This window comes from Dasypus novemcinctus, chromosome 1 (genome assembly GCF_030445035.2).
Source record: "Dasypus novemcinctus isolate mDasNov1 chromosome 1, mDasNov1.1.hap2, whole genome shotgun sequence".
In the NCBI taxonomy this organism is placed as follows: Eukaryota; Metazoa; Chordata; class Mammalia; order Cingulata; family Dasypodidae; genus Dasypus; species Dasypus novemcinctus.
The window spans coordinates 130,311,423-130,383,511 of NC_080673.1; the positions used below are offsets into that span (position 1 = coordinate 130,311,423).

At 38.2% G+C, this 72,089-nt stretch overlaps 2 protein-coding genes across 3 annotated transcripts; one reads left to right on the forward strand and one right to left on the reverse strand.

Annotated features, from left to right (window-relative positions):
• Window positions 1-9,242: 9,242 nt before the first annotated feature.
• Window positions 9,243-24,926, reverse strand: THAP6 (THAP domain containing 6). Its single transcript, XM_004472562.5, has 5 exons — window positions 24,808-24,926; window positions 23,222-23,324; window positions 21,587-21,794; window positions 18,089-18,214; window positions 9,243-13,431 (listed from the first exon to the last, which is right to left on the reverse strand). Exons 2-5 carry the CDS (start codon window positions 23,299-23,301, stop codon window positions 13,177-13,179), a joined length of 669 nt encoding a protein of 222 aa, XP_004472619.1. The 5' UTR covers window positions 23,302-23,324; window positions 24,808-24,926; the 3' UTR covers window positions 9,243-13,176.
• A 69-nt stretch (window positions 24,927-24,995) lies between these two features.
• RCHY1 (ring finger and CHY zinc finger domain containing 1) lies at window positions 24,996-46,138 on the forward strand. 2 transcript variants are annotated; one of them, XM_058296914.2, is made up of 9 exons: window positions 24,996-25,132; window positions 31,074-31,193; window positions 31,437-31,552; window positions 37,185-37,263; window positions 39,424-39,468; window positions 39,585-39,643; window positions 39,735-39,761; window positions 40,647-40,767; window positions 42,996-46,138. In XM_058296914.2, exons 1-9 carry the CDS (start codon window positions 25,043-25,045, stop codon window positions 43,122-43,124), a joined length of 786 nt encoding a protein of 261 aa, XP_058152897.1. In that variant the 5' UTR covers window positions 24,996-25,042; the 3' UTR covers window positions 43,125-46,138. The 2 variants fall into 2 exon arrangements, with proteins under 2 accessions (XP_058152897.1, XP_058152903.1); XM_058296920.2 differs by lacking the exon at window positions 24,996-25,132 and adding an exon at window positions 25,177-25,298.
• The last annotated feature ends 25,951 nt before the right edge of the window (window positions 46,139-72,089 follow it).

Here is a 72,089-nt window from a genome sequence, read left to right on the forward strand (position 1 = left end):
TTTCCTTCTAGTAATATATATGATCTTAGACTTTCCCTTTCAACCACTGTCATACCCATGTAATAGCTTTGCTAGATTCTAACACCATGATATGCTTTCACTATATCTATCCATTTCCAAAGATTTACAAACAACTTTTTTACCAGTTCTGCACAGATTAACCCTGAGCTTTCCATTCTCTACCTTCCTATTTATCTGGTGACCTGGATTCTAATTATTAACTCCATGATTACACACAATGTATTTAGTTCAATGGCACAATCATACAGTATTTGTTCTTTTGTGTCTGGCTTGCTTCATGCAACATGATGTCCTCCAGGTTCATCCATGTTGTCATATGCTTCATGACTTCATTTCTTCTTACTGTTGCATAATATTCCATCGTGAGTTTACACCACAATTTGTTTATCCATTTATCAGATGATGGACTCCTGAGTTATTTCCATCTTTTGGCAATCGTGAATAATGCTGCTATGAACATTGGTGTGCAGATGTCTGTTTCTGTCTTGCTCTCCATTCTTCAGGGTATATACCTAGTAATGGTATTGCCAGGTTCCATGGCAAGTCTACATTCAACTTCCTTAGGAACTGCCAAACAGTCCTCCACAGTGGCTGTATCATTCTACATTCCCACCAACAGTGGATAAGTGTTCCTATTTCTCCACATCCTCTCCAAAGCATGTTGTTTTCCATCTTTTTAATAGTGGCCATTCTTATAGGTGTGAAGTGATCTCTTATTGTAGCTTTGATTTGCATTTCCCTAATTGCTAGTTATGTTGAACATTTTTTAATGTATTTCTTTGCCATTTCTTTGGACTATTGTCTTTTCAAGTCTTTTGCCCATTTTTTAATTGGGTAGGTTTTTTTTTTAATTGTTGCATTGTATGATCTCTTTGTATATCCTGGATATTAAACCCACATTGGATATGTCATTGCCAAATATTTTCTCCCAGTGAGTTGGCTGTCTTTTTACCCTTTTGACAAAGTTCTCTGAGGTGCAAAAGTGTTTAATTTTGAAGAGGTCCCATTTGCCTAGTTTTTTTTTTTTTTTTTTGCTGCTTGTGCTTTGGGTGAAGGGTTTAAGACACTACTGCCTACCACAAGATCTTGAAGATGTTTTCCTACATTTTCTTCTAGGATTTTATGGTTTTTGCTTTTATATTTAGGTCTTTGATCCACTTTGAGTTAATTTTTTTTTTATTGACTTTGTAATAATATTACATTAAAAATATATATGTGAGGTCCCATTCAACCCCACCCCCCCACCCCCCCTCTCCCCCCCCAACAACACTCGTTCCCATCATCATGACACATCCATTGGATTTGGTAAGTACATCTTTGGGCACCTCTGCACCTCATAGACAATGGTCCACATCATGGCCCATACTCTCCTCCATTCCATCCAGTGGGCCCTGTGAGGATCCACGATGTCCAGTGATCACCCCCGAGGCGCCATCCAGAGCAGCTCCACGTCCCAAATACGCCCCCACCTCTCATCTCTTCCTGCCCTTCCCCATACCCATCGTCCACCATGTCCACTTTTCCCAATCCAATGCCACCTCTTCTATGTGGACATTGGATTGGTTGTGTCCATTGCACCTCTATGTCAAGAGGAGGCTCAGATTCCACATGGATGCTGGCTGCCATCCTCCCATTTTCAGTTGTAATCACTCTAGGCTCCATGGTGTGGTGATTGTCCTTCTTCAACTCCATCTTAGCTGAGTGTGGTAAGTCCAATAAATCAGATTGTAGGTGCTGGAGTCTGTTGAGGCTCAGGACCTGGCTATCACATTATCAGTCCAGAGATTCAAATCCCCTAACTATATCTTAAACCCCAACATTAACTGCACCTCCAGCACATTAGCATGAAAGTCTTATGAAGGGAGATCCCATCTGTGTCCAGATTCATCACACATAAACACCATTTCCAGAGAGGGGCCATCTGCCCTGGTAGTAAACCCCATCGGCCATGACCATAACTCTCATGGGTCTCTTTAGCCTTCATAGGAACCAATATCTGGGGGTTGTATCTGCTTTATCTGTCTCTCTGACTCTGCTCAGTTGTGCATGAGGGCAATCCTTCTGCCAGCCTCCAGACTCTTTTTTAGAAACTCGTAGCCATATAAACTCATTTCTCCTTTCCATTTCCCCCTTACTTTAGGTCAAACAGCATTTTAAAGTCATGTTGTTTTATGTAGACATGGATATTCTGCTGATCCGCATTGAACCTTCCATATAAGGTCCTTTTCCAGTTGCATCATCAGTTGGTATTTGATAGTGGTCCCTCGTTGCCAGGGAGGCTCATCCCCGGGTGTCATGTCCCACGCTGGAGGGAAGGCATTGCATTTACATGCTGAGTTTGGCTTCGAGACTGGCCACATTTGAGTAACATGAAGGCTGACAGGAGGAAATTCCCAGGCACAATGTTGCTCTAGGCCTTGTTCTTATTTTAGGTTTATCAGCTCACAAGCATAGTCATTAGCATCAGGGGCTCACTGTTGAACCCTCACTCCCTCCCGGTCCCCGCCGCTGTACCTGGGAGACTATCGCTGCTCCCCTAGGGACCACAACAGAGCACCACTGACCAGGAACCCAGTACCCCCCCTGCTGGGTTTTTAATTGTTGCCACTATGAGTATATCCAATCATTACCATGCACCCTGGACATATGTTCTGTACAGCTCCCTGTCAGCCATATATCACCTGTCATTGGTATCCCATACCAGTATCCCTCCATTGCCATTGTTGAATTGAGTTAATTTTTGTATAAGGTTGCATTGTAGTTTTATTCATCCACTCAGTACTTGATGGATGTTTGGGTTGCTTCAAATTTTCTGTTCTTACGGTACTCACATAGCCCTCTTTGGACATATACAAAGTATCTTTGCCATTAGGTACATTTAACAATAACTTGCTGAACCTGTTTTTAGTTTCAATTTATATAATACATTTTTGTACTTCACTGTAAAACCTACCAGTCTCTATGTGGCCTTGGTGAGTTTGATCCTTTGGATGGTCTTATTTTATTGCTGCTTCAAACCACTTCCCATCTTTTCAACAGAAGATGGTAAGGTAATGGTGATGTTCATAGAAAGGTGAAATGTGTATGTCAATAATCAAGTTGCTTCCTACTCTTAAGATCCATTAACAAGCATCATGGTGAGAAGGGCAATCAAATTTAAAATGATCTAAAATATTTCAGGTGTATTGCCCTGATAGCATTAAAAAAATTACTTCTCCCCTCTCCGTCCATTGTCTGCTTTCTGCATCCATTCCCTGTGTGTTCTTCTGTGTCTGTTTGTATTCTCATTAGGCGGCTCTGGGAACCAATCCTGGAACCTTCCAGAGTGGGAAAGAGGCGATCGTTCTCTTGCACCACCTCAACTCCCTGATCTGCTGCGTCTCTTATTCCCTCTCCTCTGTCTCTTTTTGTTGCGTCATCTTGCTGCGCCAGCACTCCACGTGGGCCAGCTCGCCACAAAGGCCAGTGTGCCATCACCAGGAGGTCCTGGGCATTGAATCCTGGACCTCCTATATGGTAGACAGGAGCCCAATTGCTTGTGTCACTTCCCCTTCCCCCTGATAGCATTTTGTACCACTATAAAATCTATCTCCTTTAAGCAACAGTACCCTTAATTTTAAATGAAATTGCATATTGAATATACTTACTGGCAAGTCTGTATCTGAATGTCTGTCTCTGCAAGGTACTTGTCACTACTTTTGTGGTTAGCATCCTGCACAGCCCTTTACAGTTGACTACTTTATTTGATAAAACACCTCTTTTTCAAAAAGCATGAGGCCCAGATCTGCCAAGTCAGGTGTGATGTTACGTTTCAACTGCTTAAGTTCTGCTGTGAGGATTTGGAAAGTTTATTATCTGACACAGATCTGTCAGGCACACTTCTGCTGTCAACAGACCACAAACCCTGGAGTTAAAGTTAGTTTAAAGGCTGTCTATGTAGTAAGTGACTTGACGCTAAGACAGTGCTATTCGGAGTTGCTGGTCTGTGACCTCCTTTTTACTGGTCTGGAATGAAATAAACAGCATGTTTGTGACAGTGAATCAACACACTGCTTCATTCGTTGAGAAAGTCTTGCTATGGAAAAAATATTGACTGAACTAAACAGCATGCTTTGCAATTCAAATTCTAGTGCAAAGCTGCCTAACTTTTTATACACTGGTCTGTGAACCACATTTTTAAAAAAAGATTTATTTATTTATCTATCTCCCCTTTTCCCCCCTCCCACCCCAGTTGTCTGTTCTCTGTGTCTATTTGCTGTGTCTTCTTTTGTTTGCTTCTGTTGTTGTCAGCAGCACAGGAATCTGTTTTTTCTTTTTGTTGCGTCATCTTGTTGTGTCAGCTCTCCATGTGTGTGGCACCATTCCTGGGCTGGCTGCACTTTCTTTCCCGCTGGGTGGCTCTCCTTATGGGGCGCACTCCTTGTGTGTGGGGCTCCCCTACGCGTGGGCACCCCTGCATGGCACAGCACTCCTTGCGCGCATCAACACTCCGCATGGGTCAAGGAGGCCCAGGGTTTGAACCGCGGACCTCCTATGTGGTAGACGGACTCCCTAACCACTGGGCCAAGTCCGCCTTCTGTGAACCACATTTTGGTAGCACCATCGAAGGTTCCTTATAAAGTTGAATGACTGACTGAGAATTTTACCTAAAATGGACCACATGGTTTGTCAGAGTTGGTGTGGGAGAGTGAAGAGGAGGATGGTGTTTAAATAAAATGTTCTCTTTCAATGCCATTCCTGTTTTTGAGCTGCCCTAGGATGGAGAAGGTTATCCTAAGACACGAATATCTCACCTGGCCACAGGTGTCTATAGCACTATCATTCCTTATCAAATGCATTCCACCCCTTCCCTTATTTTCTTCCTGTTCTTATCTCCTTTTCTCATGATTCTGGGATGAAGTTTAAAGAATACAGGCATACCACAGAGATATTGTGGGTTCAGTTCCAGGTCACTTCAATAAAATTAATATCTCAATAAGGGAGTCACATGAAATTTTTGGTTTCCCAGTTCATATAAAAATTATGTTTGCACTATAAGGTAGTCTATTAAGTATGAAATAGCATTATGTCTAAAAAAACAAAGTATACCCCTTAATTTAAAAATACTTTATTGCTAAAAAATGCTAACCATCACCTGAGCCTTCAGCAAGTTGTAATCTTTTTGCTGGTGGAGGGTCTTGCCTGAGGTTGGGGCTGCTGACTGATCAGGGTGATGACTGCTGAAGGTTGGGGTGGCTGTGGCAATTTCTTCAAATTTGGACAATGAAGTTTGCTTTATCGATTGAGTTTTTCTTTCATGAAAATTGCTCTGTAGCATGCAAAGCTATTTAATAGCATTTTACCCACAGTACAAATTCTTTTAAAATTGGGAATCAATCCTCTCAAAACCTGGTGCTACTTTATCAACTAAGTTGATGTAATGTTCTAAATCTTTCGATGTCATTTTAACAATTGTGGCAGTTTGATATTATTGATAAATTCCAAAAAGAAATATTATGCTTGTAAACTGGTTGCTCTTCTGAGGTAATATCCTTTGATTGTATTAAATTCAGAGGTTTCACTTTTACTTGATTAAATTAAGATAAGGGCTTTGATTTGGTCACATTAGTAGGATGTTGAGTCCCTGTCCTTGGTGTGCATAGACTGACATAGAAAATGATCTGGCAGAGAAGAGAGCTTAGTTTTTTGACACTAGCGAGCCAAGTTGTTTGCCTGATAGTTTATAGCTGGCCTTGTGAAGAAAGCAGAGCAGTTGAGCCCAAAAGAGAGGGCCCTGGGGAGAGAGATGAGTCTTGTGCTAGCCTACAGCTGAGATGGGAAGAAGCTGGGACTGTGGAGCCTTAAGAGGAAAAGGAAGGCTGAACCCTTGCAGAGACTGGCAGCCCATCTTGCTTCAACATGTGGCAACAGGATTTGATGAAGGAAGTAACTTACTCTTTATGGCCTTGTGACTGTAAGCTCTACCCCAAATAAATACCCTTTATAAAAGCTGACAGATTTCTGGTACTTTGTGTAAGCACCCCTTTGGCTGACTAATACAACAGTGTTCACAGCATGTTCATGCAGAGTAGAGTCCATCTCAAGAAACCATTTTTTTTGCTCATCCATAAGAAATAACTTCTCATCCATTCAAGTTTTATTACAAGATTGTAGCAATTCAGTCACATCTTCAGGTTCCACTCCTTATTCTAGTTCTCTCGTTATTTCCACCACATCTGCAGTTACTTCCTCCAAAGAAGTCTTGAACCCTCGAAGTTATCTGAGGGTTGGAATCAATTTCTTCCAAACTCCTGTTAATCTTGATATTTTGACCTCCTCTCATGAATCACAATGGCATCTAGAATGGTGAATCCTTTGCAGAAAGTTTTCAATAGACTTTTCCTAGGTCTATCAGAGGAATCAGCCATAGCCTTAAGGAAGACTCTCCCTTTCACTTGAACACTTAGAGGCCATTATAGGATTATTCATTGGCCTAATTTCAATATTGTTGCCTTTTAGGTAATAGAGAGTCCTTAGGAGAGGGAAGGAGGAAATGGCTGGTTGTTGGAGCAGTCAGAAAATATTTATTGATTAGGTGTGCACTCTTACATGGAGTAGTTAGTGGTGACCCAGAACAATGAAAATAGTAACATCAAAGATCACCGACATAACAATGAAAAAGTCTGAAATATTGTGAGAAGTACCACAATGTGACACAGAGACACAAAGTGAGTATATGCTGTTGGAAAAGTAATGCTGATAGTCTTGCTCAATGCAGGGTTGCCACAAACCTTCAATTTGTGAGAAATGCAATATCTGCGAAATGCAATAAAGCAAAACACAATAAAACAAGATATGCCTATACAGAAAAACAATTTATGGAAAGGTCATTGTATGGTCTATATTTTACAGAAAAACAATTTATGGAAGGCTCATTGTATAGTCTATGTTTTACACACAAATAAGCCCTTGCCACAACTGGGTGAGGAAGGTGCTACTGTTTCTATTCTTAAATGCTCAGAGAAGTTGAGTGACTTGACCAAGGCCTTTTATGTAATAAATTGGCAGGCATGGGATTTGAACCTCTCTTCCAAGTGGTTTGGTCTCCTACTCTTAACATCTGAATTGGATGCTAACAGAATCCAGGTCCTGGAACAGAATTTTTAAAATGCCACACAACACACTGATATTCTGTTATTGAACTTTGAGGCTCCATTAGTTTCATAGTCTCAGCATCTTTATTGACTGCCACAGTCCCTGCCACATTGTCCACTTCTCTGTATTTGTGTTATATGCTTGGGTATCCCTGTAAGTTGTGAATGCTTTCATTTTATTCATCATTGTATGCCTTACAATAGTGCATGAGGCTTAGAACGTAGTACACAATGGATTACTGGATTAAAAATGTGTTTTTCTAAAAACTTCTCTATGTGTCCAAGAAGATATATTACCAAGTGAATGAGACTGAGTGAGACTACAAGAAATCTACTGACCATGTGTGTTGTCCAATGAAGCAATGCACAATGGAAGAAAGGCATTAGGCTGAATTAAAAACCCACCCTCCTGAGTATATATGACTGTACTCCTTAGCATACCTGGATTATGGATTTTTGAACTTCTTTTGTAAAAATAATGTAAAAAAATATTTTTTAGAGCAGAAAGTACAGAGTTTCAGCTTTTGGAATCTCTTACTAGTCTGAAACCTCTTGGACGACAGAGACTGGGTATTTTAAATATCACACCTGCAAACTCCCTTTTGCCATGTAAGGTAACATAGCCACAGTATTGGAGGTAAAGATGTGGGCATCTTTAGGGGGTCATTATTCTGCCCACCACACCTCTCATTGACTTTGTTGGCCCCCTAGACTTTTCAGACCATGGTCCTCTGTCTCCGTTTCCACTTCTGCCCATGGTCATATTTTTGACAACTCTTGTGTGGATTTGTCTGTTTCTTCCTGAGGGTCTATCAGTTTTGTTTCATATATTTAGAGCTTTATTATTAGGTACATTTTTGTTTAGGATTGGTAGGTCCTCTTGATTGACGCTTTTATCATTATGAAATGATTCTCACCCATTTTATATTCTTAGATCTGAAATCTCCTATTATTAGTATAGCCACTCCAGTTTTCTTTTGATTAGTTTAGCATGACCTTTATTCCTATCTTTAATCTTGTTGCATCTTTATATTTAATGGCGCTGCCTGTAGCCAGCATATAACTGGGTCTTACTTTTTATCTGCCTTTGTGCACTTTTATGTACATTTTAGAAAGTCCTCTCTGGAAATAGGAGGAGATAGAGAGATCAAGGAGTCTATTGGGCAATAGTCCTGGAGATGGTGGGGAGGGTGTATCTGAGAGAAGTGAAGAGTGTATAAACCTCTACTTCAATAGATATGGAGTTTGGATGGAAAGATTTTGAGTCATCATTATAGGTACAAGGATGGATTCCAATGTCTGAAAAATGCAATATATATTTAGCTTAACATCTGACACCATTTCTGATCTGGTAGTCCTTGCATGAAGCCAAGACTCTCTGTAGAAAGAAAGAGGAATGAGCATATTTTAGAGACACTATGGGGTGAAAGGTATTAAATGAAAGGCCTAATAAAATTACTTTGCAGGAAGGCAATTTTTTTAGGTGTCTGAATAGTTTTTTTGCAGATTATCTGGTTATCACACCAGCATATCTCACATTTTCTATCTTATACAGACTATATTGAATCAAAAAGAGAAGGTTCCAAAATATTATAAACTGTAATAAGTCCCCAACACATAACAGAATTATCTTTGGGAAATTCATCTGAAGGGGGACCTGTTAGAACAGTTTTACTCTGGACTTAGTTGACATATTGCTAAATTCTTCTTTAATGAAGGCATTAGTATAGAGAGTAATCCTGGTTTAAAGCAAAATGGAGAGGAGTGAAAGCTAGTGAGAGTTCAAGGAAGCAATGGACAACCTGATGTGCCACCCAGAATCCCCTTCAGGAACAAATGACTTATTCCTTCAACTGTTGGAGATGCTGCTGGCAGCCAGCCTTCTTCACAAATTGCTTCAGTTGAAGAGAGCTGCCTTGCCCAAGTGTATGCCTTTTTCCTGGGACCGCTCACAACCAATGATTGATTATGCAGGGGCCTATAGGCCCAGCTTTTTTGCCCCAACTCAGGAAAATTCTGGAGCGCTGTGTTTGGGGTCTCCAAGACAATCCCTAGTTTTGGTGATTTGGTAGACTCACAGGACTCAGATTATAGTTGTACTCATAGCTAAGCTTTATTACACATAAAGAATACAGAGTAAAAGAAAAATCAGCAAAGGGAAAAGGTTAATAGTACGAAGTCTGGAGGAAACCAGACACCTGTTTCCAAGAGTTCTCTTCCAGTATAGTCACATGACACACTAAATTTTCCTAGTATGTTGTCCTCAAACCATGACAACACATTTGAAAAGATGCCTACCAGGGAAGCTCATTAGAGATTCAGTGCCCAAATTTCTACTGTGGGCTCATTATGTACTCAAATTCTGGAATCCCAGAAGTAAAGCAGGTGTTCAGTATAAACTTCATTATTTGTACAAACAGTTTAAGCAAATGAACTAGTCTTAGCAGTTTGGGAATGGTGGGAACCCCCCAATATCCATGTTATCAGTTGCCACCCAAAAGCCAATCTTTTAAGTGGCCTTTCTAAGGATAGGAGTCTCAGGCCTGTTTTGTCAACTCTTTTATGCACATATCCCAGCTTCAGAACTTTGTGGGATTGGCTAAGATGCAACCTTTACAGACCTACAAGATGCAGGAGTGGTATTCCCATCTTATCTCCATCTAATTTACTACTCTAGCCCCTGCAAAATTTAGACAGATCCTGCAGAATGAGAGACTCTACTTATTAACTAAGGCAAATTCAACTACATAGTAGCCCTGACTGCAGATGCTGTGCCAGATGTGTTATCTTTGCTACAGCAGATTAACATGGCCATGGGTACACAGACATGGTGGTACATGCTTTTCCATCTTTATTAGAAAACAGGAATAAACAGTTGACCTTCTCATGGAATGAACATTATGTATGTAGTCTTACCCCAAGGCTATGTTAATTCCCCTGCTTCTGCTATAATATAGTTTAAAGAGACCTAGACCAGATAGACATTCTACAGAATATCACTTAGTTCACTGTATCAGTGGATTATGTTACTCCAATGGGATGAACAAGAAGTGACTAGTAAATCTGAGAACTTGATAAAACACATGTGCTCCAAAAGGTGAGAGATAAAATCTAAGTGGGGGACCCCACCACATCAGTAAAATTTTGAGGGGTATCCAGTGATCTGGGGCATGTCTTTAAGCCAGAAGACAAATTACTATCACTTGCATCTCTCCCCATAAAGAAAGAAGCACCATTCTGATAATCCTCTTTGAGTTATGAAGGTAGCATATTGCACACCTGGGAACACTGCCCTCCTCTATATACCAGGTTACGTGAAAGGCTACTGGTTCTGAGTGGGGCCCACATCAGCGAAGGGCTCTGAAGTGGGCCCACATTGTAGAGAAAGCAGATGACCTGTGTCATCTAAGCTGGAAGATTCTATGAAGTTAGAGCTATTGGGAAAGGGAAAAGATGCAGAAGAAATTAAAGCTAAAAACTGAATACATACTCTTCATTTTTTACTGCTCATTTTATTGAATAACTTAAGGTATAAAAACCATGTAGAACACTTTCCTAAAGAAAATCTTTTATTTTTGAAAATGTAATGCATTCTTCACCCCTCAATTATTTCTGTAATACTTTTTTCCTCTTGAAATGAAATATACTTAATATATTCCATCCTTTTATCGAAGACTACAGTATAATTGTGATTATCTTTAGCAACTAAAGTCTATTTTCAAATTGAAACTTGATATAATGAATAATGCCATGTCAAGTCATTTGTAACCTCTTTGGCTGGTTTGGCTCTGGGGTTGAACTGTATATTAGGTTGTTCCAGGATCCAGAGGCCACTCCAATGTTTAAAGAAAACTGAAATCCTTAGGTCAGCCTTGGCTGCCTGAGGAGCCTCTGGATGGGGGGATGACGTTCTCTTCACTCATGGGACAGGTCTACCACAGGCTAGGCTTGAACCCCTGGGAACAGAGGACTGAGGTATATACTGTGTTCAGGCATTTGTGAGGAGGCAGGCAGGGAGGGGACTATTTTTTTTTATGATACATTTCTATTGGTGACCATTACTCCATGAAATAAAGAGCAGGTTAGGTAGCTCTGGGTCCTTGACGATAGCAATATTTTTTCCCCCATAGTTACCTAGCTTTCAGTAATACTAGGTCCATTGAGAAAGAAGACAAAGGCCAAGTTCACTGAGAACACACAAGTGACTGCAGCAACTGCGATAGTGGCAGAAACTTAATTTACTCTTGGAAATCAGACAGGAGAGAACTAGACTTTGGATATATTCTTTTTGGAGATATCCTCTAACTTTTACCCATGAACTGTATTATATTAATTACAGGCTCACAAAAGGGTGAGGGAAAAGTCTCGATCTATATCACAGTATCCCTATAAAAACTAAGATCATACCCAAACTTCCCACTAGTGTCCAGTTTAAATTCACAAGTAAATGATCACTAAAAGAAATAAGGGATAGCTATGGAGAGCTTTTTTTTTTTAAGGTATTAAGAAGGTATGACCTAAATGATTTCCTCTTAGTACAATGCTGATCTCTTAATGTGGGTAAAATTCCATTTAGATGGAAGGTTTGGAATCCTACATAAAAATATAGCATGCATTAAAACAGAAAATTCTTAAATACAAAAAAACCTCAAGTGACCATTACCTTACTGATATTACTATATCACAAATAAAATTACAATGAACTAATGAGCACTAAATGCAATTCATTTCTGGTTAATACACTGAGACAATTCATATGCAAATTCTAACTACTATAGCATGGACTTCTAAATGAAGTTCATCTATATACATGTGCTTCAAAGTAGAATGTGGCTTTGGCTAATAATTTTTATTTTAATCCACAGTATTTAAGATGCTTTATTTTGGTTGCTTTTAATGAGAAATTAGGAGAAAAGCTACTTTCCAACATTTAGATCAATCAGAAAATAGCTAAGAGTTATTCTTTTGAATATTCAGTATAAAACTAGTCTAAAGCTGTTTTACTTAACCATTTCTCTAAATAAAAGCCTCTCAATAGTAATCTACTCTCCTAATTAAAGGGTAATATTATAACTCTTCCTCCAATTCATGTTTCAAGTGGAAGTGCCACAATCAGTAAATTTTAATGTTTTCTTCTACATTTTATATTTTTCAAATGTCAGTAATAACTTTCTGTGAAATACAAAACAGCAATAAAAGTATTCAGCCAGTATTGGCATTCAGATTTTAAAGACATACCTTCATGACAAAATAATAGTCATGAAACAAAATGTAAAGGAGAACTGTCAGATCACAGCAATCAACCCTTTAAAAGTCAGATTTATGATGCTTTTTTGTTTTTAAAGCCATTCTGATTTTATATCATAATACTCCCAGGATGGAAGAATGGTGCATTGTACTGAAAAAAACTGAGACCTCATGAAGGGCCAGTCTTCTTAAACTTGCTCTGAAAATCTTTAAAAGCCAACAGATCTTTACCATATGCTATTCTCAGGGTCAGTACTCTAGGATGACTTACAAAGAGATCCTTTAGTATGACAAAACTAAAGCACCTTGGAGTGGACCCAAGATGGAATAAATGAAGTCTACTTTAGAGTAAAATGCATTTAAGATAAAATTTAATTACTTACCATAAAGTATATATATGAGTAAGGTACTCCTTTGAAGTAAAAAATCTGATGCTGGAAAAGTGTCCAGTTCCTACTACTATAGCAATTAGGGTGATGTGATATCACTTCCTTAGTCCTGTAACATTTTCTTGCCTGTTTCAACATCTTATAATACTGATCTGGCACTAGTTTAGGTCTATAAAAACATAATCGTCACAAGTTACAAACAAACATGATAACTAGCATACATTTCTGTCTTTAAAAAGTCTGGAAAATGACTATAATGCATACTGCTCCAAAGGATCCAAAGAAGTTCCCTATAGCAGGGATATTATTTAATGATGGTAAATGAGAATTATTTTTTAAAAACTGTACCAGTGTCAATTTTAGGTAGAATATAACATGAAATGATTTCATGAAATACAGTCTTGTTCTATACTCTCCTGACAACACTCCCAACAGAAAGCTTCCAGTCTATTTGCTGTTTCTTGGCTGATGAGACATTCATCCTTTAATTCCCTGATTGTCTTCCTCAAAGACTTTTGGAACCGCTTTTCTCGGTCTAAAACATTCCGCAGACTTTCCTTGGCATCCTCTAGCTCGCTGATCACATGATCTAATTTATGCTTAAGTTTCTTTGGACTGTCCATTACACTGTAGCTATGTTCCTGAAAACATAAACACCAAGTTACTTAAACCAGACAGACAGAGTTAGATAAAAGCTATACTAGGCCTTAGCTGTTTTTTCATTTACTATACGTAGAAAAGAACTTTAAGTTAATTATTGGTGATAAGGAGAGGTTTAAAGAACACAGAAAAAGGATGGGGGTAGAAGTAATACTTTGGGTGCCTAGGGCTTTTCTCTTTTTTCTAAGGCTAGGCATTCATGAATGCAGAATATTATGGAAGGGAAGCACTTGTCATCTGGGAGTAGATGTCTGCTATGAACATCATGACACTCTCACGGACTGTAGAACTTTGGTTCTTTAAGTGTGGGGCTGATAAGCTTAATTTTTACCTTTTAAACAAATTGAACTTCTTAAATTTTTAACTGAGTTACTTTACTTTGATGAATTTTTCACTTTATAAGGGATACCAGGAAAGGAGCACAAGGGCAGGTCCTTAGGCTGTGTGTTATGAATTTAGAGAAGGTTCTGGTCTTAGAATTTTAGAGATATAATTTTACCCCTCTCAATATTTATTAGATTATAAATAACTTTACTGGATACTGCCTTTTTTTTTTCATTTGAAAATACAGATAACACATATCTTATAAAGGTTACTTGAAAGTAATTTTGAAAAGTTGTTATTTAATATTACGATTAGTAAAGATGACTTTTACTTCTAGCCGAGATGACGTTAACAGAGACCAGATTGACTCTCCACCTAAAAGATCAAAACATGGAAAAAACACATAAAAATAGTTTTCAAGGTAATGGACATCAGGGAAAGAAGGAATGATCCGTGAGAGGTAGGAAACAAACAAGTTGAGCCCTATGGTCACCCCAGCTTACTACCTTGAGAGGGTTTACAGGCCACAGTGCGAGGAGCGAGACCAGGCAGAGCTTGGAAGACTGAGTTGAGGAGACAGTGCAGAGAGTCTAGGGAGACCAAAGTGGCTAGAATTCAGAGGACCAAGTACTAGAGAGGAGAGAGCTACAGAGAGAGAAGACTGGAGATGTTCAGAGGGTCCCTCCTTGAGCATCCTGCTGAGTAAGATGAGTACATGAATGTCAGGAAAGTATCTGAGGCTGAGGAAAGAACCACTAAAAAAGGTAAGTGCCCTATCCTTACAGAAGGCTGGGAATACTGCCTATTCCTACCAGCCACACTAGGGTATTTCAAGACTCATGGGGCATTAGGAGTATACAAAAGGATCTTGCCTCAGTAGGGGGTAATAATTAGCCCTAAACTGAGCATGGTCTGGTCCATCTAACAAAGCAAAATTTGAAAAGATCAAACTGTTTAAGTAATTTAACTGTATCCTAGAACAAAGCTCAAGAATATAGTATATAAAAATATCCAGTACCCAGCAAGGTAAAATCTACAATGTGTAGAGGGAGCAGATGTGGCTCAAGCAGTTGAGCTCCTGCCTCCAACATGGGAGGTCCCGGTTTAGTTCCTGGTACCTCCTGGGAAAAAAACAAAAATGAACAACAAGCAAAACAAACCAAAAAAACCAACTCAGGGAAACCAATGTGGCTCAGTGATTACCAGCTTCCCACATAAGAGGTCCCGGATTCAATACCCAGTACCTAAAAAAAAAAAGTTAAGTAGAAGCATGGAAGAGATGAAAGAAAAAGACTCAACAGAACACCCAGAGATAAAAACTACAATGTATAAGATGAAAAATACACTGGATGGAATTCATGATAGACTGGACATTTGAGAAGAAAAGATTAGTGAATGCGAAAATATAACAATAGGAACTATCCATAATAAGCCACAGAGAGAAAAAGGAGTATTTAAAAAAAAGAAAGAACAGAGCATCAGTAAATAGTGGCAAAAGTTCAAGCAACGTAATATAAATGCAATTAGAATCCAGGAAGTTGAGATAGAAAAAAAAGTTTAAAGAATTTATGGCCAGAAATTTCCAAATTTGATGAAAACTATAAACCACATGTTTAGAAGTGCAACAAATCCCAATGAAGTCCTTAAGAAACATGAAAAAAAAATGAAACCAAGAAACATAATTATTAAATGAGTCAAAACCAATGGAAAAGAAAAAATCTTAAAAGCAGCCAAAGGAAAAAAGGTTAAATACAAAAGATAAAGAAGTGCGATAGTAAATTTCTCATTGGAAACAATGGACATGAGAATACAATGGAGCAACATTTTAACATACTAAAAAACAAAACAAAACTGTCAACCTAGAATTCAATCTCAAGTAAAAAGATCTTTTAAAAATGAAAGCTAAATTATGACTTTTTCAGACATACAAATGCTAAAAGAATATACAAGAAATGTTAAAGTAAGTCCTTCAGGCAGAAGGAAAATGATACCAGATGGAAATATGGATTTAGACAAAAGAATGAAAAACCTTGGAAATGGCAACTACTTGTGTACATTATAAAATATTTTTCTTATTACTTAAAGCTGTTTAAAAGATAATTTACTGGGAAGTGGATTTGGCCCAATGGATAGGGAGTCTGCCTACCACATGGGAGGTCCAAGGTTCAAACCCAGGGCCTCCTTGACCGCGTGGAGCTGGCCCATGCACAGTGCTGATGTGCACAAGGAGTGCTGTGCCATGCAAAGGTGTCCCCCGTGTAGGGGAGCCCCATGTGCAAGGAGTGCACCCTGTAAGGAGAGCTGCCCAGCATGAAAAAACTGCAGCCTGCCCAGGAATGGAGCCGCACACATGGAAAGCTGATGCAGCAAGATGATGCAACAAGACAAGACACAGATTCCGGGTGCCGCTGACAAGAATACAAGCGGACACAGAAGAACACACAACGAATGGACACAGAGAGAAGACAACTGAGGGGGGTGGGGTGGGTGCAGGGAAGGGGAGAGAAATAAATAAAAAAATAAATCTTTAAAAAGAAAAAAAGATAATTTACTGCTTAAAGAAGAATTAAATCAATGTAGTGTGGAGTTTATACTATATATAAGAGTCAAATACATTAAAACAATAGCATAAACATTGAAAGAACATGAAAGTACACTGTTATAAGATTCTTATTCTATAGGTGAAGTGGTATAATATCACCTGATAAATTAAGTTAAAGATGTCTACTATAAGGCCAAAAGCAAGTACTTTAATAACACACTAAAGAGTGGATACAGAAAAAAACATTAGACAATCTAACATCCATTCCTGATAAAAACTCTTATCAAAGAGAAGAGTACTTCCTCAACCTGATGAAAGGCATTTATATGAAACCTATACTAACATCATGTTTAATAATGGAAGTCTGAGTGCCTTATTCTTGAAATAAGGAACAAGTCATGGATATCAACTCTCATTATCTCTATTCAACATAGATTTGGAGGTTCTAGCCATGGCAATAAAGTAAGAAAAAGAACGAAAGGCACCCAAATTGGAAAAGAGGAATTAAAATTGCTTTTACTCACAGACAACATGATCATCTATGAGGAAAATCTGATCATTTTTACAAAAAAGCTTCTATAACTAAAATATGAGTTTAGCAAATCTGCCAGATATAAGATTCATATAAAAAAATCAATTGTATTTCTACATGCTAACAGCAAACAAAACAATTCCATTTAAATAGAATCCAAACATATGAAATACTTAGGGAGATCTCTAACAAAAAAATATGAAAGATCCATACACTGGAAACTATAAAACATTGCCGAGAGAAGTTAAAGAATACCCACATAAATGGAGACATGTCAAGTTTATGGGTCGATGTACTATTGTTGACACATCAATTCTTCCCAAATTAATTTTTAGATTTAACATAATCCCAGTCAAAATTCCAGCAGGCTTTTTGTTAGAAATTGGCAAACTGGTTCTAAAGTTCGTATAAAAATGCAAAGGATGGGAGTGGGTATAGCTCAGTGGTTGAGGGCATGCTTCCTATGTACAGGGTTCCAGGTTCAGTCTCTGACACCTCCTTTTTAAAAACAAAAAAGCAAAGGACCAAGAATACCAAAAAAATTTGAGTAAAAATGAAAAAAAAATCCATGGAATGGCACTACACAGTGGGCCCCTTAAGTTAATCCAAGGACTATAGTTAATTGTGTAATTATAAATGTGCATTCATCATTTCTAACAAATGTACCCACAAATGCAAAATGTTAATAGGTATAAGGGAATACTATATTTTATGCATAATCGTTTTGTAAACCCACATCTTTAATAAAAATAAGATATAAAAAGTTATTATAAAGATGCAGTAATCAAGATAGTAAAACAGACTGGGTTTCAGGGCTTACTCTAATACTAACAAGCAATGAAAAGAAAAAATAAATGCAAGCTTGAATACTCTATGCGTACAACTGTTCTTCAAGAATACTACAAGAATTCTATTTTTATTACGCATTTCTGTGCAGAAAATGTAGTACCTAAAGGGAGGAATTATTACATTTTCTTGGTAGAAACATTTCTGTGAATGCATTCTTTGAATTTTAAATATGCAACTGAAGGATTAACTACCTCCCTCTATGTTATTGTACATATATAATTTATAATGATGCTGGGAAGCAATATTATTTCTGGACATTATATATTAAAAACAAATTTCAAACATCTAAACCTCTAGTTCTTAGGTAAGATTCTACAGAATTATATCCTAATGGAGAGGACATACTCATCTTAAAAGTATCAATATTAGCTGAGTAAGTAATTTTACTTACAAAAATGAACTGGGATTGGAATTCTTCAAAACATGAGGAAGCACCAACAAGCTGGTGATTGTGGTTTGTAACTGGAAGTGTTTTGAGGGTGAAGTTTTTTCTATAATGAAGCTTTTCTCTTTTCCCCTGTTAAGAACAGTTAATAACAATCATTACAGATACTTCTGTCCTTTTAAAATTTTTATTCCTTCTTAATTTTGTGCAGTCAAGTAAATGCAACATATATTTTCATGGAAATTGCTTTTAAAAGTAAATAAATTTTAAATCCCACTAAGATTATTTTAAATGGACTTTGCAAAAATAATTACAAAGTTTATCTGGAAACACAGATTTCCATAAAAAACAAAACTGATAATGAAGCGTGATATGCCCTGTTAGATTTTAGAAATATATAACATAATAATGATAGTTAAAATAGTGTGTTACTTTCTTAGAACTAGACAGAATATCTAGAAATAGAAAAAATAGATATAACCTTTAGGATATGATAAAAAAGGGCATTTTTAAAGAAGTGGAGAAAGACTACAAATCATGTTAAGTTGAATAAATAAGACAAAGTTATTTCCTTTACATATAATACAATGCACATGTACTGAAAATTAATGTAAAAATGAAAACCACAGGAACTAGAAAAAATACAGAAACTATATAACCATAAAGAAAAACTCATAATTAGAACTAAAAAAAATTTCAACTGCAACATAGATGGAAGTTAAATTACTATATCCTCAACACAGTTTTTATAAAATAGCAAGATAAAGAGTAAAATAGAAGAGTATCTGAACAAGAAACTCAAAGAAGAAACACAAATGTCTAATAAAAACATGAGAAAATGTATAAACTCATTAGTATTCAAAGATAAATCAAAATGATAGCCATTTCACCTATCAATTTTAGCAAAGGTTAAAAAGCAAACTAATACCAAGTGTTAAGGTGGACAGGCACTCTTATTTACAGTTAGTAGGGGAGAAGATGGGTACAAACTCTCTGGGAGCTTCTGGAGATCTGTATCAAAAGGAAGAGTCTTAAAAATAGGTATAATCTTTGAACCAGCAATTTTATTTTCAGGAATTTAGTTAAAAAAATAAGGAAATGTACAAAGATAAAGCTATAATAATGTTAGTCACAGTGCTGTTTAAAATAGTGAAAGATAACTTAAACATGCAATTTTAACCAAGGAAACTATTGTTCATACAAAGGATGGCATTAAGTGTTCTATAAAACTGACACTACCAAGTACTGGCAAGTATGTAGAACCAGAGGAACTTTCATTTGCTGATGGTGGGAATATAAATTTGTAAACCACTTTGGAAAACAATGGCAATATCTATTCAGTTGAACACATATATCCAAAGGACCCAGAAATTTCACCTCTAACAGAAATCATACATACCCCCTACAGAAATGTGTACATAAGCGCACCAAAAGGCACAAAAATGTTTGTAGTTGCACCATTCATACTAGCCCCACAGTGAAAACCACCCAAATAAAAACGAACTGAATGGAAAAATTATAATTTATAAAACAGAATTTATATAAGGAAAAGAAATGGACTACTACTACATGCTACATGGATACATCTCACAAACTGTTGAGGGAAAAAAGTTGGAGTACATACTGTATACATAATATACATACCATTTATGTAACTGATGGTGAGAAAACGATTGGGGGTGTTATGACTAGGAAGGAGAATGAGGGAGGTTTTGGGGGTCACTGATAATGTACAGTTATGGCATGCACACTTTTCCCTACATTAAGTTATACTTCAATATACCGTTTACTTAATAAATTGATGATCTATATAACATGATCATAGATCTGTGTCATAATTACTTAGGATGCTTGTTAAAAAGCAGAGTCCTGGACCCGAATCCAAACTTACTGAATCAAATTCTCTGGAAGTGGGGAATAGGATTCTGCATTTTAAACAAGCTTCCTAAATAATTCTTATGTAGACTAAAGTTTGAGAGCTATTGTTGTGGAAAAATATTTAATGTCATGGAAAGTAGTTAAAGAGTGTGGAGCCAAAATGCCTGAGTTCAAATCTAACCTCTGTCATTTAATGATGCTGTGATCCTGAAGAAGACATTTCACCTCCCTGGACCTCAGTGTTCTAGAGTGGTAAAATGAGAATAATAGTATTTATCTCATACAGTTATTACAAGGATTACATGCGTTAATAAATATAAAGTGCTTAGAATTATGCCTGGTTCAGCGTAAGTACTATATAAACATTAGCTATTATTAAGTTAAAAAAAGGAAGAAAGGAAGAAAAGCAAAGGAATTCTATTTTTATAAAAACATCCATATAGAAATATAGATGAATTTATGCATACACACACACTCAAATGACTGGGATATCAAAATGTTAACAGTATTATCTCTGCACTATGTGATTATTGTTTTCTTTTTTGCTTACATCTAACTTTCTATAATGAATATATTTCTTTGTTATAAGGAAAGAGTTCTTAGTTAGTAACTTATGGTTTAGTTGATTTAATATGCCCACATTTCTTAAGATCTTCTTAACATTAGAGTTAGATGACATCCTGCTGGTAGGAAAAAAAACTTGCGAGAATATTGCACAAGGTATTGTACATTTATTAATATGGAACAAAGTGAGGCACAGTTTCTACTTTATCACTCAGGCATTGCAATATAACCAACTGCAGAGACTAATAAAGACCACATGGTAGCAAGTGCACTCTGGACTACTTTCCTTATTTCCAGCTGTCAGGAAGAAAATACCTGTCAATGGAGGCCTTATTACTATTGTTGTGGGAAACCACACACACTTCCTCAATTTTCCACATTGGAACAATCAATGAATCAGTCTACAGCTTCTGGGAGCAAACACATTTTCAGATATGTGATATCAGGAGAGTTACTAAGGGTGAGGCATTCAACCTATGGCACTAATATGCCTGAGAACAAACAGAATTCAACTACAGTTTACTTACACAATGATTTTATTTTGTTTTTTTCTGAGCTTTTTCCTTTTCTTCTCTTGTTATAATCTGGTTCGTTTTTTCCCTTTAATACTACCTAAGCTTTAAACTTGTGTGTTTGCAGCGCTGAGAAGTACAAGGTGATCTGATACTGTTAGTGGCTCTGTTCTTGACTTCTATTCCAGTGTAAGGAGAACTGCCAACTCATACCTTCAATTCAACTTATGTTAACCTCCATTTTTAGGCCCAAATCTTGAGTTATGCAAACTCTTACAGTCGGTCCACTTAACTGAACCTTAGTACTGTACAAATATTTATGAGTGACTACTGGTAAAATACTCCAAACTGCACATTAGAAATAACTGAAGCAGCAGTCTACAAATTTAAAAACTCAAGGAATGGACTTCACATGAATCAGCAAATAGTATAAATGTTAACAAGAGCTGTGAAGGTTCTTCAGTAACACTATATTGACCCTTCCTAACACTAAACCATGATTCAGGGTTGAAACTGAATAATGCTGGTAAGCAGTATCTCATAAACAAACCTGTAAGTGAGACGGGGAATCAAAAATAGAAGGTACCACTCCAGGTTTGAGTTTAATATTTGGAGCACTTCTGTCAAAATCTGTCTTCTTAAAGTGCCTTGAACACAATACATCTCCTTTTTTAGGCTCCCAAATGCCTGCAGCATTCACATCAAGTCTTTTCATTGCTAATACCCACTTTCTTTTGATATTTTCATCTGTAGGAAATCTAGAAAAAAATACCAAAGATATTAAAAAATTAAACTGTATTGATATATACTTGAATTAATTCAACTGTTACTAAATTCATCTTTTACTAGTTTGTTAAACTCTTGGAAACTGCAATAGTCAGGAAACCACCATGATTCATCCTTTTATAACTTTCAATTTTAATATTTAAAGTATTCTGCCAATCATATAGTTCAGGCATACGGCACTTATTTCAAGTCTTCTCATATTATAAGGAAGAAAAGTTTCAATGGTTATTTAACACCTTATAGTAAGACCCACAACTGATGGTTTTTCATCTATAGATGATGATGAATATCATTTGGGCCTTCTATCTGAAGAGATGTAGAATTCCTCCCTGATGAAGAGAGTCCCTTGTACTTTCATTCTTCTATCGGCATCAAAAAATTACTTACTACAGTACTCAATACATAACTATAATGTTTAGTGAATGAAGAGAACAGCTACAGAGTTTGGAGTTCTGGAGATGACAACTATTTTGAGAAATCTAGACGGCACTGATAATATTTTTTCCAATTTCCCAAGCTGGTTCAAATTCTTTTTGGAATAAGATAGGGTATATATACTCATTTAAGAAAAAATTTATTGTGGCAACTATATGTATAAAACACAATTTGCCATTTTAACCATTTTAAAGTGTACAAGTCAGTGGCATTAACTACCTTTACAATGTGCTACCATCATCATCTATTGCCCAATCTTTTCCATTACCCCAAACAGAATCTTTGTACCCTTAAAGCAATAATTCCCCATTTTTCTCTTTCCCCAGTAACCTAACCTCTAATCCACTTTCTGACTCTATGAATTTGCCCATTCTAGACATTTCATTTAAGTGGCATCTATGTTCTTGTTTTTGATTTCTTAATACCTAGCAAAGTAGCTAGATCTTTTTCTAGTACATAAAATAATGGCTGGCACAAAAGTAACAAAATAAACCTTTATAAATGATTATTAAAACTTATTACTCCTCTCTCTTGACAGAACAGCTAAAATACTACATTAGGATCAATGATTTATCTGCAATACAGCCAAAGAACCCTTGGTCTGAACTTGTAATTTATATTTTTTCTAACTTAAGCTTAATCTATTTCTAAACAGAACATATTTGGGCAAAGATCCTTTATTCAGACAGTAAACTCCATGTTAACACTGAATTTCTTTGAAGGTATGTAAGAATGCAAATAATAGCAAAAGTGGGTTTGATGTATTTTAACCAGGCTGATACCTTGGGAGGTATCATAAACATTAACTAAATGATAAAAGTGTAAAGGAATCCCTGCCACTGCCAATTTAACTAAACAGGTTATTTAAAAAGGACTCAGGAACTAAAGTTCAAAACTGAAGATTTAAGCACTGTGTTTTGTTTTTTTAACAGTCAAAAGTACTCTGTTTACAGTAAAATCTTACACGTGAAATGTCAGTCCTTTTAACTTGGAATTTGGCAAACAGCGAGAAGCACATCCAATGGCCGAGCAACATTTCACCATGATTTTAGTAAATCATAACAGAACTGAAAGAAAATTAAAATGGTAGGTGTTAGTAACTTCAAAGCTAGGGAGGACCATATTTAACTTGCCCAGTATGTTTTTGGAAACATAAGCACATTATGTTAGAAAACCAAAGACAAATATTTTCTTCCAACACCAGCCTGCTTTGCTTATAACATTTGTCCAGAGGCTTAGCACTTTAATAAGGAGTCATATCTAGCTGTGCATCTTGAGGGGTCTGATTTCACTTTTGTAGATCTGTATATCTCTTTTTTTTTTTTCCTCTGTCTTTTATTTATTTTTATTTGCTTTTAAATTTTTTTATTTAATTCATTTTTTAAAAAAAAATTACATTCAAAAACAAAATTACATAAAATTATGTAAAAAAATTACATAAAAAAATTAAAAAAAAAAAATTACATTCAACCCCACCGCCCCCACCCCCCACTCCCCCCACAGCAACACTCTCCTCATCATGACACATCCATTGCACCTGGTAAGTACATTTCTGGGCATCGCTGCACCCCATAGTCAATGGTCCACATCACAGCCCACACTCTCCCACGTTCCATTCAGTGGGCCCTGGGGGGATCTACAATGTCCCGTAGTTGTCCGTGAAGCACCACCCAGGACAGCTCCAAGTCCCGAAAACGCCTCCCCCTCTCATCTCTTCCTCCCATTCCCTGCACCCAGCAGCCACCATGGCCACCCTTCCCACACCAATGCCACATTTTCTCTGTGGACATTGGATTGGTTGTGTCCATTGCACATCTATGTCAAGGGGGGGCTTAGATTCCACATGGATACTGGATGTAATCCTCTTCTACAGGTTCTTAAAGCTACCTCGTTCCCTCCTGCTACAAGGCCTTTGCACATGCCTGGCATGCTAACTCACACTTAACCTTCAGCTCTCACAGAAACCTTCCCTAACACCCAGATGAAGTCAGATCCCTTCAAACAGCCTTTCGCAGAACACATACCTCTCCTTCCTAGCACTGCTCAAAGTTGTAATCTTAACGCGTATTTCACTGATGCTCTCATTAATGCTTTTCTCCCCCACCAGTCCTTGAGTTCCATGACAGCATGGTGGGGCGTGTCTGTTTTTTTTTCTCACTTTTTATCCCCACGGCTTATCTGGCAACTAGCACATAATAAGCGGAAATACACATTTTGAATGAATGAAGAGCAAGTAAAGGGGAGGAGGACAAGCTTCACTTCTCTGAGGGAGAAGCTCTCTCCAGCGCAGTGGCTTCCACTATCTGCTCGCGCACCCGTACACACTAGGAGCTCAAGTAGCCCGGCCGAGCTCCGCCCCTTTCTCGTGGCCCCGAGGGACAGTGGGAGGGGCCGCCTAGTTACAGGTGTCGATGCGGCCGGAGAGCGTCCCTTCTTTAGGGGCCGGCGGGCCTCTCCGTGCCGCTGCGATCCTCCTCGCTCCAAACCACGTCCCGGGGTTTGGGCGGGTAGCGATGGGGAAAAAAGAAGAGGCCACCTAAGCGTTATTACCGTTAGCAGCGGAGGCAGAAACAAACGTCCACGACAGAGATTGCCTTTCCCTTCGTTTCCGCCCCGTCGTCCCGGAAGCCGGAAATCCGGCTGCCCCGGGTCACGTGCTCAGCCGCCATATTGGCTTTCGTGGCTGCTGTAGCCGGGAGGGGGTGTGCTAGAGCGGCGCTGGCTCTCTGGGCGTGGCTTTCATCCTGGAGTAAGGGGCCGTGGAGTGTGAAGGGAGGTGGAGGAGATGGCGGCCACTGCGCGGGAAGATGGCGCTCGCGGCCTAGAGCAAGGGCGGCGGGGCTGCGAGCACTATGACCGAGGATGTCTCCTGAAGGTGACGGCTTCTTTGGGCTCTTCCCCGACGAACTTCCGCCGGGCGGGGCTGTGGGCGGAGTGGGCAAGAAGATTAGGTTTGGGCTTAAGTTTGAGTCTAGGCTGTGTGTTGATTACTTCTCTCTCCACCACTGCTGACTGGGTTCCTGCGGTAGAGAATGCACTTGGTAAGGCGGCCCTGGGTCCCCACTTTGCCGTCCTGCTTTGTATTTTGCAAGCGAAGCACTTTCTTGCTTGGGAAGAGCACATGGGCTTGCACATCGGGGAATTTATCAGTTAGCTTGTCTTTTGCTGCTGGAGGTCCAGGACCATCTTCCGGTGTATGATGAAATAATGGAAAGGGGATGAACAGGTGGAGAATCAGAATACGATTTCAGCTCCTGTAGTAAATAAGTTTTACAGCACGCAGGCTTCATTTTAGAGCCAGTGCGTATGCCTTAATCTGCTAAGAAGGATATTTATGTATGAGATAGGAAGACAATCATGTAATTGTAATTGGCGTTAAATAAGAAACTTTATAGCAAAGTATTTTGTATGTATGACAAGGTACATGTTTTGCTTCTGCTGTTTGCTACAAATTCCCTCTGATTATACTCAAGTTACACTTTGCGCAAACTTCCTAGTTAATTAAGAATTTTTAAAATTGGCAGCCATCCAGTCCAGGTTTCCTGAGTTGGAGAAAACAGTATACAGCTTTTGCTTAGGAAACTTGAGCATTGGAGTCACACAGCTCTATTTCCAAAGCTTACCTCTGCCCCTTAATAGCGCTGTGATTTTAAGCTAGCTACTCTTTTAAGTGTCTTGTATGTAATATAAGGATAATGGAAATTCCTGCTTCATAAAAAAGGGATGTATGTATAGTGTTTAGAAGGGAGCATTCCCTGGAGTGAGTAGTAAATGTAGACTACCATCATTATCATCATCTGTTTTTTTCATCTCACTTCACCAGTCATCCCTGTTGTCAACCAATCATTGGAAGGAAATGGTAGTCTTAGGCCTATAAGGACAACCTAAAGCCTTTTCTGTAGGCCATGGTTTTGTTGAATATTGCACCAGTGCACTGGATGAAGTTACCATGTATTGAGTAAGGAAATTAAATGCTGTCCTTATGATTCCATTTGTATTGATGTTCTGTTAATTCAAACTCAAGGTCTAAAACTGAATTCAGTATCTTGGTCTTATTCCCCTTACCCCCAAACTCTCATCAGAAATCACACAACTAGATCTGTGTTTCATAGCGCTAAGGTACTTGGCTGAACTTACTTGCCCTTCCTCTGTCCAGAGGCTGAATGAAGAATTTCAAGGAGGGAGCGATCATCTTTTTAAGATGGGTACTGACAAATGACCTTTGAATTTGGCAAGGAGGATGTCATTGGTGATCTTGATGAGCTTCATTGGAGAGATGGAGACAAAGCCTCATTGGAGTGGATTCAGAGAGAATGGGAGCCAGGGAACTGGAGATAGTACTTTTTTGGACAATTCTTAGAGTTTTGCTGTAAATGAGAACAAAAATTGAGTTTGTGTATACTGGAAGGTATAGGATCATAGGATTTTTTTTTTTTTTTTCCTTTAAGGTGGGAGACACTGCAGCATGTATATATACTTTTTGGAAGATCCAGTCAAATTAGAACATTTTATAATGCAAGAGGGGAAGTAGACAATTTCAGGAGTACTGTCCTTGAGTAACCAAATGAGGGAGAGGATACAGTGCACAATTGAGGAGCTGATCTTAGATAAAAGCATAAACTGTAGACCTTTTGTAACAGAAGGGAAGGCGAAGTATGAGATACATTTGCAAGTAGGTTGATAAGAATTTGGGGGGGGGGATGTGTAGATGTTCTCCTTTGATTCCTTCTGTTTTCATAATGAGATAAGAAGCAAGGTCAGCTGAGTGTAAGTAGGAAGGATTAGGTAGGTGTTAGAGGCTTGTAGAGAGAGAAGATGTGAAGTAATCACTTAGGTCCTAGACTCTAGAAGAATGAGGAAATTGATTAGGAAAACAGGGTAATAAGGACTCAATTTTTAGTAGTGGTTGTAACTTTAAAGTGAGTCCAGTCAGTATGAAGGTGCTTCTGCTCTAGCCATGTTCCGCTTCTATATAGATTGAGTAGTAGAGTTGGATTTAACCAGGATTGGGATTTTGCTAGGTGAGTATGTAGAGAGAAGGGACAGGGAATTAGAATGGATTGGAAAGATAAGAAGTAGTGATAGCCAGGCGCTGAGCCTCAACAGACTTGGAACTCCTACCCTCTGATTTATTGGATTACCCCAGCGAGCTAACGGAGGTGAAGGTCAGCCACTACACCAGGGAGCCAGGAGAGCCTACAACTGCTAACAGGAGTATTGCATCCATCATCCAAGTGGAATCTAAGCACCCTCTCAATACAGAGGTGGAGTGGACATAACCATCCCAGGGTCCTCAGAATGGAGAAATAGAGTATAGATTAGAGTGAACTTACTGATACTCTATTCTGGAACTATTGTGATTAGTAATGGAAGTAAATGTAGCATTGAGATGGATAAAGTGGCCATGGTAGCTGCTGAGGGTGGGGAGTGGGAAGAAGAGATGTGATGTGGGGGCATTTTCCAGACTTGGAGTTATCCTGGGTGGTACTGCAGGGACAGTTACTGGACATTGTATGTCCTCCCATGACCCACTGGGTGGACTGGGGGAGAGTGTAAACTATAATGTGGACCGTTGGCCATGTGGTGCAGCAATGCTCAGAGATGTATTCCCCAAGTGCAATGAATGTCCCATGATGATAGAGGAGGTTGTTGGTATGGGAGGAGTGGGGGGAGGGTGGTGAGGGGTTGAGAGGTATATGGGGACCTCATATTTTTTTAATGTAACATTAAAAAAAAAAGACAGAAAAAAAAAGTAGTGACTAGAGACTTTTTGCTTGAAATTGAGATACAAAGAGGGTGCAATTCTTTATATAGAACAGCTGTTCTCAAAGTATGGTGAATGTGCAATTCTTTGTATAGAGCAGCTGTTCTCAAAGTATGGTGAATGGACTCCTGGGGGTCCTTGAGGCCTTTTCTGGGGGTCCATGAGTTCAAAATTATTTTCATACAAAATACTAAGACATTGTTTTTCTCAGTGTGTTGACATTTGTACTGATAGTGCAGAAGCAATGATGAGTGAAACTTCTAGTACCTTGCTATAAATCAAAGCCATGGCACTGAAATGTACTGTACCTGTACTTAAAAAAAAAAAAGTCAGTTTCACCTAAGAATGTCATCGATGAAGCAATAAAATTGTTAATTTTATCCAATTTCAACTGTTGAATACATGTCTTTAATATTCTGTTTGGTGATATGGAAATTTTTATCAAGCACTTCAGCAAACTGAAATTAGATAGTTGTCTTAAAGAAAAGCACTTGTGCAATTGAGTTGTGAGCTAAACTAGTTGCTTTTTTCATGGAACATTTTTTACCTGAAAGAATTATGATTATTTAAACTTGGGAAATTAACAGGCATTTTCTCAAAAGGAACGTATAGCGTTACTTTAAGGAAAAGAGTTGGTAGTATTTTGCCAGTGATAATATTTGTACTTTCATACAAAAGTTAGAACTTAGGAAAATTTATGTTAGCCACAGTGAGCTTAAAAGCTTCCTAGTAACAGAACTTTTTGGATGAGATTGGTAGTGTTATTAACAATTGTGATCCTGTAATATTGGATGTTGGCCTGTGAACATTTGGAAGGTCTACATAACTCAGACCAACATATGGGTAAAAGATCCATTCAAAGTGCAGGGTAGTCCAGTGAATATTACTGTAACTTAGAAAAGTTCACTGATAAGATTTCAGATTCCATGTTGCAGGTAACCTTTAAGAAACTACCACTTGTTGAGTTTTGGTGTAGTATCAGAGAAGAATATCCATATTTATCAGAAAAAGCTATTATTAAAATATTCTTCCTGTTTTCAACTACATATTTGTGTAAGGCCAGAATTTCTTCATAAGCTTCCACCAAAACAAAATATTGTAGTTAAATGAATTCAGAAGCAAATAAAAGAATCGAGCTGTTGTTTGGAACGCATAGTTGTTTTCCATTAAAATGTGTTATTTACGTTAACATACAATGAATTATTGTTATTTTTTAAAAAAAGAATATTTTAAAAAATGTTATCAATTTTAATGTATAATATGGTAAATATAATCAATATAATCCATATAAACAAATGTTTTTTGGGGTTCTCACTCTTTAAGAGTGTGAAGGGGTCTGAGACTAAAACTTGAGAACCACTGAATATGAGACTATATGGCAGAGGAGGTTTGGGGAACAAGGCCATTTGAAGTGTGAAAGTCAAGGAACTGAGATTAAAGGGTATTGGAAGGATTATCAGTATGTATATAAAGATCACTAAAATTTGAATAGAAGAAGTGTTGGAGAGAGGGAGCTAGTAAATGAACTAGGAATGAACTATGTTATGGTAAGTCATGGCATAGGAAGGCTTCAGAAATGGTTAGATTTACAAAGTGACAGAATATTAGAAAGTATTGAGTTAGCTTACTAGCCTAAAAACCTCTTTATGTACTAGGTTGCATAAGCTAAATTGATGTAACAAAAAGATCCAACAATAGAATGTGGCTTAAAAAGAATAAAGAGGGAAGCGGACTTGGCCCAGTGTTAGGGCGTCTGTCTACCACATGGGAGGTCCGCTGTTCAAACCCCAGGCGGGCCTCCTTGACCCGTGTGGAGCTGGCCTATGCGCTGTGCTGATGCGTGCAAGGAGTGCCGTGCCATGCAGAGGTGTCCCCCGTGTAGGGGAGCCCCACACGCAAGGAGTGCACCCCATAAGGAGAGCTGCCCACTGTGAAAGAAAGTGCAGCCTGCCTAAGAATGGCGCCGCACACACGGAGAGCTGACACAACAAGATGATGCAACAAAAAGAAACCCAGGTTCCTTTGCCGCTGACAACAACAGAAGCGGACAAAGAAGACTCAGCAAATAGACACAGAGAACGGACAACTGGGATAGGGAAGGGGAGAGAAATAAATAAATAAATCTTTTAAAAAAATTAAAAATAAAGTGAATTAAGGTATTTAAGTATTAAAAAAAAAAAAGAATAAAGAGTTTATTTCTTATTTAAATTCCACAGTGAGCAATCCAGATTGGTGATGAGGTTCTGTTCTATGTAGTCACCTCAGGGACAAGTTTTCTTCTCCCATTATATTATTTTGCCATGTTTTAGGGCATATGGTCATTTGCATAATACAAGGTAGGTTGCTGCCATGTTCAAGTGGAAAGAGAAGGGAGCATGGAGGAAGACCCATACAAAATTTCCTAATACTCAGGCCCGAAGTTGCTCTGATTTCTTCTGTTCATATTCTGTTGATAAGAACTTAGGTCACAGCTAATAGCAAGGTAGGCTGGGAACTGTAGTATAGTTGGACATTCACGTGCCGAGGAAGGAGAGAATAGATTTAGTGGACAATTGAAGGCTCTTTTTCACTCTGAAAACAAGGATTATCTTTTACATTTATTGCATCCTGTACAATATCAGGCATATAGTTGATTAATAAATACCAGTGAACTAAAATATAATCTATACAATTTTTAATGTTTAGGGGTTAAAGTATTCATTTATCTGGAATTGGCTAAGAAGAGGACACCTAACTGGCTTTCAGGACTGAGAGTGACATTAGGGTGTTGTGGTATTCATTTTCAGGCTAGGAATTTCTGTCCTTCATAATGCTTTTGTCTTTAAGGACAAGATTTTGTTCAACTTGGTACAGACATACACATGTTCAATGGAATAGTTTCCAAATGAAATATGCAAAGAAACAGTGAAATGTTATATTTAGGATCAGTTGGTCAATTGATCCATTGTTGGTTGTAATCTCTGACCTTGTTCCAAGAGGAGGAAGAAATGTTTTTTTTTTGTATTGCAGTCTTGCCTTCTCTGACATAACTCTTCTTCTCTTCTGGGTTTAGGCACCTTGCTGTGACAAACTTTATACTTGCCGGTTGTGTCATGATAACAATGAAGATCATCAGCTAGATCGCTTTAAAGTAAAAGAAATTCAGTGCATAAATTGTGAAAAAATTCAACATGTAAGATTTTATGGCGTTTGTTTTTTTTTCCAATTTTTTTTATTAAGGTGGTTTGGAAAAAAAGTGTTGCAAATGAGACCTCTTTACCTCTTAGAATAAGCAATATCTTTGTTTTCAATTCCTTAAAAACTTGTAAAAATAAAACTTCAAATAGTTTTAATGCAAATTCTGGATATTCAAGTGGTAATTCAAATTGTATAGGTAAATTTATTCCAATTTTTATTTAAACTTGTCTTTTTATAGGCCCAACAGGCTTGTGAAGAATGCAGCATGTTATTTGGAGAGTATTATTGCAATATATGCCATCTATTTGACAAAGACAAGAAGCAGTATCACTGTGAAAACTGTGGAATTTGTAGGTACTGTATTTAAAATGTCCTTTTCTAATTGCTTTAGGTGTGCAATAATAATTTTTAAATCAACTATATTGAGATATAATTTACATCTAATAGAATGCATTCATTTTAAGTGGCTAGTTCAATGAATTTTGATAAATAGCTTTTACTACTACCACAATAGAACATTTTTATAACTCTTAAAAAGTTTCATCATGCTCCTTTTTGAAATAATTATTTAATTTGCTTATCAATTATTATGTGGCTAATTTTTAACTTTGGAATGTAAATGGGCTTTTATATGAGATGTTTATGGGTAGCTGAAGTAGAAAATTGAGATAGATTTTTCTTTTTTAAAAATCAGTTTTCTTTCAAGTACCAAAAAAATACAGACTGACAACAACATTTAGAAAATATCGAAAAGTCGAAGAAATAAAAACAACACCTGTAGTCTGACTACCCATTGACAAACTTCTACTCATGTGTTGGTGTTAAGGAATATTTTCTTTCTAAAAATTCTGAAATATATGTGTTAAGGTATAGTAAAACACAGTGACCAAACTACCTAATTTAAGAAATAGAACCTTATGAATACTGTTGAAGTCCAAGTGTTCCATCTCAGTCCTTTCTTTCCCCCTAAAGGTAACTACTGTCTTAAACTTTTTGGATCATTCTTCCTTTTCTTTATTTGTCTTAAAGGAAGGATAACAAATATACCAAAAGGTGAAGAAATCATAAAGAAACAACTTTAAGAATTTTGATAATGTGAACATACTCTTATAACTATGACACACATCACATCAAGAGATAGAACATTTGTAGTACCCCAGTCGCCTCCCTTTTGCCTTCCCTAAGTCAATACACTTTTCCAAAAGTAATCACTATCCTGACTTTCTGGATTCTGTATAAATGAAATTATACAGTATATGCTGTTTTGTTTTTGTTTTATTTAAGGCAATGTCCTGAGATGCTGATTTTCCTTTATAAATGACCCATTTATTATTATATCATGTCCCTTAAAATTTTTTTTTCCTTTATTTTTAAAGGAGCTTTAAATTACATAAATATTGAAATGTAGGGGATTCCCATATACTCCACCCCCTCCCTCATGTCCCTTTTTTTATCTTTAGTAGTAATTTCTGCCCTAAGTCTACCATATATATATATGTGTGTATATATATATATCAACTTTTTTTTTTCAAGAGGTATGGGAGATTGAACCCAGGACCTTGTACATGGGAAGCAGGTGCTCAACCACTGAACTACATCCGCTCCCCAATGAGAGTTGGTTTTTCAGTTTGTTTATTTTGTTTTTATGAGGTCCTGAGATCAAACCCAGGACCTCGTACATGGGAAGCAGATATTCAACCACTTGAGCTTATCTACTCCCTATCAACTTTAAAATATATATATAAATATATATATTTTTAAGACTTATTTATTTACTATTTTTCTCTATTTATCCCCTCCTCCCCCAGATGAGTCCCTTTTCTGTCTGCCCATTGTTTCTTTGTTTTTTAAAGATTTATTTATTTTTGTTTCTCTCCCCTCCCCCCCCTCCAGTTGTCTGCTTTCTGTGTCCATTTGCTGTGTGTTCTTCTGTGTCCGTTTGCATTCTTGGCAGTGGCACCAGGAATCCATGTCTCTTTTTGGTCGTGTTATCTTGCTGCATCAGCTCCCCATGTGTGCGGCCCCACTCCTGGGCAGACTGCACTTTTTTTCGTGCGGGGTGGCTCTCCTTATGGGGCATACTTCTTGCAGGCACACTCCTTGCACGTGGGGCTCCCCTACACGGGGGACACTCCCGTGTGGCATGGCAGTCCTTGTGCGCATCAGCACCGCGTGTGGGCCAGCTTCACCACATGAGTCAGGAGGCCCTGGATTTGATCCTTGGACCTCCCATGTGGTAGGTGGATGCTCTATCCATTGAGCCAAATGTGCTTCCCTGTCTGCTCTTTGTTTACGCCCCTTCTCCAGGAGGCACCAGTACCTGAACCTGGGACCTCCCACGTGAGAGGCGAGTGCCCAGTGGTCTGAGCTACATCTGCTCCCTGTGGGCTGCGGCATCTACTGGCTTGTGGCATCTGTTTGTTGTGGTGGGGGCAGTGTCTAGCTCAATGTCATGTCTAGCTCATTGTGGCTGGGGAAGTGTCTAGCTTGTTACTGTGTCTAGCTTGTTGTGTGGGGACGATGTCTAGCTTGTTGTGGCATCTAGCTAGTTGCAGTGGGGGTACCATTTAGCTCACTGGGATATCTAGCTCATGGTGGTGGGGTGGCAACTAGCTTGTTGTGGCATCTAGCTCATTGCGGTGTCTAGCTTGTTGTGCTAGAGGTGGCATCTAGTTTGTTCCAGCTCGTTCTTGCTGTTTACTTTTTTTAATTCTCTGTTTCATTTTAGTTAATCCCTGTTACTATGCCTTCACTAAGCTCTTACTGATGTTCGACTAATCTTTTCTTCTACAATATCTAATCTGTCATTAATCTCACCAGTGTATTTCTCATCTCAGATACTGTAGTTTTTCATCTTCTAAGATTTGCTTTGGATCTCTTTTATATATTCCAACTCTACTAACTCTTTGAATGTGTGCAATACAGTTACAATAACTTTTAATATTTTTCTTTTCTCATTCTAATATCTGATCCAGTTCTGGGTTATTATTGAATGGTTATTCTTTACATTTGGGTTGTGCTTTCCTGCCTCTTTGCATGCCTAGTGATCATTGATTAGATATTTGACATTGTGACTTAACCTTTTTGGTTGCTGGATATTTCTATATTCCTATAAATCTTCTTGAACTTTGTTTTGGTATGCAGTTAAGTTGCTTGGAACAGTTTGATCCTTTTGGGACTTGACCTTTCTGAGTACCCTACCCAATGTCCCATCAGTTATGAGTTTTTCCAATATGGCTGTTTAGAACACCACTGGCCATGTGTGAATGCTAAACACTCTTCCTTCTAACTCTTTTTGATGGTTCTTTCCTTGTCCTTGGGTAGTTTCCTCATATCCATGTCCTTATCTGTACTTGGTTAAATATTTGAGGGGGAGTCCTCAGTGCAGCTTTCTCTTCTTTGGTACTTTGTACCATTAACTCTAGTTGCGTTGGTTTTCCCAAATTCTCAGTTTGCCTTCTCAGTCAATAAGTCCTTGTATCTCTACTTCAGTTCCTTCTTCAAACTGTCCTGCTGCCTGGTAAATTTAGGCAATAAAGTAGGGCATTCATAGGGCTTAATTAGTTTGTTTCCTTTCTCTCACAGATCACTGTCCTTCATTGCTTGGTGTTCAGTAAACAATTGTTTCATATATTTTGTCTTTTTTTGCTGGTTACTTTAGGTGGAAAGGTAGATCCGCTCACTGTTATTCCATCTTGAGTAGTAGCGGAAGCCTTTCTGTATGATTTTATTCATGGAATTTGATAGACTGCTTTTAAAGTTCATTTGGAAAAGAAAATTGACAATAGTTAAGCAAATTTTGAAAAGGAAGAACAACAAAGAAGGGCTTACCTTTACACTTGCTAAAAATTATAGTAATTCAAAGGATGTGTTCTTTGTGCAGGAACAGAAAAATAGATAAATGGAAAAACAAAAGTGATATTTCAGATCAGGGGAAAGAGTATTATTAGGATAATTGATTATCTGTATGAGAAAAATTGATTTCTAAAACTATTAATTAGAATATGGGCTTAGCATCATTTGACAAATAACAGTGGCTCAGAAGGAGTAGTTTATTTCTCATGGAAAATCTGAGCCATTTAGTTAAACAGGAGCTCAGGCTCCTCTTTTTTTTTTTTTGTCTTGCCATCTATGGGGTTATTTTTCATCTACACAGTCTAAAATAGCTCATATTCTGGTCAGTGGAAAAGGGGGAAATAGATGAAGGGGAAGCATACCCTTTCCTCTTACAGGCATAACAAAGAATTTTCACTTATCCTTTCTGTTCACAGCCTCCAGAGAAGTTGGGAAATAGTTTTTACCCAGGACAGTTATGTGCTCAGTTAAACTTTATTATTTTGAAAGAAGGAAAGAACAGAAATAGGGGGACAACTTTCATTTCCACCTTTACCATGCATAATAAATTTCAGGTGGATTAAAGAAAAATATAAAAATTAAGTCATATAAATATTAGAAGTATACTTGGGTGAATATATTTGTGATCTAGAGATATAGTAGTCTTTCTGAAACAAGATGCAGAGAGCAGAAGGAAATAATTGATGGATTTTTTTACTACATAGGAATAAAAAATGGCTATATGACTAAAGATATAAACAAACTAAAATAGATGACAGACCAGGAAAAGTAATTGTAACATGTACTAATGAAAATGATTAATATCCAGGTTATATAAAAAGCATCTTTAAATTGGTTAAAGACAAATACGCCAGTAGAAAAACTCACAAAGCATATGAACAGACAACCCACAGAAGAAATCCAAGTGGTTCATAAACATTAAAATATACTGTTTGTCTCATAATCTGATAAATGCAAATAAAAATGACATCTTTTATTTGTCTCTTATGTAGATAAGCAGTGTTAGGCAGGGTGTAGGGAAAATCGATGCTGTCATGCACTGTTGGTGTAGTATATTGGTATTGTCTTTTTGGTGATCAATTTGGCAGTGTCAAAATTAATAATGTATTACCCTCTGACCCAGTAATTTCACTTTAAACAGTCTTAAGAAATAATATGCAGACTAAGTGATGTCTGTTGTATCATTTCAGTAAGTAAAGATGGTAAATTTTATCAGTAATGGAATTAAAAAAAATTATGATACACCCATACCATGTAATACTATGTAGCTATTAAGAAGTGGTTATCACTCAGCTAAGATGGAGTTGAAGAAGGACAACCACCACACCATGGAGCCTAGAGTGATTACAACTGAAAGTGGGCGGATTGCATCCAGCATCCATGTGGAATCTGAGCCTCCCCTTGACATAGAGGTGCAATGGACACAACCAATCCAATGTCCACATAGAAGAGGTGGCATTGGGTTGGGAAAAGTCGACAGGGTGGCTGATGGGTATGGGGAAATACAGGAAGAGATGAGAGGTGGAAGCGTCTTTGGGACATGGAGCTGCCCTGGATGGTGCTTCAGGGGCAATCACTGGACATTGTAAATCCTCACAGGGCCCACTGAATGGAATGGGGGAGAGTATGGGCCATGATGTGGACCACTGACCATGAGGTGCAGAGGTGCCCAAAGATGTACTTACCAAATGCAATGGATGTGTCATGATGATGGGAACGAGTGTTGCTGGGGGGGGGGGGAGAGGTGGGGTGGGGGGGGTGGGATTGAATGGGACCTCATATAGATATTTTTAATGTAATATTATTACAAAGTCAATAAAATTAAAAAAAAAAAAAGAAGTGGTTATATATAGGCAAATTAGCATATATGGAAAAGCCGTTTATGTAAAAACAAAACAAAACCCAAAGAGTAGTATATGCAATTTTATAGGGGAAAGGCGGCCTAGAAGAGTAGACAATTCTGTTTATGGTGGTTATATCTGGGGAGGAATATGGGGGTGGTGGGGGTTACCCTATATTCTTCAGATGATTTGAATATTTTATAGTAAGACTGAATTTATTATTATATAATGAATAAATTATCACTGTAGTAAAAAAAATATCTAATATTTTGGCTTTCATGCTTTCTTAGGATTGGTCCAAAGGAAGATTTTTTTCACTGTTTGAAATGTAACTTATGTCTAGCTATAAATCTCCAAGGAAAACACAAGGTATATAATTTAGTTTGTATAATTTTAAAAGGACATTGTTTTTGAAAACCTGCTTAAATTTTGATGTTTTGAAAGCATGATAATTTTCAGATGTTACCAAGTGCAACTTTGTCACTTAAAAAAAATAAAAGCCTTAGAATATCTGATATACAATTCTTTTTCTTCTCTTTAGTATAAGAATACTTATATCTGTTATTAACATAATGTTGACAACTTCTACATTGGTTTATGGATTCTTATTGTTACTGCTTTTAAGAATAACATTAAAAATGCATAGTATAAGACTGAGCGGGTTATCCTGTGAGGATAGCCTTCTAAGAATTCAGAAAACATTTTGTATTTCCTTTTATAATTAAGATATAAATATTTTTAATGTTGATATAGGAATTTTATCACAATCACAGTCCCTTTAAAATTCTTTTTCATTATTAAAAAAAATCTAATAATGTAACATGTTTAGTACTGATTCTACTACTGTAAGGCTTTAGAGAATAATGAGATCATTGGGGGGTTGGAGAAGTCAGAGTGAAGTGTAAATGGCATTTGTATTAATATGGGAAATTCCTGGTAAGGTGGAACAATATAAATAGCAACATTGTGTGTAGGTTTTGAGTGCACATGAGAGAGACAGCTATTGATTAGAAAGAAAAGTGTTTAAAATTTATTTAGCACTGTAGTTTCATTAGGAGATATTAAGGGATTATTGCAGAACCATAGATATTAGATAATAATTGTCCTAACATAGTATAGTGGTGAGGGAAATTAAGATAAGTAACAACATATAGATATGGTGACAAACTATTAGAGAAGAAGAATGAAGCTGAATAAAGAGGACTCCCAAGATTTTTAGCCCTGCTTAAGGTACTTGATTGTGAATTTGTTGGAGATAAAAGATTGAGTTTGGTTTTATAGACTTGTTGTTTGAGCTGATAGCAGGATTGTGGAAATAGGGGACAATAGCTTCTTATAGATTACATTTCTCTGGTGCTTTATGTTCTCTAAAGCATGTATAGTGTAGTGTGTGTATAAATGTGCATGTGCATGCATATACACACATAAAACCAATTTATTTCAGCCTCATTACAGCGTTTGTATATTATCAACTTGGTGCCCTTGGTTATGGCATGGATGCACTGTGATTCCAAAGGTGTTTTTGTAAAGTACCACCTTAGAATCAATGATATTTATGTTAATTTTGTTTTATGAATAAGGAAAATAAGACTAAAGAAGTAGCGGCTTGCCCAAGATCTAAAGGGTTAGTAAGTGGCAGAGGTGGGATTACAATCCAGATTTTAAAATTTACTACTTTGAAGGCCTGCACTCCCACCGTACCCATAGTTTGTTGTCTTAAAAAAAAAACTATGTTTTCTCTTGTGGTATTTTGTTTTGTTGTTTCTAAGTTGTTTTTCTTTTAATTTTTTCTAGTAAATGGTCCTGCCGTCTATTTAGGAACTTAAATTACAAACCTGGCAGTCATCCATGACACATTGCTGTTTCTTACTTCCCCATATCTAATCAGACAGAGTCTTGTCAAATTAAGGACTCAGACTCTGGAATTAGTCAGCTGAGCTCCAACTTAGCTCCACATCTTTACTAGCTTGTAACTGTCAAAGTTATTTAGCAGCTCCAAGCCTCAAATACCTCATCTATAGAATGAGGTAATAATTGTACTTACATCATTTAGGATTTTGAGAATTGTGCTAATGCAGATAATATGCTTAGCTTATGACATGTAGTAAATCTCAAATATTACCTGCTACTTTTATCAATGTTGTTGTTATTAAGGTCAGGGGCTTTGGAGGTAAACACATATATGCTAGAAAGCGTCATAACCTTGTAATCTCTAGATCTTGGGTAAATATGTGTCTTGACTGACTGATGTCCATCTGTAAATGAACATAATACTTTAAATAATTAAGATTTATTGAGCATTTTCATTGTTTCAGGTGTTATACCAGTTCTGAAGTAGTTGTGAGAATTAAAGAACTATTTAAGAAATTCTTACCTGTCTCGACATATAGGAAGCCTGTATCAATGTTATTGTTTTTAGTAAGTGGTACTGTTTCCTTTAGTGTTAGTTTTAATTATTAATACTGTTGTTATATCTGATATCTTCATCTGGTTAAACATTTGATAGTGTGAGTTTTTTCTTTTAAACAGTGTATTGAAAACGTCTCCCGGCAGAATTGTCCTATATGTCTGGAGGTAAGCTTAAAACATGACTCTCTTGATTTTTACTTTGGAAATTTCCTCTTTTGAATTTAAAATACTTGGATATTTATATAGTATTATAGAAACACTAGCATTTATTTCCTTTACAGGACATTCACACATCCCGTGTTGTTGCTCATGTCTTGCCATGTGGACATCTTTTACATAGGTAAAGTAACTTTTTTTTTTCCCCTCAAAGATGTTTGAAAATAGTGGATATAATTTATGCTCAACTAAAATAATTTTATATTTTCTTTCAGAACATGTTATGAAGAAATGTTGAAAGAGTGAGTGTTTGGTGGGATTTAAAATAATTAAATTGTAAGATGTCTTTTTTTTAATGGGGATGGGAAAGTGGGCAAACATTACTGTTTCTTATACTGTATTGGGCATGGCAGCTATTTATATTGAGATAGGTAGGGTAGATGTGTAGTATTAAATTGGTCAAAGCATTTTGGGGGATGTAGGGGCTACACCTTTGTCCCTACCTTCCTGTTATGCTTTATGCCTTATCGCACAACCTAAGACAGGCACCCCTTGTTTTATTTTGTATTTTATAATATTGTAACAGTGCCAGAAATGTTGCTCAAAAATCTCCTAAGCTGTTATACTGGCCTGGTATAAGAACCTGCAAAAAAGTTCATGTCAAGCCTGGATAGTTTATTGTGGAGGAAGATGTTAAATGAGATGAAAATAGTTAGACAAGGGGAAACTGTGTAAATGTATTTTGGTTCTGCAAATTGATGAGCAGAAATTCTAATTTGATAAAAAGGCAGATAGAAGGGAGCTTTTTTAGAGTTTTTAGAAAGGAAGAATCTGAATAATTTTTAATGAATACAGTCTTTTTATTTTTCTCATGAATGCACTAAGAAATTGAGATTGTTTAGCTAAGAAGTAGCTTAACTAGTTTTAAAAAATAAGTATATGTACTATGCATATTAATAGCTCCCCATTTTAGAGATCTGAGGGGATGAAAGGTAGGTTTAAAATATACCAAGGTACAAGACTTAATTGAAAACTTTTATATTGTAAAGGTTTTCAGGTTCCTAATAGACTTTCTTGTACTGTAGGAAAATGTCCTGTCTTGGATAGCTTATGTACCAGTTAGTTTGCTTCTCTGAGTTGAGATACTCACCAGTTAATGTTTGGAAAATTACCTTTTTCTCTTCTAGAGGCTACAGATGTCCATTATGTATGCACTCTGCTTTAGATATGACTAGGTACTGGAGACAGCTGGATGATGAGGTAGCACAGACTCCTATGCCATCAGAATATCAGAATATGACTGTGGATGTGAGTAGGATCAATGTTTACAACAATTTTTAGATTACATGTTGAATTTTTGTGTTTTTAATTTTTCCCTTCTGTGCCAATTTTATCTAAAAATATATTGTGACATATATGCCACTGCGATGATTAATGGGGAGGGCAGTAATTTAAATTTCAGTTATTTTAGCTTAGACCAGGAAAAAAAAAGTGCCATGAATATCTTTTTGCAGTTCTTTCCAACACTAGATGGCAGGCAAAAACTTTATTCAGAATTATTTACATACTACTCACTAGAGTCAGTAATGTAACTGACAGGAGGTGGATAACTCCCGGTGTTTTCTTTCATGTTTTCTTTTTAATTATTTTAAATTTTATTTCAGGAGAACATGTTTGATTTTTTAAAAAGATCTACTTTTTGGTTTATAATATTATTAACCTTTTTATTAGATCTTAGGACTTCATTTAGCCTTAGCCTGCAACCTAAGTACATCAAGTATTTTCAGTGCCTTTTGCCTTATGGTGTATGATCTTTTTTCTCTTAGTTGAGAGGTCCTGCCATCTTGAGTTACAGATGAGAATTAGAAAGCTAGTTGGCATTTTGGTGCTTTAACAGTTTGGGGACATATTATGATTTTTCTGACCATTTTCAGTGTAATTCAGATACTTCTACACATAAAGATAAAAACCACATAACAAAGCTGAATAAAAATTGTTTTTTGTTTTGTTCACACTGGAGTATTTCATAATTTATTTGGATAATTGTTGGTAAGGACAATAAAAGAACACTTTTGGAATACTAACTGATAATCATGTGATGTTTTACTAGAGGCTGATGTATGTTAATGTTTCATGTAGATAATTTTTAATAATAGCTTTATTGAGATACAATTGAACTACCATACAGTTCACCCATTTAAAGTATACAGTGCAGGGAAGTGGACTTGGCCCGATGGATAGGGTGTCCGCCTGCCACATGGGAGGTCCGCGGTTCAAACCCAGGGCCTCCTGACTCCATGTGGAGCTGGCCCATGTGCAGTGCTGATGCGCGCAAGGAGTGCTGTGCCACGCAGGGGTGTCCCCCGTGTAGGGGAGCCCCATGTGCAAGGAGTGCGCCCCTTAACGAGAGCCGCCCAGCGCAAAAGAAAGTGCAGCCTGCCCAAGAATGGCACCGTACACACACGGAGAGCTGACACAGCAAGATGATACAACAAAAAGAAACACAGATTCCTGGTGCCGTTCAGGATAGAAGTGGTCACAGAAGAACACACAGCAAATGGACACAGAGAGCAGACAGCTGGGGGTGGGGGAGGGAAGGGGAGAGAAATAAATCATTAAAAAAAAAAAAGTATACAGTGCAGTGGTTTTTAGTATGTTCATAGTCGTACAAATATCACCACACTTTAGAATTTTATCACTCTCAGAAGAAAAATCCATACCCTTAGCTGTTACTTCCCATTTTCCAGAACCCCCTAACCCTAGGCAATTACTAAGTCTACTTTCTTTCACATAGACCAGTTATTTAAAAGAACTATTTAGCAAATTATAATTTGAGCAAATTTATAAATTTTCTGTTTATTATGGTGTGGCTATTCTAAAGCTAATGCTTTTCTTTCATAGTAATATGTTCACATATTTTCAGGTTAGAACTTTTTTTTCTTTTCCCAGCATCTCAGTGCTAGAAGAGATTAATTCCGAAATGGCAACTTATTGTCAGTTTAGGAAATAGCCAAGAACCTCTTTTTACTTGATCTTAGGAACTCCTTTTTTTGGACTTTAATTCATTCATGAGGCATAGAAGACCAGGATCTTAGTATGCTAAAGAATAAAGAAAAAAGTTATAACTGTGTAAAATAAACTTCTAAATGTCAGTGAAAAGAAATAGTAGAAATCTTGAGTTATTTTAATTATTTTGTGTGTTATTTTTGAATTGTGTTAGGTATTGACTTGATTATGCCTAGGATAATCAAGGATATGCCTTGCTAGTAGTAATTAAACTATTTGGGAATTATTAATATGAGCCTCCTTTGCTCAAATCTGCATTTTCCTTTTCTAGATTCAAAGCTATTTAATGGCTTCTCAGATTTTTCAGTGGAAAAGTAAAAGCTGTTTTTACTTATGGAAATGTTTAGACTTATATTTGTATGTTTTCACATATTCAGTTGACTTTCAAGGAATTACTTTGAGCAGACAATGCCATCTTGTACTTTTAGGTTTTAATATGCTTAATTTGAATTAATCTCTCCCCTTTTCAGATTCTCTGCAATGACTGCAATGGACGTTCCACAGTCCAGTTCCATATATTAGGCATGAAATGTAAGATTTGTGAATCCTACAATACTGCTCAAGCTGGAGGACGTAGAATTTCATTAGATCAGCAATGATCGGCCTATACTATGGGAGAACTCAGCATTTTCTGATATAGAAAAAAGCTTTCCTTAGTATCCTGTTGTCATAATGTGTCACAGTCTATGCATTAGCGTTCATGTGTTTTGTACTGTTACAGCATAAAATCATATTACAAGTACTTAAGGATTCAGGGTCTCTTTATGGAACATTCTAGTGCTGTATTGGATGACTGTGCTTGTGTTTTGATTGGAAATCCCTTTAGTGTCAGTTGTTTGGAAACCAGTGAGATTTGCCACTGAAATTCACACCCATAAAAGAATGGTATTCTTCCATGGAACTTTGCTTTAAGTGACACTATGCACGCACAGGTCATGTCTAGTTCTTGATAGAACTGCACTTAATTCTCAGTATTATTCTTGATCTTTTAAGGGCTGTGCTATAATGAGAAATGGCTCTATCTTACTATTAAAATCTAATTGCATAGGCTTTAGAATTTTTTAAAACAGTCCTTTGAATCCTGTAAATGTGAATTTTGATGTAATAGCTAATAAAATTATATTGAAAGAGTGTTTTAATGAAAGTTTTTTTTTAACATTTTCTATTTTTGAGTCAATTATGGCATTGTAGCCAGTTTTATAATGTAACAAAATTTTTTTTCTCTTGAGGTATTCTATAAGAGTACTTGGGGTAAATGTTAAAATGTTTTATAAAATTGTAGAACTCTTCCAAGTCCTTAAAAAAAGCATCAACACTGAAAACAATTTTGTTTAGGTTGCCCAAAATGATTTTCTTCAAAGAATAATTCACTTATTCATTCAGCAAATATTTATTGAGTGACTGCTGTATTCTGGACACTGTTCTAAAGGCTGTAGATTCAACAGTGAACAATATATAGACAAGAGAGTTCCTGCTTTCATGGTGGTACATTCTAGTGCTCCTCATACTTGACCAGCTTATTCCTTGTGCATGCAGTGGTAGACTTTGTTGTAAGTGGATGGATTCTTTCTTCCATAAATGCATGAAAGTAAGAATGGATGGGTGGAAGGGGCATGGGACAATCCTCGTTAGATTTCTCTGATTTTGTAATACTTTTATTGGCTCATGTAATTTAATTAAATATACCTCTTCATTCAGAAACAAACTATCCAAACATGCTGATGATCCAGCCGACTTCTGCAGTAGTATCCTAGTAGCCAGCTTAGTCTTTTACCAAACTTTTTGGGTAGGAAGTAAATGTATAGATATAAGTTGACAGCACCAATTTTATTTCCAATTTTGAGCTAGTTGTCTCCTAAATAGGAAGATGACCTTATAACTAGAAATCCTAATATTTCTGGCCTATTTATTTCTCTTGTTGAAATCTCTCTACTAGAGGCAGCAGTATTTGTTTCCAGGTTGGGCCCATATCTTCTCTATTCTGTCCCATTGTCTTTCCCATTCTGCCCTTCTTTTCCTCTTCATCTATTTCCTTGCCCTGGATAGAGCAGTGGTGTTGATCTTGATTTAGGGGAGGAATGGGTTATGTTGTCAGGTGTTACCAATCAGTACACAGATAAGCAAGGACTGGTTTTCCTGGAACTTTTTGTGTCTATCTCATCATGCTGAAGTAGTTTAAATCATATTGCTTTTACTCCTAGAATCATTGGATCTAGGAGTGAGTAGTAACAAAGCTGTATGTTTTGAATATCTATTATGTGCTAGGCTCATGCATATAAGTGTTAGTCATTACAGTAATTCTGCCAGGTATATATTTGCTTCATTTTATGAAGCTGACATTCAGTGGTTGAATGACATGATCAGGTACATGACAGGTACTAAGTATTGGAGCAGGGAATCAGATCCAGTCTGACTCCCAACTGACCATATCATACTGCCTGTGACCCAAACTTTCATTTTTCAAGATGGCTGTACTTGTTAGAAATGTCTTTAACTCAGAATTGGATTACTGTTATCTTCAATTCAGGATCCAAGTTTGTCCAAAATAATGCAGAATAAGTATGTAATTGCTTTTTTTTTTCCTCTCCCCCTCCCCTGACCCTGCCTTGCTGTTTTTGCTGTCTGTGTCCATTTGCTTTGTGACCTTCTGTATCTGTTTCTCTTTTTGTCTTCTCATCTTCTACTTGTAGTTGCTTTTTATGATATCCAGTCAGGTACTTGAAGCAGTTTTCACATGCTCTTGAAATCTCTGGAGTTACTTTAAAGGTACTGTCCGTCCTCCCTGGGTCCGCTCGTGGGAGGATGGGGGGTGGGGAGTGGGGGTGGTAGGGGTGGTCAGCCGCCACACGGGAGCCGGAGTGTCTGCAACTATGGGCGGGGGGTGGGGGGAAAGTCACATGCATCAGCCATGTGGGATCTAGGCCCCCTCTCAATTTGGGGGGACCCTGCCATCCCGGGGTCCATGGCTTGAAGGAATGGAGTGTGGTTGGAGTGGACTTGGTGGTGTTCTACTGTGGAGCTGTTGTGGTTCTAGTGATGGAGGGGACTGTATCATTGGTGTGGGTACAGTGGCCGAGGGGGTTGCTGTGTCTCCTGGGTTATTTGTGATGATTAACTCCGTATTATATTGTGTCTGATCTAGAGAACCTCTTGAGATTTTCTGTTGCTCCCTTTGCCCTTTCCTACTTATACCATCCATCTACATACATATATTGTATTTTCATTCTTTACCTTTACTTTTAATACCTTGCCTGCTCTAAGCCCCATACCTATCCTCAATTCTCTGAATTATGCTTGTAATCTGGAAAGGACAATTTGTAATCTGTTGTGCAAGAATACTGCAAGAAAAATGAACCCAGGTCATGGTTAGATTTTGTTTCCTGACAGCAGAGGGTGCCATAATGTTTCTCATGATGGGTATCTTCAGTGCTGAATGATTTTTAGTTTTTTTGCTTTTTTTGTTTTTCTGCCTGGTACCTAAAAGTAAGAGCTTCTCCAGGACACGACATTGAAGACTTGTATTGTTCATTGTATAATGATGATACAAACCACATAAAAAATGCAGTCATTGAATTGTTTTAAAATTTAATTAAACATGTCTGTTACCACCGTATTTCATATCTACGTGTTTGTATTCCTTAGGTCAGGTTTGTAAAGGTAGAGCAATTTTAAGCGTATATAGCCAGTGTTATCTGCTAATGTTATGTCCTTAAGACATTTTGGGATGGGTAAGAGAGGCGGGAGGAGAGATAATGAGGATTATGGGATAGGGTCAGAAGTTTGGAACTAGGTCGTACTGGTACTGGGAGGATGTAGATTTTTGTACCATGGGGAATTTGCAAGCTGAGCAGGATCAGATAGATGACAGTTCTAAGCAGAAGAGTGCTGTTCGATTTGCTGATAATTGGAAACTGGTCAGAGCCAGAGAAACAAATGTACATACCATGGTGGATCTGAGCATGGCAGATGGAATTTTCCAGGAGGGCTGAAACAGGATCTCCTTTCCAGATAAGGATTGATTTCTGAGCTTTTAATTTTATTCCATTGGTCAATATGTCTGTCCTTGTGCCAGTACTGTGCTGATTTGATTACTGTGGCTTTGTAATAAGTGTTAAGACTGGGAGGTGTGAGTCCTCCAACTTCATTCTTTTTCAAGATAGCTTCAGTTACATGGAGCCCATTAGTCTTCCATATAAGTTTGGAAATTTCCATTTCTGCAAAGAAGGGTTTTGGAATTTTGATTTGGATTGTGCTAATCCATAAATTACTTTGGGTGGTGTAGCAGTTTGATTTAATTGATGAATTCCAAAAAGAAATATTGGATTATGCTTGTAATCTCATCTGTACCTGGGCATGATTGAGTTATGATTAAGGGCTTTAATTGGGCCATGTCATTAGGGTGTTGTGTCTCCATCGCTTGATGGGTAGGCACTCACAGATAAAAGGCATGGCAAAGGAATGAGTTGGAGCTTTTGATGAGAGGGTTTTTGATGTTGGAGTTTGATGCTGAAGCCTTAGGGTAGAGCCCCAGGAAGTACGCTCACAGAGGAAAGAGAAGCCAGCCCAAGGAAGAGAGGAATGCTGAGCCCAGGAAGAAGCAAGCCCTGGGAAGAAAGGAACCTTGAATCCAGAGAGAAGCAAGACCCTGGACATGAGGAACCGAGGAAGCCAGAACCCTTGCAGCCATTGGCAGCCATCTTGCTCCAAATAGACTTTGGTGAGGGAAGTAACTTATGCTTTATGACCTGGTGTCTTCAAGCTCCTACTCCAAATAAACACCCTTTATAAAACCAACCAGTTTTCTGGTATTTTGCATCAGCACCCCTTTGGCTGACTAATACCAGTGGTATTGACATCTGAGTGATATTAAGTCTTATGATCCATGAACACAGAATGTCCTTCCACTTATTTAGGTCTTCTTTATTTTAGTAATGCTTTGTTGTTTTCTGTGTATAAGTCCTTTACATCCTTGGTTTGATTTATTCCTAGGTATTTGATTCTTCTAGTTGCCATTGTGAATGGAATTTTTTTTCTAGATTTCTTCTTCTGATTGTTTATTGCTTGTGTATAGAAACACTACAGATATTTGCTTGTTGATCTTGTACCGTGCCACTTAGCTAAATTCATTTTTTGGCTCTAGGGGCTTTGTTGTGGATTTTTCAAGATTTTCTGCAAATAGGGAAGTTTTACTTCTTCCTTTCCAATTTGGATGTCTTTTATTTCTTTTTATGCTTAATTACTCTGGCAGGAACTTTCAGTACAGTCTTGAATAACAGTGGTGACTGTGGGCACCTTTGTCTTCTTCCTGGTCTTAGAGGGAAAGCTTTCAGTCTTTCACCATTAAGTAAATGTTAGCTATGGGATTTTCATACATGCCCTTTATCATGTTGAAGAAGTTTCCTCCTATTCCTAGAGTTCTAAGTGTTTTATCAAGAAAGGGTGCTGGATTTTGTCAAATGCCTTTTTCTACATCAATGGAGATGATCATGTATTTTCCCCTTCGTTTTATTAATATGCCTTATTACATTAATTGGTTAACTAATTATTGAACCGCCTTTGCATACCAGGGATCATGGTGTATAATTTTTTTAAGGTGTTCTTGGAATCAGTATTTTGTTGAGGATTTTTGCATATGTATTAAAAAAGTGATATTGGTCTGTGGTTTTCTTTTCTTGTAGCATCTTTACCTGGCTTTGGGATTAGGGTAGTCTTGGCCTTGGAGAATGAGTTGGGCAGTGCTCCCTCCTCTTCGGTTTTTTGGAAGAGTTTGAGCAGAATTGGAGTTAATTCTCTTGGGCTGTTTGGAAGAATTCACCTTTGAAGCTATCTGGTCCTGAACTTTTCTTTCTTGTAAGGTTTTTGATTACTAATTCAATCTCTTTACCAGTAATTGGTTTGTTGAGATTCTTTTTCTTCTTGATTTTATGTAGTTAGTTGTATGTTTCTAAGAATTTGACCATTTCATCTAGGTTATCTAATTTATTGGTGTACAGTTGACCATAATATCCTCTTACAGTCTTTTTTGTATCAGTGAGGTTGGTAATACTGTTCCCCTTGTCATTTCTGATTTTTGTATTTGTATCCTTTCTCCAGCTCTTTCCCTGGCTTGTTCCTTTTCATCCTGTGGGCCACCCATAATGACTTTAGCAAGCCCCCTTCATGGTCTCCAAATTCCCTTTGTTCAGCTCTCCTGTGGACTGACAGCCCTGTGTTGCAGGTCAGTCAAGTCTTGTATCTTCTTATTGATCTGACTAGATGTTCTATACATTATTTTTTCTTTTAGGTTTTTTTTTTATTATCTATACATTATTGAAAATGGTGTTTAAGAGGCTCTTACTATTAACATAGAACTGTCAGATTTCCCCTTCAGATCTGTTAGTATTTGATTCATATGTTTTGGGACTTTGCTGTTAGGTGCATATGTATCTGTAATTGTTAACACTTCCTGTTTAATTGTCTTTTATCAGTATGTAATGACCATCTTTGACTCTTGTGACTGTTTTTGACTGAAAATCTATTTGAACTGATATTAGTAAAGCCATCCCAGCTCCCTTTTGGTAACTACTTGCATGGTATATATTTTTTCATCCTTTCACCTTCAACCTACTTGTATCTTTGAATTTAAGGTGAGGCTCTTGCAGGCAGCATATAGTTGGATCTTACTTTTTTTATCCATTCTGCCAATCTCTCTTGACTGGAGAGTTTAATCCATTTCCATTTAAAGTCACTACTGATAATACAGAACTTTCTTCTGCCATTTTGCTATTTAGGCTTTGTAAGTCTTATACTTTCCCCCTTTACTTCCATTAACACCTACTTTTATTTGCTTTTTAAATTTTTTTTTACAATAGGAATTGAGCACCGTAGCAGTTTGATGTAGTTCATGAATTCCAAAAATAGATTTTGGACTGTGTAAACTTGTCTGTATCTGGGCATGATTAAATTATTATTAGGGCTTTGATTGGGCCATGTCAGTAGGATGTTGAGTCCCCACTCCCTTGGTGGGTGGGACTCACAGATAAAACTACGGAACAGTTGGAGTTTTGATGTTGGGGTTTTGAGCTGAAGCCCCAGGAAGTAAACACACAGAGGAGCTTGGTTGTGAGAAAAGAGAGAAGGCCCTGGGAAGAGAAACAAGCCATTCACCTAAGAGTCTACAGCTGGCCTTGTGACAGTAACACAACAGCTGAGCCTGGAGAGAGGCAAGCCCCAGGAAGAGAGGAACCCAGGAAGCCTGAGCCATTACAGACATTGGCAGCCCTCTTGCTCCAACACGTGGAAATAGACTTTGGTGAGAGAAGTAACTAACGGCCTGGTAACTGTAAACTCCTACCCCAAATAAATATACTTTATAAAAGCCAACAGATTTCTGGTATTTTGCATCAGCACCCCTTTGGCTGACTAATTCAGAATTTGGTACCAAGGAGTGGGGAAGTGCTTTTGCATTACCAAAATGTTGGAATGGTTTTATAAATAGATGAGTTTTTTTTTTTTTTTTTTTTGAGGAATTGTGAAATGCTTGATGGAAAAGTCTTAGAAAGCTTTGAAGAGATTGTTGTTAATGTGGATGCTAAAGAAACTTTATGATGCCTTAGAAGTAAATGATGAAACTATTATTGGAAACTGGAGGAAAGGCAATCCATGTTTTAAAGTTGCAGAGAACTTAGCAAGATTGACTCCTGATGTTTTATGGAAGGCAGAATTAGAAAATGGCAGAATTTGAAAATGGGCATTTAGCTGAAGAGTTTTCCAAAGTAAACTTGGAGATTGTGTCTTGGCTTCTCAATGCAGCTTATAGCAAAATGCTAGAGGAGAGAAATATGCTGAGGACTGAATTGTTGGGCACAAAGAAACCAGAAACTGATTCCAGAAATTCCAAGCCTCTGCAAATCAAGTCCCCAGAAGACAATGTCCCATTTGATGTCTTAACTAAACTTGGAACCTGTAAATCAGGATTGAAGATGTGTAGTTATCTAGGAAAGATTTGTGAGAAGTCTTACTATCTGATGGCTTGAACAACTCCTTGCATGCTAAACCAACAAACTTTTTGAGAGAGTTGTATGAGCAGCTCTCTCTGCTCTGTCAGCATGGACTAAAAGGGACATGGAAAGGAGAGATTGAAGGAGAAATAGCTTTAAGAGGAAAACAATGAAAGCTGAGATCTGGAATTAAGACATCACTTTGGGCCAAGAGAGGAATCCCACTCATGTGTACAGAGAGAGTGAGTTTGCCCTGGTGTTCCTGCCTGATGTTCTGGGAGAGTTTCGCCACACCAGGGTACAGAGAGGGTGGAGCACATTCCTCAAGGATTAGGGCGGCTGAAGTCAGTACCCAATAGTTCTGAAAGGGGTGGACCTGTCCCCCTGTATTAGGGAGGGCCAGGTGGTCAACTTACTGCTCTGGGAGGGTTGAGCCTGTATGCCAGAGGTTAGGAAGGATGTTGCCTTCACCTTTCTGTACTAGGGGGTTTAAATTTCTAACCAAAAGATTGGGTAAGGTGTGGCAATCCCCCCAGTGCTTTTGGAGGATGAAGTCTGGAACTTGGTCAACACCCAGGTTCTTGATGAGGGTGGAACAAAGAAAATGGTTATTGGGCAAGCCTGTGGAAAGGTTGGGTCCCATAAGGCCCCAGGGAGAAGAAACCATCATGTTAAGAATGACTCTCAGACTTGAAGGGACAGATGCAGGACATTATATATCCTGTCATAACCCACTGAATGGACTGGGTGAGAGTGTAAACTACAATGTAAACTATAATCCATGCTGTGTAGCAGTGTTGCAAAATGTATTAGTCAAATGCAATGAATGTGCCACACTGATGAAAGAGGTTATTGATGTGGGAGGAGTGGGGGTGGGTGGGAAGGGGAGTATATGGGAACCTCTTATATTGTTTTAATGTAATATTTTGTGTGATCTATGTATCTTTTAAAAAAAAAAGAATTAAAATTTAAAAAAAATGTAATGGAGGATGCCTTGCAGGTTTACTGAACTGTTCTGTACCCATAACTCATTTTTCCTCCAAAATTCTCCTTGTAATGAAAATGTTTATCCTTTGTCCATTTTTGTACTGCAAGTGGATAAATGGTTTTGTAAGTTTCAGAGGTCTACAGCAGGTGGGACTTTGCCCCAAGACAAACTGTATTTTCTTTAAACTGATTGCATTATGATTCTATACTTAGCATTGCTACTGATTTAAGTTTTTTTTTTTTTTTTTAATATTGTAATTTCTTTTTGGAATTCAGACGGTGGAGCACAGCCATTTAATATGGTTCATGAATTCCAAAAATAGATATTGGGTTATGTTTTTAAACCGGTCTGCACCTGGGCATGATTAAATTATGATTAGGGCTTTGATTGGACCACATTAGTAGGATGTTGAGCTCCCACCCCCTTGGTGGGTGGGGACTCACAGATAAAACTACATGACAGAGTTGGAATTTTTATATGGCAGTTTTGAGCTGAAGCCGGGTATGTAAGCACACAGGAGGTTGTGATGAAAGAGAGAAGGCCCCAGGAAGAGAAGCCATTTGCTTAAGATTTTACAGCTGGCCTTGTGGAGATAGCAGAGCAGCTGAGCCTGGAGGGAGGCAACCCCAGAAAGAGAGGAACCCAGGAAGCCTGAACCCTTACATATGTCAGCAGCCATCTTGCTCCAACACATGGAAATAGACTTTGGTGAGGGAAGTAACTTATGCTTTATGGCCTGGTATCTGTAAGCTCCTACCGCAGATAAATATGCTTTATAAAAGCCAAGAGATTTCTGGTATTTTGCATCAGCACCCCTTTGGCTGATACAAGCGCCTTCTCATTTCTATCTGGATTTATTTTTCATATATTTTACTTGTGGTTATCATGGGATAAAAGTCAACATAAAATATATAACTATTATATTTGGTTTTATACCATCTTTAATAATGTGCACATATACTTTTTCTATTCCCTTCTCTCCCCCCACCATTTTCTGTACTTGTTCACATTTATGTCTTTATACATTTTATGTCCAAAAACAAAGTTTATATACATTTTAGCACCTGTAGGATATAAGAAGTAGAGTTACATGCCAAACAATACAATATGATACAGTACAGTGCAATACAATACAATACAACCCAACTAGCATAAATTACCCAAATGGTTGCCTTTACTGCAGTTCTTTTTTTCTTTAGGCTGATTTGAGCCACTGGCTATTCTCCTTTCCTTTCACTATGATGAATACTTATAGCATTGCTTGTAAGGCAGGTCTAGTGGTTATGAACTCCCTCAACTTTTGTATATCTGAAAATGTCTTAATTTCTCCCTCTTTTTGGAAAGAGATTCTTACTGGATATAAAATTCTTGGCTGGCATTTTTTTTTTTTTTAGCACTTTAAGTAATTCAACCCACTGCATTCTTACTTCAGTGGTTTTTGATGATATTGGCACTCCATCTAATTGGTACTCTTGTAGGTAACATGTTGCTTTTCTCTTGCAGAATTCAGAACTTTCTCCTTGTCTTCTGCATTCAATAATGTGATCAATATATGTTGGGGGATATTTTTCTTCATTTTCATCCTCTTTGGTGTTCTTTGGGCTTCTTGGATGTGCACATTCCCATATTTTGCTAAGTTTGAAGATACTGTCGTTATTTCTTTGATTATTCCTTCTGCCTCTTTCCCTCTTTCTTCTCATGGGTGTGTTCGATGGTATCTCAGAGGTGCCTTAGGCTATTTTTGCTTTTAAAATTTCTTTATTCTTTCTGCTTCTCAGCATGACTCATTTCAAGTGTCCTGTCTTTAGGTTCACCGATTCTCCTGTCAGCTCCAACCTACTCTCAAAACACTCCTGGGCATTTTTTTAAACTTTTTTTTTTTTTTTAATTAAGTGGTTTTATTAAAATATATTCATACACCATACAAACCCTCCAAAGTGTACAATCTATGGATTCCAGTATAATCACAGAGCTGTGCATTTATCACCACAAGCAATTTCAGCATTTATTCATCACCCTAGAAAGAAAAACCCCCTATCCCTTATGCCCTCTATTATTGACACTTCACATTGGAGTGGTAACTTCGTTCCATTGATGAAATAATATTAAAAATTACTTTTAACTGTAGTCCATAGTTTGCATTAGGTGTATTTCCTCCCATATGCCACCCTATTTTTTTTTAATTCTTTATTTTCTTTTAAATGTTAAAAAGTATGAGGTCCCCATATACCCCCCACCCTACCCACCCCACCCCTCCCACATCAACAACCTCTTCCATCATGGCGGCACATTGCACCTGGCAATACATTCTGGAGCACTGCTGCACCACATGGACAGTGGTCCACATTGTAGTCCACACTGTCCCCCAGTCCACCCAGTGGGCCACAACAGGACACACAATGTCCAGCATCCATCCCTGCAGCACCACCTAGGACAACTCCAAATCCTGAAGATCCCTCCACACCATATCTCTTTTGTCTCCCTATCATCAGCGGCCACTGTGACCACCCTCTCCATATCACTGCTATTTCTTCCCTTACTAATCACAGTAGTTCCCCAGAAGAACACCAGTAGGTCCACTCTAATCCATAATAGGAATAATCCTATTCCTCCATCCTGTGGACCCTGGGATGGTTATGTCCAGTCCCCCTCTACATCAAGAGGGGGCTTAGATTTCACATGGATGATGGTTGCAGTTCTACTTGAAGCTGTAGGCACTCTTGGCTCCCTGGTGTGGTGGTTGACCCTCTTCACCTCCCTGTCAGCTGGCCAGGATAAGTCCAAGAAACCAGAGGGTAGGAACTGCAAGCCTGCTGAGGCCCAGGACCTGGCCCTCACGTGGACAGTTCAGAGATTCAGGTCTCCTGAGTATACACCAACCCAAACGTCAACCACAGGTCCGGTAAAAGAAACAGAAGAGGCATGTGTAGAAAGGTCATATCTGAGTCCAACTCCATCACACTCAGGAATACAAACTCCAAAGTAGGTCCAACTGACATGGCCCTGAACTCCAGAGCCATCTGCCATGACCGAGATTCTCTGTAGCCCTCAGGAGAATCAGCACCTGGGTTTCCATCTACCTTGGCTGTCTCTGGTACCCTGCTGAGGTGTGCATAAGCATCACCCCTCTGATGACCTACTGACTCTTTTTTGGAAACTCATAACCATATAAACTCACTTGTCCTTTCCATTTCCCCCTTTTATCCAAAGTCAGAAAGTGATTTTTAACACCTGATATTACATGTAGGCTGAGATATTCTGTCGGTCTGAGTTGACCTCTTTATTCAAGGTCTTTTTCTTGTTACATCATCAGCTGATGCTTGGTAGTAATCCCTTGATGCCAGGGAGGCTCATCCCTGGGAATCATGTCCCACGTTGGGGGGAGGCAATGCATCTACATGCTGAGTTTGGCTTAGAGAGTAGCCACATTTGAGCAGCATGGAGGCTGTCAGGAGGTAACTCTTAGGCACCCTGCAGCTCTAGGCCTAGTTCATATTTCAGGCACACAGGCTCATAATTGGAGCCATCAGTATCAAGGGCTCATCTTTGGACCATCCATCCTTGTTGGTCTTTGCCATTGCACTTGGGGGATTGTTGCTGTTCCATTGGGGAATGTGATAGAGCTACCCTGGTCATGAATGCAGCACTCTCTCATCTGCCATTTCCAACTGAAACTACTATGAAAATATCCTAATGTTTCTATGTACCCTGTATACATGCCCTGGAGAACTCCCTCCCAACCGTGTGCCCCCACCAATACACCCCACACAAGTGCTCCTCCCCCACCTTAGTTGAACATCTCTGTAGTCCAAAACTTCAAAAAGGAAGCCCAATATATTGCCAGGTTCCATTAATAGTAAAGTGAAATAGTGATGGGTTTAAAGGTTAGATATAGAATACATACTAATTTAGAAAAATAAAGGAAAAATAGACTGGGGTATCAAAAATATGAAAAAGTGAATAACTTTGTTTTTTGACATTTTGCCTTTCGTCACTGCTATAGGTGTTGCCCTGTATGTACAGTGGCAAGGCAATTTCTTCCATTTCTTCCTCAGTGTCTACATCCTTTCTTTTTTTTTTTTTATTTTCTAATCATTAAGTTTGTCTTCACATAAGTTTTAGATCACAGTAATTCACATGTACAATATATGGTACTCCCACATATCCAACATCAAACCCTTTGATCCTTCCCCAATGATCTTTTTACATGTTCATATTATATTTGCTGCAGCTAATGTACAGATATTGAAACAATAGCTTTCAAACATGGTTCCATTTTGGATTACATTATGGCTTATATTTTAGACTATAAAATTTTCTAAATTTTTAGTTATCTTATGTTTTACAGCATGGTTTACATTTTAGCCTATAGACTTTTATACATTTTTGGTGTAATTTAATATGTCCTATATCCATCATTGCATGATCTTTTGGAACACTTCCACTGTCCCACAGTTACACTGATTCCATGTATTCAACACATCTTTCCCCCTCCCCCAGGGCCCACCATGGCAATCAATATTCATTACTTGAAGGACCATATTCAGAGATACTTGCAACAATGTTGAGGGCTTGACATACTTTACTGTCCTAACACACTGGGAGCCACTGAGTCTCTCGAGAGATATAATTCCCTCTGTTTGAGAACTTCAGTCCTCCCCAGGATATGGGTATATCTTCACTCTCATTGTATGGTTCTCCACCCAATGATATAACCTACTATGACAAGATGAGCTCTCACACACTCCATAGAAGCTTGCCCTGTGTCATATGTCCCCCCCTTAAGCATCTTAAATGGGTAACCTTCTGTATTATATTTTCTCCACCCTATTATTAACACCTTGTAATAGTGACATACAGTTGTTCTAGTTCATGAAAGTACATTCTTATATTTGTACTATTAACTGGAGTCATTGTCCACAACATTGTTCTCTGTGTTATGCAGTCCCATATTTTTTATTTTGTTTTTAATTTGAAAAGGTTTACAGAAAAGCCACACAGAAAATACATTTTCATAAGCCTCTATTGTTGACACTTTGCACCAGTGTAGTTCTTTCATTACAATTGATTAAAGAATATTAAACTATTACTACTAACTATAGTCCATAGCTTACATTTTGTGTACTTGTCCTATATACCACCCGTCTTAGTTTGCCACAGGACTGCCAATGCAAAGTACCAGATATAGGTTAGCTTTTATAATGGGAAATTTATTAGGGTAAGCTTACAGTTCTGCAGCTGCAAAAATGTTCAAATCAAGGCACCATCAGAGATGCTTTCTTCCAGAAGTCAGCTACTGGTGATCCTGGCATCCTGCCATGTGGTGAAGTAAGATGGCAGCTGATCTCTGCTGAGGTTTCTGCCTTCCCCTCCACAATCTACCATTTCCTACAACTCAGCTGTGGGCCACCAGGCAGATGGCTTGTCTCTTTCCAGGTCTCTCTCAACCTCCACAGCTCTGCTTTCTCCCTGAGTGCAACTGTTGACAGTCAGTCATATGGCTTGTCTCTTCAGCCTTGAGCTGCTCCTTGGGCCCAGGTTCTTGGGGACTTTGTGCCCCACTTCAGCTGCTAGCAATCCTTGAGTTCTCTCTCTTCCATGGCAAGATCAAAATGGCAGAGCTTCCTTTTCTGTGTGTTTTCTTTCTCTCTGTGTATCCATTTATATAAGGCTCCAGTATGAGTGCGGAGACTCAACCTGAGTCATGCCTCACTGACATAGTCCATTCAAAAGTGATCTAATCAAGGTCCCTTAACTGAAACTAATGCAAAGGGTCTCACACCCATAGGAATGGATTAGTTAAAAACAATTGTTTTTGGAATTCACCAAATTTACATGGTCACATCACCCTGTTATCAACACCATGTAATTGTATTGTACATTTGTTAGACTTCATGAGAAAACATTCTTATATTTGTACTGTTAACCACAGTCCATCATCTACACACAGGCTTCACTGTGTTGCACAGTCCTGTGTTTTGTACAATCCATCTCCATTGTACATTCAATTGCTGTCAGTCTAATCACAGAGTTGTGCTGCACCATTCTACACTCCGACCGACAGTGAATAAGCATTCTTGTTTCTCCATATCTTCTCTGACACTTGTAATTTTCTGTTTTTTTTTTTAAATGGTGGCACACCAGTAGGTGTGAATTGATATCTCATACTTTTGAATAGCTTTTCCCTAATAGCTAGTGACGTTGAACATCTTTTTATGTGTTTTTGCCATTTGTATTTCCTCTTTGGAAAAACATCTATTCATTTCTTTTGCTCATTTTTAAATGGGGTCATTTGTCTTTTTAACATTGAGTAGTAGGGTCTTTTTATAGAGCCAGATATTAAATCCTTATTGGGTATGTGGTTTCCAAATATTTTCTCTGATTGAGTAGGCTGCCTTTTCACCTTCTTGACAAAGTCCTTTGAAGTACAAAAGCATTTAATTTTTTTCAAAAGCAATTTTGATAAGGTCCCATTTATCTATTTTTTCTTTTGTTGCTCATGCTTTGAATATAAGGTCTAAAAAACCACCTCCTACCACAAGCCATAAGATCTTGAAGATGCTTTCCTACATTTTTTTCTAGGAACATTTATGGTTCTGGCTTTATATTTAGTTCTTGGATCCATTTTGAGTTAATTTTTGTATAAGGTGTGAAATAGGGGCCTTCTTTCATCCTTTTTGGATGTGGACATCCAGTTCTCCCAACACCATTTATTGAAGAGACTGTTCTGTCCCAGTTGAATGGGCTTGGTGGCTTGTCAAAAAGGAATTGGCAGAGAGGAGGGGCCAGATTGCACTGGTTTAAGTTCACACTCACCATCTCTCTCACAAAATTGGCTGAGTAGGGGCAAGATCCTGCCTGAGTGAACTGTTTTGGGAACCCACAGAACAGGAGGCTTCAGGGCATCAATCGGGAGAGAGCTCGACAAAGAGATCAATTGCTCAAGGTAAAACTGAGTTTCTTGCCCTTGAGGCTGGAGCTGTGGGAAGGCTAAGCCCCAACCTCAAGCAAAAAGCTGTGGTGAGCCCCAGTTCACACTGGCCATCCAGCAGGAGGAAGCGTTCTCTGAGAGTGGGAGGTTCTGATGAAGGGTGGAGAGGGGTTTCTTTTCTGTGGGTTTGGTTGCCTGGACTCCCTTTTTGAGCTTTGAGGAACATAATAGCTGGCTTGAAATGGACCAGGAAGAGGGGAGAGGCAAATCTGCTGAGGCAGCCTGATTTACCTAACTGCCCTGGGATAGAGAAACTTGGCCTGGGAGAAGGTGGGGTCAGGCAATTGACTAGTCTGGTGCTGAAAACTACCAGTTTCAACTCCCTTAAGGGAGGCAGGCAGTAGGAGGTGCTTAATAAGCTTCCAAGAGACTATTTATTTATTATTTATGGTCACCTGGGAAGAGGAGGTGGTCTGTAAGAGGGTTGAGAGTTATTATTTTCCATAAGAATTAAGTCACCAGGGTCCCATTTGAACTTCAAAAGGGAACGCTCACACAGGCTATTGCATCCTGCTGCTCTGGGAAAGAAAGCAGTAAAAATAAAAAGGGGGCAGGGACAGATTCTTAATCCGCAGGAATTTATCCAACTGCAAAGGGTCAAACGTGTGAGAAAAAATGACTAGATTTTTGAAGAGCTAATTGACCCATTGAGAAAATTTAGCTCAATGGAGGAGTTTCTGCTTTGAGTATATGAGGTCCCTAGTTCAATTCCCTTCTCTTAGAGTAGTGACCTAGTGGATATCAAACATCCACCTGACACTTTTGGACAGGGAAAACAGATATTATTCTTGTATTAGCTTCTTTTGAGTCTCTTATTTTTCCTAAAAAAAAAAAAAGGTTATTTTTGTTTTAAAATTTAACTTATTTTACTCACTAAAAACTGCTTCAATACCTGCAGAGGGAAGTCTGCAGGGTAATTGAGGAACACCGACAGCCTGAGAAGCTCCACAGGGGATAAGAGGGAAGGCTGTTTTCCTGAGTTTTTGTTTGACTGCTTGCTTGTGGGTTTGTTTGTTTTTTGTTTTCTTGTCTTTCTTTCCTTTCTCCTACCCCTCCCCACACCTTTTTAAAAAAAATTTAATGGTTCCTTTTTACTGTCTATTTAAAAAAAGATAAATAGATCACACAAAATGTTATAGTAAAAAATAAGAGGTTCCCATATACCCCACTTTACCCACTCCCATGCCTCCCACATCAACATCGTCTTTCATTAGTAAGGCACTTTCATTACATTTGGTGAATAAACCCTGGAGCACTGCCACACCACATGCACCATAATTTACATTGTAGTTTACACTCTCCCCCAGTCCATCCAGTGGGTTATGGCAGAATATTCAATGTCCTGCATCTGTCCCTGCAATATTATTCAGGACAGCTCCATGTACTGAAAATGCCCCATTTCATACCTCTTCCTCTCCCTGCCCTCAGCAACTCTGTGGCCACCGTCTCCATGTCAATGATACAATTTCTTCCATTGCTAGAGTCACAACAGTTCTATAGTAGAATACCAGTGAGTACACTCCAATCCATATTATATTCCTCCAACCTGAGGACCTTGGGATGGTGATGTCCACTCCACCTCTAAATCAAGAGGGGGCTTAGATCCCACATGCCTGATGGATGCAATTCTCCTGCTTGCAGTTGTAGACACTCTTGGTCCCCTGGTGTGGTGGTTGACCATTCTTACCTCCCCATAAGCTGACTTGGATAAGTCCAATGAATTGGAGAGTAGGTGTTGCAACTCTGCTGAAGCTCAAGGCCCAGCTGGCACATGGACAGTCCAGAGATGCAAGTCTCCTGAGCATACACAAACCCCAGTGCCAATCACAGGTTCAGTAAAAGTGACAGAAGAGGCATGTGTAGAAAAGTCACATCTTAGTCCAACTCCATCACAATCAGGAGCACAAATTACAAAGTAGGGCCCACTGGGAAGGCAATGAACTCCAGAGCAATCTGTCATGACAGTAAAACCTGTGTGTCTCCATAACCCTCAGGAGCACAAATACCTGGGGTTGTATATACTTTGGCTGTCTCTGGGGTCCTCCTGAGAGGTGTGTAAGTGTGACCCCTCTGATGATCTGACTCATTTTGAAGTCTCTTAGCCATATAAACTCATTTGTCTTTACCAATTTCCCCTTTTATTCAATGTCTTTTTCTAGCTGCATCATCAGCTGATGATGGTGCCAGGGAGGCTCATCCCTGGGAATCATGTCCCATGCTGGAGGGAAGGTAATGCATTTACATGCTGAGTTTGGCTTAGGGAATGGCCACATTTGAGGAACATGGAGCCTCTCAGGAGGTAACTCTTAGGCACCCTGCAGCTCTAGACCTATTTGAAATTTCAAGCACACAGGCTCATAAGCATAATCATCAGTATCAAGGGCCCATCATTGGACCATCCTTCTTCACTGGTCTTTGCCCTTACACTTGGGGGCTTGTTGCTGTTTCATTGGGGAATGTGACAGAGCTCCCCAGGACGGGAATTCAGCACTCCCTCAGTTGTCATGTGTTACTGTGTCCACTATGACAATACCAAATGAATATCCAAACATATCTACACACCCTATATGCTTACCCTGGAGAACTCCCTCCCACCCATGCATCCCTCATCAATCACACACCACACCAGTGCTCCTTCCCTGCCATAGTTGAACCCCTCTGTGATCCAAAACTTCTTTAAAAATGAAGCCAAATATATTGCCAAATTCAAATCATAGGAAAATGAAATAGTTTTGACAGGTTTAAAGATTAGAAATAGAATACGTAATAATTTAGAAAAACTAAAATAAAGTGAAAAATAAATGGGGGTATTTAAAAATAAATACCGTAAAACATTGTTTTTGGAGTTTTGCCTTTCATCACAGTAATAGGTGTTGCCCTGCTGGCAATAGGTGTTGCTGGCTTGTTTCTTGTTTACTGTGTTTCCTTTTCCTCGATTTCACTTTTTTTTGTGTTTACCAATTTTGTCTACCAACACTATCTCTTTTCTTTCCTACATCTTTCTATCTTCTGCTTCCTGTTGTTCTTACATTCCACCTTTGTTTAGTCCTCAATTTTTCTGTTTTTTAATTTCTAACTTTTCTGTTTTCTTTCTTGTAGTAACTGTTTTTTTTTTGTCCTTTCTTTTCTCTTTCCCTCTCTCCCCATCATTCTGGCCTTTTAATTAAGTCTATATACTTTTCTATATTTGGTTTCCCATTTCATTGTACATACTCCACTTTTTTATCCCTATTACTCTACACTGCTTGCATGAGTTAAATATTCATTTTCCTATGTCTTATATGATTCCTCTTCTAACTTTTACTATTATTAGTACTACTGTCCTTTTTCTTTTCTTACCTCTTTTGCTTTCTCTGACTCTTATTCCTTCAAGGGAATATAGATAAGAGAAAGTAAATAGAATAAGAAGAACAAAGCATCAAAGAGAAAATTTAACATGCAAACAAAAGCAGCAACTAAATAAAACCCTAGAGTAGAGAGAGATGCTAATCAACTGAATAAACTCATCAAGATAAAAAGATGACCGGACAACAAAAAAATTACAAACATACAAAGAAACAGGAAGACACGGCCTAGTTCAATGAACTAACTAAAAACCAGGAAAAGATGCAGAACATAAACTAATCAAAGTTGTCCAAACAAATATCATGGAGCTAAGGATATTAAGAAAACACTGGGAAAACATACTGAAGAAATTGTAAGCATACATAAAAAGATAATGGAGGCCCTGAGCCTCAGCAGAGTTGCAACACCTACCCTTCAGCTCATTGGACTTACCTAGGTCAGGTAACAGGGAGGTGTGGATGGTCAACCACCACACCAGGGAACTGAGAGCATCTACTGCTGCAAACAGAATTCCATCCACCAGACATGTGGTAGAGAGTTGGAGGAGAGTGTTAGAACAACCAAAAAGAAAAAGGGAAATAAACAACGTATGACATACATAAACCCAAGGAAAATATGGCTAATTTCCTTGAGAGTAAAAACACTGAATGTTAATGGATTAAACTCACCAGTCAAGAGACAGGGATTGGCAGAATGGATAAGAAAATATGACCCATTTATATGCTGTCCACAAGAAACCCACTTTAGACCCAGGGATTAAAGGAAGCTGAAGGTGAATGGCTGGAAAACAATCTTACAAGCAAATAATAACCACACACAAAAAAAGGGGGGGGGGGCAGGAGTAACTATACTAACATCAGACAAAATAGACTTTAAATGCAAAACTGTTGTAAGAAACAAAGGCTGACACTGTATATTAGTAAAAGGGTTAATGATTCAAGAAGAAAGAACAATCATAAACATTTATGCACTTAACCAGGGTGCCTCAAAATACATGAGGCAAATGTTGGAAAAATTAAGTGGAATAATAGATGCCTCTACAATTATAGTGGGGGATTTAATACACCACTATAACCATTAGAACATCTCAACAGAGGGTCAATAAAGAAACAAAGACTTTGAAGAATACATTAGAGGATCTAGACCTAACAGATATTAACAGAATATTACACCCAAATACAGCAGGATATACATTCTTCTCAAGTGCAAATGGATCATTCTCCAAGATAAAGCACATGCTAGGCCACAGAAAAATTCTCAGTGAACTCAGAAAGATTGAAAATATACAAAGTAATTTCTCTGGCCACAATGGAATGAAATAGGATATCTGTAATGGCCAGAGAACCAGATTAGGCACAAAGATATTGAAGTTAAACAACACACTCTTAGAAAAACAGTGGGTCAAGGAGGAAATTTCAAAAAAACCCAGTAGCTTCTTTGAAATGAAGGAAAATGACAACACAACATATCAAAACCTCTTGGATGCAACCAAAGATGTACTGAGAAGGAAATTCATAGTCATAAAATCATGTATCAAAAAAGAAGACAGTTAAAATTGAAGACCTAACCATACACCTGAAGGAATTAGAAAAAGAGCAACAGTCTAACACAAAAGGAAGTAGAAAAAAGGAAATAACAATGATTAGAGTAAAACTAAGTGAAATAGAAAAAATAAAACCAAAAGCAGCTTCTTTGAGAAGATCAATAAAATTGACAAGCCTTAGCTGGACTAATAAAAAAAAAAAAGAGAGATGAAGCAAATACACAAAATAAGAAATGAGGAAGGACATATCACCACTGACCCCACAGAAATAGAGTATCATAAGAGAATACTTTGAAAAATGATATGCCAACATGAAGGACAATTTAGAAGAAATGAACAAATTCCTAGAAACACAAAAGCATCCTACATTGATGAAAGAAGAATTTGGTGAACTCAACAGACCATTCAAAAGTAAAGAGATAGATTCAGGCATTAAAAACCTTCCAGCTAAGAAGAACCCAGGACCAGAAATCTTCACAGGTGAATTCTACCAAACATTCCAGAAAGAACTAACACCAATCATATTTGAATTCTTCCAAAAAACCTGAAGTAGAAGGAACATTGCTGAACTTATTCTACGGTGCCACATTACCCTAATACAAAGCCAAACAAAGACACTGCAAGAAAGGAAAATTACAGACCAATCTCTCTAATGAACCTAGATGCTAAAATCCTCAAGAAAATACTTGATGATTGTGTTCAACAATACATCAAATGAATTATACACCATTACCAAATGGGTTTCATCCTGGGTATGCAAGGATGGTTCAACATAAGGAAATTAATCCATGTAATGCACCACACAAACAGAACGAAAGAAAGAAATCACATGATCATCTCTATAGATGCAGAAAAATCATTTGACAAAATCAGCACCCTTTCTGGATAAAAATATTACAAAAGATAGGAACAGAAGGAAACTTTCTGAACATGGTAACATATATGAAACCCCACAGCTAACATCATATGCAATGGTGAAATCCTGAAAGCTTTCCCTCTAAGATCAGGAACAAGACAATGCCCACTATCACTGCTCCCATTTACCATTGTTAACATTGTGTGAGAAGTACTTGCTTGAGCACTGAAGCAAGATAAAGACATAAAAGGCATCCAAATTGGAAAGGAAGGAGTCAAGATTTCACTACTTGCTGATGACATGATCCTATACATAGAAAGCCCTGAGAAATCTACAACAAATCTTCTAGCACTTTTAAATGAGTTTGGGAAAGTTGCACATTATAAGACCAATGTGCAAAATTCAGTAGCATTTCTGTACACCAATAATGAGAAATCTGAGGAGGAAATCAAGAAAGAAATACCATTTACAACAGTAACTAAAAACATCAAATACCTATGAAAAAATTTAACTAAAGATGTAAATGGGGGAAGCAGACTTGACCCAATGGATAGGACATCCGCCTACCACATAGGAGGTCCACCGTTCAAACCCCGGGCCTCCTTGACCGTGTGGAGCTGGCCCATGCACAGTGCTGATGTGCGAAAGGAGTGCCCTGCCACGCAGGGGTGTCCCCCATGTAGGGGAGCCCCACACGCAAGGAGTATGCCCCGTAAGGAGAGCCGCCCAGCACAAAATAAAGTGTAGCCTGCCCAAGAATGGTGCTGCACACATGGAGAGCTGACACAACAAGATAACACAACAAAAAGAAACACAGATTCCTGGTGCCGCTGATAAGGATAGAGGCGGTCACAGAAGAACATGCACACAGTGAAAGGACACAGAAATCAGACAACTCGGGGGGGGGCAGGAGAGAGAGAAAAAGATGTAAATGACTTATACACAGAAAACTACTCAACACTGTTAAAGGAAATCAGAGAAGACTTAAATAATTGGAAGAATATTCCCTGTTTCTGGATAGGAAGACTAAATATCATTAAGATGTCTATCCTACCCAAATCAATTTACAGATTTAATGCAGTCCCAATGAAAATCAACACAGCATGTTTACTGAATTGGAAAAACTAACTGTGAAATTTATTTGGAAGGGCAAGAGACCCTGAATAGCCAAAGACATTGAAAAAGAAAAATGAAATTGGAGAAATTACACAACCTGACTTTAAAACATACTGTGAAGCTACAGTGGTCAAAACTGCATAGTATTGGCACAAGGATAGACATACTGACCAATGGAACTGAATTGAGAGTTCTGATATAGCTCCTTGTGTATACAGCCATCTGATATTTGACAAGGTCACCAAGCCCACTCAACTGGAAGAGAATGGCCTCTTCAACAAATGGTTCTTAGGGAAGTGGATATCCATATCCAAAAGAATGGAGAGGAACAATGTCTCACACCTTAAACAAAAATCAACTCAAGATGGATCAAAGATCTGAATATAAGAGCCAAGAACATAAAGACCTTGGAAGATAATGTAGGGAAGCATCTCCAGAACCTTGTAATAGGAAATACATTCATGAACTTCACACCCAAAGTATGAGCAGCAAACAAAAAAATAGATAAGTGGGACCTCTTCAAAATAAAACCTTTTGCACTTCAAATGGGTTTTTCAAGAAAGTGAAAAGACAGCTTACACAATGAGAAAAAATATTTGGTAACCATATATCTGATAGGAGCCTGATATCCAGCATATATAAAGAAATCCTATATCTCAAAAATAGAAATACAAACAACCCATTCAAAAAATGGCAAGTGATTTGAACAGATGTTTCTCCAAAGAGGAAATACAAATGGCTAAAAAGCACATGAAAAGATGCTCAACATCACTAACTATTAGGGAAATGTAAATCAAAACTACAATGAGATGCCATCTTACACTCAATAGACTGGTGGCCATTAAAAAAATAGAGGACTACAAGGGTTGGAGAGGCTGCAGAGGAACAGGAACCCTCATCCACTGCTCATGTGAATGTAGAATGGTCCAGCCATTGTGGGGGACAGTTTGGTTAGTTCCTCAAAAAACTAAATATAGAACTGCTTGATGGTCCAGCAATTCCACTGCTGGATATGTACCCAGAGGAATTGAAAGCAAGGACATGAACAGTTATATGCACACCAATGTTCATAGTGGCATTATTCACTGTTGTCAAAAGTTGGAATCAACCCACATGCCCATCAACAGATGAATTGATAAACAAAATGTGGATTTAAACATACAGTGGAATATTACTCAGCTGTAAGAAGGAATACAGTACTAACACACAGCATAACATGGATGAATCTTGATGACCTTATGGTGAGTGAAGTAATCCAGATACTGAAGGACAAATATTACATGACCTCTCTGATATGAATTAAAAGCAAATTGAGCTCACTCAGAGCTAGAGTCTGGAAGATAGGTTTGCAGGAAATAGAAAGGGAGAAGGTTGTGAGCCAATGCCCATGTGAAATCTATGATAAGGTGGAAGTGAGTAGCTGTTCAGTGAAGGGTTATGACGGAAGTGTAGGAATAATATAGGGTAGGGTGGTGCAAGGTTGATAGGGGGCTAGGGAGTGGAGGATGGGTTGGACAGTCTGTGGAATTAGGTGGAGAGTTGGGAGAATGAGCAGTTGAACACTGGGGATTGGTGGGTATGTGCTTGAAACTAAAAATGTTGAGAAAATAGGCAATATGACAGGGAAGGGTTACTGGTTTGGGGGGTTGGATAGGAAGCATTTGGGACGGGGCACACCTGGGGCTGCGTTGTAGAGAATGTGCAAGTGATCATTTTGTTATAGTGTGTTGTATCAGTGGGTGGAGAAGGAGTTGGACTCCCATCCTGGGGCAGCCTGATATGTTCTCAAACAGAGGGGAGGGTGTCTTTCAAGAGAATGGGTGGTTCCTAATAGGAGAGGACGATTAGTGTGTCAAGTCCTCAGCATTGTTGCAAGTATCTATGAACCTTGTCCTTCAAGGAGTGAAGCCTGGTGGTCACTGAGGGGATGAGGAGGGAGGAATTGAATAGATGGGAGCAGGGGGAGTTAGGGGCAATGGAAGTATTCTGTATGATCTTGCAATGATGGATACAGGTCATGATAAATTTCATAAAAAATTTATAAAAATGTATGGTCTAAATTGTAAACCATAATGTAAACTACTGACCATGGTTACTAGCTATGTTTCAATATTTGTACATTAGTTGTAGCAAATGTACCATCCATATGTTAAAAGGTCATTAATGGGGAAGGGGGAAAAAGGGGAGGATGTTAGGTATATGGGAGCCCCCTATATGCTGTATGTGATTTTCTGTGACCTAAAACTTCTTTGAAGACATAAAAAAAAATCAAGACACTGAGGAAGAAATGGAAGAAATTGCCACTGTACATACAGGACAAGAGTTATTACAGTGATGACAGGCAAAAAGTAAAAAAAAAATTTTTTTTAATGTTTTTTATTTTTTTAATACTCCAATTTTTTTTACTTCATTTTAGTTTTTCTAAATTATTATGTATTTTATTTCTTATACTTAAATCTGTCATCTACCTAATTTTCCTTTTAATTGAATTTGGCAGTAGTCTTGGCTTCATTTTTGAATAAGTTTTAGATCACAGAAGGGTTACAACTATGGCAAGGGAGGATCATTGGTGTGGGGTGTCAGTGATGGCGGATACATGGGAAGAAGTACATCTGGGCATACGTATAAGGTATATAATATGTTCAAATTGTTCATGGGCATTTCCACAGTGGGCAGAGAATCACACAACTGAAAGAATACTGAATTCCCATCCTGGGAAGCTCTTCTGCATTCTCTAATGTAACAACAACAATCCCCTAACTACAGGGGCAGTGACTAGTGAAGAAAGATGGTCCATTGATAGGCTCTTGACAATGATGACTATACTTATGAGGGTTTTACTCTTGAAATTTCAACTTAGCCTAGTGTTGTAGGGTGCCTAAGAGTTACCTCCTGAGAGATTCCATGTTGCTCAAATGTAGCCTCTCTCTAAGCCACACTCAGAATATAAATGCATTACCTTGCGCCCAGTGTGGGACATGACCCCTGGGATGAGCCTCCCAATTACTGAAGGATTACTGCCTAGCACCAGCTGTGATGCAACTGGAAAAAGACTTTGATTAAAAGCGGGAAATGGTAAAGAAAATTGCGTTTATATGACTAAGAGACTTCAAAGTGAGTTGGGAGGTCATGAGAGAGGTAACTCTCATGCAAGTCTCAGCAGGATCTCACAGACAGCCAAACAGGTAATACCCCAAATAGTGGGGCTCCTGAGGGCTCTGGAGATAACCAGGTTCTATGGTCATGGCAGACAGCTCTGGAGTTAGGTGCCTTGTCAGCAGGTCCTACTTTGTAGTTTGTGCTCCTGAGTGTGACAGAGTTGGACTCAGATGTCCCTTCTCTACACCTGCCTCTTCTATGCCTTTAATTGAACCTATAGTTGGCACTGGAGTTGATAGGTGTATGTCCAAGAGGCTTGAATCTCTGGACTGTCCATGTGCCAGCTGGGCCTTAGGCCTCAGGGGTGTTGCAACACCTACACTTCAGTTCATTGGATTCACCCAGGACAACTAACAAGCAGGTGAGCATGGACAACCACTGCACCAAGGAACTGAGAGAGTCTACATCTGCAAGCAAGTGAGTCCCATCCATCAGCCAAATAGGATGGAAGCCCCTTCTCAATTAGAGGTGAAGTGGGCATTACCATCTGTAGCAATTTGATATGGGGTTATGAATTCCAAAAATAGATATTGGATTATGTTTGTAATCTGGTATGTACCTGGGCATGATTAAGTTATGATTAGGTCTTTGATTGGGCCATGTCATTAGGGCATTGAGGTGGGGAATCACAGATAAAAGGCAAGGCAAAGGACAGAGTTGAGGGTTTTTCATGTTGGAGTTTGATGCTGAAGCCTTTAGTTGGAGCCCTGGGAAGTAAGCTCACAGAGGAAAGAGAAGCCAGCTCCAGGAAGAGAGGATTCCTGAGCCAGGAAGAGGCAGACCCTGGGAAGAAATGAACCTTGAACCCTGAAAGAAGCAAGACCCTGGAAGGGAGGAACCCAGAAAGCCTAAACCCTCGCAGACACTGACAGCCATCTTGCTCCAACAAGTGAAAATAGACTTTGGTGAGGGAAGTAACTATGCTTTATGGCCTGGTATGTGTAAGTTCCTACCACAAATAAATAACCTTTATAAAAACCAAGCAATTTCTGGAATTTTTCAACAGTACCCTTTGGCTGACTAATACAGAATTTGGTACCAGGAGTGGGAAGTGCATTTGCAATTACCGAAATGCTAGAATGGTTTTGTAAATGGGTAAGTGGTATTTTTTTGAGGAATTGTGAGATGCTTGGAAGAAAAGACCTACAGTGCTTTGAAGAGGCTGTTGATAGCAATATGGATGCTAACGAGACTTTTTATGATGCCTGAGAAGTAGATGATGAAACTATTATTGGAAACTGAAGGAAAGGTGATCCATGTTTTAAAGTTACAGAGAACTTAGCAAGATTAACCACTGGTGTTTTATCAGACTTTGAAATCAAATGGACAATGCCCTGCAAGTTTACTGAACTGTAGAGGACCCATGACTCATGTTTCCCTCCCAATTTCTCCTTATTGTAACGAAAATGTATATCCTTTGTTTGTCCATTTGTGTTTTGGAAACAGATAAATTGTTTTGTAAGTTTCAGAGATCTATAGCAGACAAAACTTTGACCCAAAACAAAATGTATTTTCTTTAAATTGATTGTGATATGATTTAGTACTTGCATTGTTATTGATTTAAGTTTTTTTCAAATATTGTAATTTCTTTTTGGAATTCAGAGGGTGGAGTGTAGCAGTTTGATATGGTTATGAATTCCAAATATAGATATTGGATTATGTTTGTAATTTGGTCTGTACCTGGGCATGATTAAGTTATGATTAGGGCTTTGATTGGGCCACGTCATTAGGGTATTGAGTCCCCACCCCTCGGTCAGCGGGGACTCACAGTAAAGGGCATGGCAAGGGACAGAGTTGAGGGTTTTGATGTTGGAGTTTTGATACTGAAGCCTTAAGCTGGAGCCCCGGGAAGTAGACTCACAGAGGAAAGTGAAGCCAGCCCCAGGAATAGAGGAACACTGAGCACAGGAATAAGCAATCCCTGGGAATAAAGGGACTTTGAACCCAGAGAGAAGCAAGACCCTAGAAGGGAGGAACCCAGGAAGCCTGAACCCTCACAGCCATCACCATCCATCTTGCTCCAACAAGTGAAAATATACTTTTGTGAAGGAAGTAGTTTATGTTTCATGGTCTGGTATCTGTAAGCTCCTACCCCAAATAAATACCCTTTATAAAAACCAACCAGTTTCTGGTATTTTGCATCAGCACCCCTTTGGCTGAATAATATACCATATCCCAGAATTTTCAGGATTAGGAAATAAAATATGGACTAGTGTGGACTTACTGGTATTCTACTGTAGACTTGACTTACTGCGGTTCTAGAAATGGAAGAAGTTATATCATTGATGTGAAGACAGTGGCCAGTGAAGTTGCTGAAGACAGGGAGAGGGAAAAAGAGGTGTAATATGGGGGCATTTTTGGGACTTGGAATTGTCCTGAATTACATTGCAAAAACAGATACAGGACACTATATACTGTGCCATAACTTACAGAATGGAGTGGAAGTGAGTGTAAACTGCAGTGTAAACTATAATCCATGCTGTGTGGCAAGGCTCCAAAATATGATTCATCAATTGGCAATGAATGTACACACTAAAGAAAGAAGTTGTTAATGTGGGGAGAAGTGGGAGATGTGTGGAGTGAGGCATATGGGAATCCCTTATATTTTTTAATGTCACATTTTATATAATCTAAATTACTTTTAAATATAAATAAAAATATATTTTAAAAATCAATTGGTCATATTTTAGGGTCTCTTTCTGAACTCTTAATTGATTTCATTGATGTATAAGTCTATCTTAGGCCACAAACATGCTGTTTTGACCACTGTAGATTTTTAGTATGCCTTAAAGTCAGAAAGTGTGAACCCACCAACTTCATTCTTCTTTTTAAAAATATTTTTGGCTATTCAAAAATGTTTATTTGGTTATTACCATTCCAAATCAATTTGATAATTGACTTTTCCAATTCTGCAAAGTAGGCTGTTGGAATTTTGATTTGAGATTGTGTTGAGTCTTTAAATCAATTTGGGTAGAATTGATGTCTTAAATGTATTTAGGTTTACAATCCATGAACACAGAATGTCATTCCATTTGTTCTGGTATTCTTTAATTTCTTTTAGCAATGATTTTTTTTAAATTTTTTTTTTTTTTTACTTTATTTGTTCCCCCCACCCATTGTCACTTGCTGTCTGCTCTCTGTGTCCATTTTCTGCATTTTCTTCTGTGTCTGCTTGTCTCCCTTTTTGTTGCATCATCTTGCTGTGCCAGCTCTCTGTATGCATGGGCAGTCAGCTCTCCATGGGCGTGGACTGTTAATTCTCTGCAGGCACAGGCTGTCACCTCTCCATGGGCTCAGGCCAGCTTGCCTTCACAAGGAGACCCTGGGAAGCAAACCCAGGGCTTCCCACATGGTAGATGGGAGCCCAATCAGTTTAGCCACATCTGCTTCTCTAGCAATGCTTTATAGATTTCTGAGTACAGATCCTTTATATTCCTAGGTAAATTTGTTCCTAGATTTTTGATTCTTTTAGTTTCTATCATAAATTAAATTTGTTTCCTGATTTCCTCCTCAGATTATTAATTTCAAGAAACACTACTGTTTTTTGTTGTTGATCCTTTATCTCTCCACTTTGCTGAATTTGTTTA

Coding starts and splice junctions, on each gene's coding strand:
- THAP6 (XM_004472562.5), bottom strand. CDS start 23,301: ATGGTGAAATGTTGCTCGGCCATTGGATGTGCTTCTCGCTGTTTGCCA. Junction 21,795..23,221: donor AAAGGACTGACATTTCACGT/GTAAGATTTTAC, acceptor ATTTTTTTCTAG/ATTTCCTACAGATGAAAATA. Junction 13,432..18,088: donor TCCAATCCCAGTTCATTTTT/GTAAGTAAAATT, acceptor TTATGTTTTCAG/GAACATAGCTACAGTGTAAT.
- RCHY1 (XM_058296914.2), top strand. CDS start 25,043: ATGGCGGCCACTGCGCGGGAAGATGGCGCTCGCGGCCTAGAGCAAGGG. Junction 31,194..31,436: donor ATTGTGAAAAAATTCAACAT/GTAAGATTTTAT, acceptor GTCTTTTTATAG/GCCCAACAGGCTTGTGAAGA. Junction 39,469..39,584: donor ATTGTCCTATATGTCTGGAG/GTAAGCTTAAAA, acceptor TTTCCTTTACAG/GACATTCACACATCCCGTGT.